Source organism: Serinus canaria, chromosome 2, assembly GCF_022539315.1.
Source record: "Serinus canaria isolate serCan28SL12 chromosome 2, serCan2020, whole genome shotgun sequence".
NCBI classification, from domain to species: domain Eukaryota; kingdom Metazoa; phylum Chordata; class Aves; order Passeriformes; family Fringillidae; genus Serinus; species Serinus canaria.
Window position 1 is genome coordinate 16,303,019 of NC_066315.1, and position 72,089 is coordinate 16,375,107.

The following is a 72,089-nucleotide window of genomic DNA, read 5'->3' on the forward strand; positions in this document are numbered from 1 at the left end:
AGTCGCGGCTGGTGTCCGGACGAGGGATCCGCGCCGCGCACGTCCCGCCGGGCCCGCAGGCGCAGACGGCTGCTCCCGTTCACCCGCGGCGGTCAAATACCGTCTGAATTACATCCTTGTAAATATTGACTGTGGCCATCTTCTTCGTTCCTGAGCACAGAAAACCAAAACGTTAAGCCCGGCGGGGCCGGGCTTCTGCTCCGCAGGGCTGCGGGGGTGCAGGGGGTGTGGAGCTGCGGGGCCGGAGAAACGGGCACACCCGTGGGAGCGGGCCGGGGGCGACCGTAGACATCGCCGGTAGCTGAGCATCGTGTCTCTGCCGCAGCGCGCTGGCCGCGCCGGGGATGCTAAAGGCAACGGGGCTGTCTCCGGCTTGGGCTGCGGGCTAATTTACAGCCCTTGGGCTTGTAGGGAGGACACACGACTCACAAGAGAAGACGGGGAAGCGTGGTGGGAGATGGTTCCTGGCATGGCATCATTAAACACCGGTGTTAATGAGTGGCACGGGGCTGTGGCTACGCCTCGCGCCCCCGACGGGGGTCTCTCCTGCGGTCAGCGTGACACCAGCCGGTGTCCTCAGCCGCCTTCCCCGGGAGGCTCCCCCATACAGACGGTGAACTGCCCAGCCGTGTACTGCCGTACCCTCAGATGGCCCTGGCCGGACTCCTACCGCCCCTCCACGCAGCGCCCCTCGACGTCGCTCTGCCCGGGCGGAGCCCGTGCCCTGGCTGGGACTGCCGGGGTCCCCTGGCCAGCCGTGACTCCCCCCGGCGATGGGGAGCGGCAGTCCCGACAGTGTGAGTGGCTGCGCGGCGGCTGTGCCTCCGGGCTCTGCGCATTTGGTGGTCGTTAAAAACAATTTGTTTCCCTCCCCGTTCGGGGAGGGGGAAGGAGAAAATCATTCCGGGGGAGGGGAAGGGAGGAAAAGGGAAGGGAAAAGGGGGGAAAAAAGGAGTGAGAGAGAGAGAGAGCAAGCGAGACAGAAACACCAAAGCCGACAGAAACCCCGCGCTCCGAACTATTGCGACACAGAGCGAAGAGCGCGGCGAGGGCTGGCGGCGAGGTGCGAGTGGGAGCGGGCCGGGCCGTGGGAGCGGGCCGGGCCGAGGAAGCGGACCGGGGTTGGGTGGGGGGGCCGTGAGAGCGGGCCGGGCCGTGGGAGGGGCGGGCTGCCTCCCCCCCCGTGGGTGGGCAGGCGGCGCCCGGTGCCTCCGCGCTGCCCCCCCGCCGGTCGCGCCGGGCGGGTCTCGGCGGTTCGGCGCGGCTGCCCGGTGACCGCTGCCGCCTCCCCGCAGCGCACAGCGAGCCCCCGCACCTCGGAGCCGGCGGCCAGCACGACGGCGGCCCCCAGCCCCCCACCATGAACACCATCGTCTTCAGCAAGCTCAGCGGCCAGGTGCTTTTCGAGGAGGACGCCAAGGAGCGGGAGCGGAGCGGCCGGTCCTACGTGGGGGTGGTGGAGGGCCCGCACCACGCCGAGGTGCTGCTCCCCGACAGCCCGTCCATCAAAGAGAGCCTCAGCCTGCGCAACCGGCGGACGGGGTATGCCGTGCGCTCGTCTCCGCGCCGCGCACCGGCTTCGGGGGCGGCCCTACGCTCCCGGCCGCCGCGTCGCCGATTTGGGGTTGCGAGATGGGTTTCTAGCTCGGTCTTTGCCCGCGGCCCCGGGTTCGTATTTTCTGGGATTCTCATTCCGCAGCTACGGTGGGAAATTCCGGCAATAGGTGATGCAGGGACGTCCGATTGGGCTGGAATGTACCAGACAGAGCGCTCCTGTCCTGCTGTGCTTGACCTCCCCCTCTGCCTCCGAACAGAAATAAACCGGGAACACCGGTCCTCCACGGGCTTGTTCGGACGCTTCATCTGATTAAAGTCTCCAAAACGGAGGCGCCAGGCGGGACGTGTGAGAGCTGGGGGCCGGGGCGGCGGCGCGGCCGATCCCCGCCGGCAGTGCCGTGGCAGCGGGGCTGGGGCGGGCGGGCACCGCGCGGCCCCGGCACTTGTTCCACCGTCCCCGCGGGTTCGCAGCGCGCCGAGCGAGCGGGCGGGAAGGAGCTGCCTTGTCCGTGCGTTCCCAGGGATGGCATTCAGAATGAACTCGCGCGATGTCAGTCGGGGGCTGGATAACGGGATATTAGGATCGGGTTTGCTAAAACGGCAGCTGAGACTAAGCCGCCCGAAGCCTGTTTTTGGAGGGTGTTTTTTTATTGTTTGTTGGTTTTTTGAGGGTCGGGCTTATTTTTTTTTTTGGTTACTGGAACAGGTGAAATAGAAGGTGATGAGAGGACGTGCGAGCTCTGGCGTGTTGACAGCCGTAGCTCGGAGGGTTGAACTGGCGTGTGCTGACCAGACATTTCGGGTCAGCGTTACAAAGTAAAGATCGAGGAGCACAGTCAGGCGCCTGCGAAACCGCGGAGTCCGGGGGAGTAGCTTGTACTGACCAATTTCCTCCGTAGCGATTGCATCAGCTCGCAGTTTTACCGGCGCTGCTGGCCGAGAGGACGCAGGTGTGTGTCACCGGGATGTTGTTGCAGCCGATCACGGCGGAGCGGGGCTGCCGCGGGATCCGGCGAGGCAGCGGCGCGGCCCGGCCCAGCCCGGCCCCGTGGCGCCCCCTGCCGCCGCCGGCGGCACCCAGCGCTGCCCGGAGCCCCTCCGCCGCGCCGCGCTGCCGCCGGCCCCAGCCCGCCTCCGGGCTTTCCGTAGCACTCCTCCGATCTTGTTCGCTCACTTTTTATTGTAGGTCTTCATCTACAAAGGGACTTTTTTTTTTTTTTTTTTTTTTTTAACGGAATCCGGCAAACGCTGTTACTCGGCAGGCGCGGGGCTTTGCGGGCTGCCTCGCGTCGCTGCCGGCGGCAATGGAAGCGGCATGCCGGCTCCTCCAGGAGCACCGCTCGCCGCCGGCTTCGAGGGGGGAAATGATCCAGGAGCTGCTCGGTGCCGCGGGTAACTCTTGAGTATCAGAGGGAAATAATCCCGGGCAGGGGAATCAGGCTGGGCTGGCCCCGGGTAACGCGCACCACAGCTGCGGGATGCGCGGCCGGTCGTGCGAGGTGCGGCCTGGCCGCGCTGGAAAGACAGAAGGACGCTACTGTGGTGAGGTGCCGAGCACCGAAAACATCGGGACCCTCTCTCCGGCGGAGCCCTGGCCCCGCTGAAATCCCCGCGGGGCCGCCGCCCGGGCCCGCAGCATTACCGCGGCCCCACGGGGAGTTCGGAGAGCTGGAGGCATCACCTCCTCTAGAGCAGTTGTCCGTGCCGAGGGTTGCGGCTGTGGAAATCCCCGAACACCCCGCGAGGACCGGGCTCGGCTTCTCCAGGCCGGGCCCACCCCGAGCTGGTCCCCCATCGGATGGGGCGCACCCACCGCACCCGCGCAGGGGAGCCCGGGTTCAGGAGGGGCAGCGGGCAGGTCCCGGGGCCGGGCACGGGCAGCGGGCAGCGGGCAGGTGTCCCGCTGCTCCGCTCCCCTCCTCAGCGCCCCTTCTCCGCGGCAGGGCGCGGCAGAGCGGCGGGAAGGTGCGGCACAAGCGGCAGGCGCTGCAGGACATGGCGCGGCCGCTCAAGCAGTGGCTCTACAAGCACCGCGACAACCCATACCCCACCAAGACGGAAAAGATTCTGCTGGCCCTCGGCTCCCAGATGACCCTGGTGCAGGTAAGGAAGGGAACCCCTTACCCCCACCTCTAAAAGCCTCTCCGAGGCGTTTCATGGACGGGAGGGATGGAGACAGCATCTGCCAAAGCTCCTCTGAGAGCTGAGCAAAGGACAATGCTGGGTATCGGGGTGCAGCCAGCAAGACCGGGGCTCCTGTGCACATCCTTCTTCCACTCTCCCCTGAGCTCCCCCACGCCAGCAGCACTGTCTCTCTCAAACAAGAATTACCACATCTTAGCTATCATGGCTGGAGAACTGCTAAAGACAGTCAGCAAAAAGTGTGTGCTTGCACTTCTAGGAATAGATGCCCTCATCCTTTCATCTCATTCATAAATACAATGAAAATAATTTTGCTTAGTCTTTAAAAATTCTCAAGTAAAAAATATCGGTCTTAGGAGAATTCATCACAGAATAGAAATTGTTGAGGAAATTTCAGGGAGCTACTCTTCCCTTTTAAAAAGAGGGAAGGATAGAAACTGTTCTATTGTTCTGATAATAATTGTCATCACTTGTTGCACAGACATCAGCGTTACCACACACACTGTGTGCACTGGCTCAGCACACACAGCCTTGCAGGAATTATCATTGGAATATAGTTAGACATGGGGAGGAATTGTTTTGCTCTCAGGTAATTCTCCCCTGAAGTGACTGGCAGTTTTGCTGTAAGAGGCATAAATTGTCCTGAAAATGTTTATAAATCTCACTTCTTTGTTCTCTTTGCCATCTGGTACTCTACTGAAATATGTGGTTAAATGCTCTCAGTTGCCGAGTGATGCTACCTCAGGTCTGGATGCTGCAAAGATTTATGCATTGTGAATAATCTAATTTCCTTACTGCAAGCTACTGCTAGGTGTGTAAAATGAAACCCATGTGTTTGCAGGATTGGGTCCTCATCACTCTGCCTAACACGTTATGTGTCACCTTGCAAAGAGCACAAAGAGATCAAAGTAACCTAAAGTATTAGAAAAAAAACAGGTGGTAATTCAGCTTTATTATTTTGAGTGCCTCTTCAAAAAAAACTGTGCTATGGACTTCAATTCTAGTAATGGCAAAATGGGAAATTTTTACACTTCAGTCCCTCACTATGAAAATATTGCACTAGGAAAAACACTATAGCTTTGACAAAAATAATATTAATGTCTCAGAAAATGCCAGTTATAACTGGAAGATATAGTTAAAACAACTTATCTTGCTTTTAAAAAATATACATGAAAGGTTGAAACTATGATTACATAAACACTATCCCTTCAATGGCACAACTCAATAGGAGTATTTTATTGGACTATGGCTCTTAGAATCCCCCTGTATTTTTACATGAGATTTAAAACATATATCCAGAATATGTGTTGGGATGCTTTCACAGTAGTGACATCTTGAGGTGTTCTGCTGTTCTTTTAAAAATGCCTCAGAATGAAGAGAGAAGGGAGAAGAGCTGGTGGGTTTTTGCAGAATTTCTCTCATGGCAGCTTTGATAGATCCTGATGGGGATAAGAAGTGTTAGCCTTTATAAAAGCTTCAAGTGGGCCATGGCCACTTCTCCACACTTTATGTAGAGTTTTATGATCTACATAAAGTGTAGAATAAAATTAAAAAGATTCAGGGAGGGCTGCTTTTAGCTCTGTTAGACTCTTGTGGATTTATGCTGAAGCTGAATTTGACCACTTTTGTTTCTATGAACTGTAATATTTGAAAGAACTCTGCAAAGAGGCATATCTATCTTCATTTACAGAAGCACAACATCAAAGAGAAATTCCAGGTGTTTTTTTTCATCTTTTTGTGCAATGCTCTTTTAATCCAGGAATTCGATAGCATCTGCATGAGATGAAAATACATATGTCTGGCACCAGCAGTAATTCCTGAGCCACAAAGAGCTGAACAGCACACACCCTACACCCTACACCCTACTTTTTGGATGCTTAAAAAGAACAAGATTGTAATTCAGTTCAAAATTTTTGTTCTCTAAGAGTGAGAGAGGACATGCCAGGGTGTGGTCCCGGTCACACTGGGTACATCTGAAATAGCTTTCCTGAAGGCTGTGCTCTCTCAGACAAGTGGTGTAACCAAGAGCAGGTTTGGGACTGGGCTGTGGGTCTGTTGGAAAGCTTTGCATCTGTCCCAGGAGAGGCACTTTGCAAAAGCATCAACTAGGGTTGCCTATAAATTGTTTTTCTAATCTAGAAAATTGTTGGATATCATTGGAGAACCAGGAATCAGTGTCTGATGTTTCTTCTGGGTTAAATGCCTTCCCATTTGCTGACCTGTCTCATATTTCCTACACTTTCTACATTTCTCAGTGTTGTCCCGTGGTGTTTGCTCCCACAGTTTTCCCCTCCTGTGGAGGCTGTTGTCTGCTGATATCTGCTACCTCTTCCCAGCATCCCTCATGTGCTGACACCTTGTTGTCACAAGCCATTGGGAAGGCAAAAGATACTGTTGAATATCCCTTTGAGTTTCTGACAAAATCTCATTTAGAGAATGAATGGTTGGAGTGGTTTTTTTGTTTTTCACCTGACTGATGACCTTGGAAAAGGTCTTCAGAGGCTGCCTGGGAGATGATGGTGGTCACAGTAATTTTGATCATACAGAAGAAATACTCTCCTCCCTGTGCTTTGATCATACTCTTCTCCCTGTGCTTTTATTTAACCTAATGAACCTTATTCCAGGATGTACCATCTATCCAAAGGAGCATTTTTCAGGACCATGGCATAGATAAAAACAATTCTTCTGTTAGACAGAGAGGTGAACATCCATCCCTGTTTTTTTTTTTTTACTTTTGTTATTAGGACAAAGTAATGACATGCTAATGACTAATAACTTTTGCATCTGCATGTCAAATCTTCCACAATTTTATTTTCATTTGTTTTTCTATCACTCAGTTGGCTGATTTTAAATTATTTTGTTCTACTCATTAATACTTTGGCCTACCCCACTGTTCTTGGGTGCAGTGGGGGACTATTCCAGATGCATGTCCGGCTGAGGTGCTGAAGAAAAGTCAGACTCTTTCAAGGAGGTAGGATTTTGCAGGAATCATAAATCATCTTGTTTCTTAAGTAGTAGCAGCAAAACCTGGGGCAAATTCTGGGCTGACTTACTCCTGTGCAGGCCAACAAGGTCTTTGGGAGTCCTCAAGGCAAATGTTATTGCAGATTTCAGTCCAGCAGTCCAAAGTTTTCTACTTCCACAACTGCCAAAGCAGGAAACCAAAAAAGCAATATAGTTTGAAAAGGCATTTTATATTTTACTCCAATTAGATTCCAATTCAGAATCCAATAACTTGTCCTATTAATATGCTACATTTTCATTTCTATTATTACCATAGTATTTGATTTATTTTATTTTAAATTTTGGTTTAGATGTTCTTGTGAAATAAAAAAGAAAAATGGCAGTATATTTCTTTCAGAAAGAAATATGAATATGTGTATTGTTGGAAAGAAGGTTTTTCAATACAAAGATTTGTATATCAGTCGTGCTGCAATGGATTTAATAATATTCAGATTTATAAAGGCATATCTGGATTACTGGAGGAAGTGAATCACTTGATGTCTGTTCTCTTTCTGAAAGTTTGGCTGCTGTTAAGCACTGAAGCAGAACAAATTACAATAAAATTGAAGATGTGTCTTCAGAAGTAAAGCCAGAGGGTCAATATTTCATGATGCTGATATAAGTACCTGATGCTCTTAGAGAACAACTGAACTGCTGTAAAAAATGAATGCTGGAAAGCACATCTATTATCATTCCCCTTGGGTTTTGTCTTTTTACTTCTCAAAGAACTACAGGATTGATACTTTACAAGAATAGTGAGTTTCATCATGTGTTTTTTCGAGATACTTACTTCTTGGGAGGTTTGTGTGACAAAGACTTTCCCATTGGCTTTTATCTAAATAATTTTTTGGGGGTTTTTTTGGTTGTGGTTTGTTTTTTTTTTTGTTTTGTTTTTTTTTTTGGTTTTTTTTTTTTTTTTGTTATTTTTGGAGATTACAGTAGCACAGTTTGGGACCACGGGAAAGGTTGGATGTTTTTGGCAGCTTTCATTGTTTCTTTTTGTAATGGTTTAGGTAAGTGTGTTGCAAACTGGCACTCTTTGTGAGTGGGACCTACAGCAGTGGACAGACAGGTTTTTAAAGACCACATGGATGGATGATGTAACATTTGGGGCTGGTTGAAATGGGTGGTAAAACTGTTGTTGTCTTTGAAGGAGACAGGTGGTGGCTGGAGGTCAGGGTGGGCGAGCTGACTGGTGCAGCCTGTGGCCACGCAGCCTGCTCCAGTCCACACACCTGCAGGTTGTCCAAGACTGAAGAGTGAGAGAGGTGTTGACTCTCTCGTGTCTTAGAAATCAGGATTTTCCAGCAACATGCCCCAGTGCCCAAAAGCTGGAAAGCAGCTAGAGATTACCCCATCATACATTAAGCTAGAGATTACCCCATCATAGATTAAGCCTTTAATGGATTTGACTAACTTTCCTTTCTTCCAAGGCTTTAATGGGCCTTGTAATTGCATTTGGGATAAGAGTTTCTAGAGTGAGTTTGCTGCTTCTTGCTTTAGTTAAATGTTTCTTTTCTAAAAGCTGACTTGAGGTTCTTTCAGAATGATAGAATCATTTAGTTTGGAAAAGACCTTTATAATCACTGAGTCCAACCATTAACCCAGCACTGACAAGTCCACTGCTAAACCATGTCCCTAAGCACCCTGTGTACTTTTCTTTTAAATACCTCCAGGGACTCAGCCATGGTAACTTTCACTGGCAGCCTCTTCCAATGCCTGGCAATCCTTTCTGTAAAGAATTTTTTCCTGATATCCAATCGAAACCTCCTCTGATTCAATTTGAAGCCATTTCCTCTTGTCCTATCACTTGTCACTTGGGAGAGCAGACTGACCCCCTACCCACAACCTCCTTTCAGGTAGTTGTAGAAAGCAGTAAGATCTTCCCTGAGCTTCCTTTTATCCAGGATAAACCCCCCCTCCAGATCCCTCAGCTGTTCCTCATCAGACTTATGCTCCAGATCTTTCCCCAACTCTATTGTCCTTCCATGGATTTTATCCAGCACCTCAGTGTCCTTCCTGAATTGAGGGGCCCAGAACTAGACCCAGCTGCAGCCTCACCAGTGCTAAGCACAAGGGTACAACCACTGCCCTGGTCCTGCTGGCTCCATGTTATGGTACAGTACTTGAAATTGTTAGAAATGCCTCTGCCTGAATTAGGATGCAAACCAGACCATATGCCAAAGGATTGCAGTCTCTGCAATCACACTATTGCTGATCCAGGCCAGGATGCCATTGGCTTTCTTGGCCAACCGGACACTTGCTGGCTCATGTTCAGCTGATGTCAACCCTTGGATCCTTTTCCAGCAGGCTTCTTTCCATCCAGTTCCCCCAGGCTGTAGTTCTGCAGGGGTGGTTGTGACCTGGGGCAGGCACTTGGCCTTGTAGAACCTCATGCCACTGGCCTTGGCCCATGGATCCAGCCTGTCCAGCTCCCTTGTGGAGCCTTCCTGCCCTCCAGGAGATCCACACTCCCACCCAGTCTACAAACTGACTGAGGGTGCCCTCTGCCCCTTGTCCAGATCATTGATAAAGCTATTAAACACAACTGGCTCCCAGTACCAAGTCCTGGGGAACACCACTGGTGACCAGTGACCAGCTGGATGTAGCTCCATTCACCAGCACTCTCTGGGCCCAGCCATCCAAACTGTTTTTTACCCAGCAAAGAGCACACCCACCCGAGCCATGGACAGCCAGCTTCTCCAGGAGATGCTGTGGGAAATCATGTCAAAAGTTTTACTGATGTATGACACATCCATAGCCTTTCCCCCATTGACTAAGGGGGTCACACAGTCATAGCTGAAGATCAGGTTGGTCAAGCAGAACCTGCCTTTCACAAATCCTTGCTGGCTGGGCCTGATCCCCTGATTGTCTTGTATGTGGTGTGTGATGGCACTCAAAATCACCTGCTCCATAAAGAGCAGGAGGACAAGGTGCAATATATTTATCTCATTATGAAATAATGATCAAATACTACTATTCCCTTCTCTCTTAGCAGAAGACTTAAAACATGACTCATCTTTTCATATTGATATGCAGAAAGCAAAGCAATGGCATGGGAAGAATGAGCCCAAAATAAACCAAGAGTACCATGCAGAAATCACTCCTACTAAATTTAATTGCTTTTATGTATGAATCACACTAATACTACCCTATCTTTTCTGTAAATGGCACTTCAGTGATGAAAAATTTCAATATGTAATAGAATGAAGCATAATGAAATCTTTATTGTGAGAGGTTGGAAAGCGTCAGTTTGGTAAATTGCTACAGTAACAGCAATCCTGTTGATTGGGATGCTGGATTGATCCATCTCTACTGTTAAATATCTAATTTCAGAATTACACTGCCATGCAGCTTCAGCTGAGCAGTCTGGTGTGACTTTGCTAACAGCATTAGAAAGCGCATGGATTCCAGTCCACCCTATCTCATCTGCTGTAAAAATTACTGTGTAAATACAAAGATTACAAGCAAGTAGTATCAGAAGAGAATTCAAATTACTTTGCCAGCTACAGTTGTGGTTTTCTCACCTGTCATAGCAAACTACATGGCTTGTAAAGTTACGTCTTTGCCATCTGAGCACTGATCCAGTGCTCACCATATTTTCATAACCCTGTTTCATGTAAACGTGATTTTAAGTAAAATTGAAGTTACAGGCAGAAGGCACCACTGCTAGGTTCTAGCTGGGATTCTCAACTGAAGCTTTGCTTTTTCTTTAGGCACATAGTGTTTATTTTTTCTCATAATCACTTTAGAAGAAATTATTGATCCAGAATAATTAGACAGATACTTGTGATTTATACAGTAACCTAAGCTACAGCAAACAGATGACAAGACTAGGGCCAAAATCCAACACTAAGGTCTACAGTTTGGCTCTCTGTTAAGTGGGGTAGCATGTATTGATAGAACATGTATGAACTTGCTTTGCAGGTTGGTGTAAATTAAATGGTGTGATCGTTCCCAGGTCAGAATATGCTGACAGTAGTCTGGCTTTTTCTTTGTGCATGTTCACAACACAAAGATGTGAACAGGGCTGTGGGCTGCTAACATTCTTTACATTCTGCTTTGCAAGTGATGTTACACTGCCTCCTTCTTGCAGAGGTCATGGCAAAATGCATTTATTCCTGCCAGGGTTAAATAGTACTTTAAACACCTTATTTATCATTAAGCAAGTATCATTAGAATGTAGGTCACTTGTCTCTGCTCTTGCCCATAGTAAAGATAGAGTTGTCAGTATTTTCTATCTTTTTGAGTTGCAGTAGAGTCAAGGCCAGCATTTTCTCAGGTGTGCTTTCATGCAAAGTCACTGCAAGTACATGCACCCCATTTGGTGGTTTAATTAGCACTGCTGGCACTGAAGAGTAGACTGTGCCTTTCTGCTCATTCGGTGCCTAAAACACTGTGGAATACTTGTGTTTGAGCCTGACTTTGTAATGTACCTGTATGCTAGAGGGATACCAACTTGAATCCATTTTCCTAAGTCAAACTCTGGAAAATGCTTTGAAGTTGGGAAGGAAGACAAAGCAGACTATTGTTTAGTAGTCACCTTGTGAGGAATTGCATCTTTACTGTATTTTAAACTGTTCATGACAAAAAGAGTTTGTAAAATCAGCTTCTCTGTAGAGCAAATGGTGGATTTCTGCAGTGAGTCAAACTACATTGTCCTCTGTGAAAGACTTTCCTGATGCCCACGGCTTGTCAGATTAGGAGTTCTGATAAAGTGCAAGGGAGAATTTGAGCTTTTATATATACAAATTTAGAATGTCTTTTTCTGTTCAATAGCCTTATTGTAGCCTATATAAATATCAAAGGAAATATTATATATTAGTTTAATTTAGGAACTTGGTAATATATTAAAGGTTCATATTAAAAGTTCAGGGTTTTATCTTTAAAAAAAAAAAAAAATATAAAACTGGTATTTGGGACACCTTAATTGAAACCTTGTGATAATGTGTTTTTGCTAACACTTGGGAAGGGTGGGAAGCCTGAAATTGCCTTCCTGTATGAGATTCCTGCTCTGCTCAGTGGTAATTTTGTGGACTTCTGTTCATATTTCACTTGTTTGTGGTCCCCTTGAAGCATACACAAAACTCTTGAGGGCTCTATGGATTGCTTGATTTGCCTAATTTCCAAGGGAAGCTAATACACACGTTTGTATGCAGGTATCAAACTGGTTTGCCAACGCAAGACGTCGCCTGAAGAACACTGTCAGGCAGCCAGACCTGAGCTGGGCTTTACGAATAAAACTGTACAACAAATATGTTCAGGGAAATGCTGAGCGACTCAGCGTGAGCAGCGATGACTCATGCTCTGAAGGTTTGTTGATGCTCTTTCATCAATTTTAAACTGATTAAAATATATTTAGAAAGCATCAGAGACCCTAAGTTAGCTCTAATTTTTAATCACAAATACCCTCAGTGGATCTGCCTTTATAGTTTTTGTGAATTAGGTGCCTCTTTTGGCTCCCGACTGCTGCGCAGCCTTGCAAAGCAGGATTGTGTAAGTTGTTCAAGGTGGCAATCTGGCTGCATGTTATTATATTTCATTGCTGCTAGAAAGATAATTGTTTGTTCATTACATTCTACAAGCCTATTCCTTTAGTCTGCATTAAAGGAAAAAAATTGATTACATTTGTTGGTATAAAGAAATGAGAAATCATTTGACTGTTCCTTTCCTTCGTGGAAGGGCTATAGCAATATACATCATTAAAGGATTGATTCGTGGGGCATCTTAGATGGGAAACTGAATATTACTGGTATTTAAAAATATGTATTCTGCTAGCAGCTGCTTTCCATAAAGGGTGTACTGGAATTCTCTTTCTTGCTCAAATTAACAAAAGCAGGATTTTTTTTTCAATGTACCTTGTATTTTTAATAGAATTCTCGTATTAATTCTGTCTGTGAGTGCTTTTTTTAGACAGTTGTTACATGGAGATACAATGACAGGAACAAATCCTACAGAACATTGTCAGAAATCTGTATGTGAATTTTTAGAAGAGTATGTCTCAGTCTGTACTCAATTTTAAATATCTTTGTTCCAATTTCAGTCTGTACTCACATTTCTTGAAAAATGTGGGAATGTACTCACATTTCTACTCACTTCCCTTGAAAAGATTGCTTGCAGAACAATTAAAAGAGTAAGTTTAAGCAAATGTACCTAAATATTCTGTGGTGTTGAGGCAAACCAAATTTCAAGTTATGATAGTAATAATTCAGCCTATTCGTACAGCTTTTTAAATGCTTATTGAGTTAGGGCACTTTCCATTTTTTTTTCTACCTGTCTTGTGTTACTCATGAACAAATTAGACTCAAAGACTTTTCTATAGCTAATTAATTTCGAATACCTGGAACATCTGAGAATCATGGGAACTACTATGAGCAATGTGTGAATAGAAGAAAATGAAAATCAGTGTCTAATGCTGAAGTTAGTGTCTAGTTTCAGTTATACTTATCACAATTCAAAACATGTAGAGAAAGCCTCATGTTAAATGTTAAGTACTCAAAGTATTACTATATCTTTGATCTTTTGTTTTCAGATGGAGAAAATCCTCCAAGAAACCATATGAATGAAGGGGGATATAACAAACCAGTTCATCACACTGTGATTAAAACTGAAAGTTCAGTAATAAAAACAGGAGTGAGACCAGAAGCAAGTGCCAATGAGGATTACGTGTCACCCCCCAAATACAAAAGCAGCTTATTGAATCGTTACCTAAATGACTCATTGAGACACGTCATGGCTACTAATGCAGCTATGATAGAAAAAACAAGGCAAAGGAATCATTCTGGTTCATTTAGTTCCAATGAATTTGAGGAAGAACTGGTGTCTCCATCATCATCAGAGACAGAAGGCAATTTTGTCTATCGGACAGGTAAGGGATATTTTTCTGCATGATTTCTATTACAGACATCTTCTGTAGACATTGGCTCCTAGAATAAGTGTCACCTGATTGTGCCTTTTATGAGACTTCTGTCCATCCTCTCATATCCCAGTGGATAATTCCTGTCCATCTTCTTGCATGAGAGTGGATTACTCCTGCCCATCCTCTCATACCAGAGTGGATAAATCCTGTCCACCCTTTCATTTTCTGGAGAAGTTCTACCTGCACCATTACAGTTTAGTCCAGTTATTGACTGCTAATGAAGCTGGTTTGCTTTTCAAATGGAGCAATGGGGATAATTTTTGAAATGACTCTTACAGGCCACTTTTTTCAGCACTAAGACAAGCCTAAGGAACGAGAAAACTCTTGCATATTCTGCTACAATAAGGGAGGACTAGAGGAGGACTGAAGTTCTCCAGGGCCACAGCTGGGAGGAGGAAGAGGGCTTTGAAATTTCAAGGCGGCTGTTTGTGACACTTACATGAGTCATATGTCCTTCAGTGGAGTGAACACCTTCTCCTGTTGCACAGCACCTTTCTGTCCTCAGAGTGCCTTGTCCAGTATGTGACCCTTTGGTGCTCATGCTTCTCTTAAGAATACAGGCATTAGTGAAGACTCATTTCTGCATCACTCTCCAGAGCTAAGGGGCCACTGACTGGGCCATTAAATACCTTGCTGTTTTTTGAAGGGTTACACATAGTTTATTATTTTAATTTTATCAATAAAAACATACAAGTGTGATGTAATGTCATCCACTGTATTAACAGTCAGAGCAAGGCACATGGGACTGCCTGGCTTATGCCAATAAATTGCTGTAAATCAGGGCAAGATCAGGACTTGCTTAAATTCCCATGAGTCCGGGGGTGCTGGAAGGCTCCTCTTGTGGAACCTATGTATTTCTTTGGGACATAAGGTAAAAAAAAATTAATTTTGAAAAATATGAAGTTTTGCACCCCAGTCTCTGAAGGTCTCCACCAGTGTCTCAGGATTTTGACTCATTGCAGCAGCCTCTGGTGTTGTCCTGGGCCTTTCTTGGCAGGTTATTCTGCCAGGGACCTCCCTGAGGGCAGCATCACTTTAGGGATGGATATTGCTGAAAAGTACTGGAGGATTTTGCAGTAAAGTTAATACAGATTTAGAGTTTGTACTTGGTTCCCCTTGACTTCCTTGGCAGGCAGGTTCAGGTGCCTTTACAACTTCTCCAGTTTGCAGCCTTTGCCCTCTCTTTTCTGGCACATTTCCTGTGGGGTTTTTTGTCCATGTGGAGGGGCCACAAGGCTGAGTTCTGTTGGTGGGGATTAGGAGGATGTTTGTGTGTGCAGATTTTTGGGAATGACCAGAGAATGAGTGGGGGCCCTGTAGAGAAATGGGGTCTCCTGGAGAGAAAGAATAGTGCATGCTCAATTAATAAGTTTCAAAATAAACTCTCTCTGCTCATGGTTTTTTCTTTTTATTTTGAACATACCAAATGCATTTGGTCTGCATTATAAGTATATTGTCTGCCAAGCTTTATTTTTGAGTGAAAAGTTACTCAAGAGCAGATGCAGAAGCTCAGATATGTAAACTTCTGTTTTTTTGTACTTTATACCATAATCTAAAAATGGATGCAACGACTTTCTAAAATTTATAATAAATTTACTACTGGATTAAGTTCTTCTTGACAAATTTCAAGCTGCACTGAAAAATATGGTCATTAATGTGAAGGCTGAGGGAGGCACACTGTAACTGTGTAAATTCACCAGCTGTGCTGGAATGACTGAAAACTAGTATACTTGTTCTTAAAGTTCCTAAGTGACATTCCTGAAACTCCTTTTGAGAGGGTATTTAATTCAGTTCCTAAATACCTTCCTTAACATTTTCACTTCTTTTGAGAACAGACTAGCAGCTCTTAGGATATAGTTTTATTTGTTTTGCACTTCGAAAGCAGACAAGCAGTATATAGAAAGAAAAAAAGATCATATATACATATACACATGATATACATATGATATATATGTGCATGATGTTTTTACTGTATCGTTGATATATATGTGTGAACATTCAGGACATACAGGTACAAATGGGCTTTTTTCAGTTACAAGATTACAGTCCCATTGATGATTTTCTGATGTTACACATGCAGGAATTAAACTTTTCATGAAGAAAGCATATATTTTCAAGGTATTGTCCATTTATGAAAATTACCTTCAAATAGATGAAATTGTCCACATGCTTGTTAGGTAGGGAGAGATAAATAAGGATGATATACTTTTAAAATGTTTTTTCTTTGTAATTTGAATATCTGGGTTGGCAATTCCCAGTGCAGTACAGTACTAGACATATATCTGTGTTTTCCCTAAAATAGCTGTAATACATTTGGGTTAAGCAAATAACAGGGTATGGCTGACTTTACCACTCTTACCTTCCTGAAAGTGGCAAGTGTATTTTTAAGTGAGATGTCACCACTTACAAGTTCCACACTGCAATTTTTTGTGGTGCAAAACAGCTAATTTTTAACACAAAGGAGCTGTTGCAGGATTGTCAAGTCCCTACTAGACATTTTAATTTATGAAGACATTTTAAGCAGCATTTCAAAAAGCACAGAGTGAAAACTGATTGATGTTTTATTTTTGCGAAATGTTTGGCAAGGTCGTTGTGCCTGTAAAGACGGGAAGCCACCGGAGCTTAAACTCATTCTCTATTGTGCTTTCCTGGAAAGGTAACTTTTTGTAGCAGATCAGGAGTAAGAAAGCTTCCTCGCCCTGTCTGGTTCTGATTAGGGGCTGGACCCTGATTTCGGGAACATCGGTGTGTCTGGAGCTGCTTTGTGTGCCCAGCGCCCGGGGTCAGCGCGCCACGTGTGTCCCAGCAGCCTGCGCCAAATTAGCGGCGTATGCGTGCAGTGTCCAATAACAAAAACAAGAAATTGCAGTTTAAAGTTTATAAGGAAAACGGGTTGTAGAGGCTCCCATTTCAGTCATTAACATGCTTATAAACACGGGACCATATGCTACTCCGGCTTCATGCAACTGGGAAATCCCACATAAAGATCAAGGACCGGCCGTATAACTGACTGTCGGCAGAGCAGCCTCTTTTATACCTCGGCGCAGTTACCGTGAGCTCACGGCAGCAGTTTCGGTGCTGGGGCAGGAGCAGCGAGCCCCGAGCCGGAGCCCTGGCAGGTGCAGTGCCCGCGCTTCCCTACCCCGTGCCCGCGGAGCCGGGAGCTGCCGCGGGCGGACAGCGCCGGCAGCCCGGGAGGAGAGCGGCCGCCGCGGGTATGGCGCAGGCTTCCCTAAGCCTGTCTGTCGTAAGCTGATATTCTTATGTATATAACAGGACAAACACAAGTGTGTTCGCTTAAAGCAGAAAATTTCAGTTCAGATCAATCTAGTGCAGGTATAAGATGTAAGTATAGATAATTGGTCAAATATGCATCTTAAACTGATGAGTGAAAGGCTCGGTTCAGTGTTTTTGTTTAGTGAAAACGCCGTGTTGGAGAACTGGTTTTCACTAACTGCTTGGCATGCAGTCACTCACAGCGGGTTCCCTGTGTGACAGTAATAAGCGAAAGCAGACTTGTCTACCCATATTTGTTGTACAAATGCATGCAGAAAGAACAGTCTTGACTGCAACAAGCGCTCCAGAAATCTACAAGGAAAAGATCTAATGTTTGTAGTGAAACTGAATATTAATCTAAAGAGGCAACGTCAGTCTTTGGTTTACGGATCACTAAAATGCTGAGTTTTCTGTAATCAAGCTGCAGTGCTCCCTGAGTACCCTGTTGTCAGCCATCTGAAGAAACAAAATGTTCTGCATTGTTGTAGCACAAGGAAATGAAAAATTCCCAGCTTTCTGGGATATTGTTGTCTAGTGAAGGAAAGGAAAAATTAAAACAAGAGAAAAAGAGACGAAATGGCAGGACAGGGAGTCCTTTTTCTGTAGGCAGATTTTTCATTGATTTCACTTAATATGTTACTTAGCACAGTAGAAAAGCCAGAACAAATAAAAACAGTGAGGAAACTCAAGACTTGCAGGCCTGGAAAAGAGGGTGGTTTTAAACAAGTGCTTGAATGACTGGCTGATTTTTGAAGATGTTTGATCTCTATTTTTAGACATTTATACTCAGGAGTGCACTCTGTTTCTCATGTTTTCATTACTACTGACTTCTTCTTTCCTCTCACCTTCCTTTCTTTCCTTTGGATCTTGCAAAGTTGGTGATTTATAAAGCACTGTCTTGGGTCATTTATTGCAGCACACTGAGCACCTCCGATGAGACCCTCATCACTCTGCAGGATCAGGGCCACATTCCTACAGAGCACTTGAGTGTAAGGGTGTAGCCATGCACAGAAGCACTGTAGAGTGACACAAACTGCAGAACAGTGCTGTGATTTTGTGTGGTCCTTGCCAACTTCTCCTCGCAATTTAACATTTTTAGAAATTAACATGTAATTTAAAAATAAGCCATAAAATTTGAAAGCATAATTTGAGCACAATGGAACCTGTTTTCAGAAACAACTCAAGGGACCTACAAAAACTGCTCACAGCAGTGACTTTTGCAAGTTGGATCTAAACAGTGCTGGAGACCTTGGGGATACTTTGAAATAAATGGTAACCTGGGAAAGCTGAAGGAGGTCTTTTTTGCAGATCCTAATGTCATCTAGAAGTGAAATGTAAAAGATGAATGTCAAGTACAGTATGAAATGCACACAGCAGCACAACTGCAATTTGAAGGTTACAATTTAAGATCATATTTCTGCAGGAATTTTATTATTATGAGACCTGATTCGTCAACTAAAATAGCATGGAATTGAGAATTGAGGAGAAGATTGTATTTAATTTACTGTTCTGTTGTTTTTTCTAAAGAAAGAATAGAAGGAAATGGCTTTACTGCACGGGAAGCGTCAGGTTCAATATACCAGATGTGCTAAACCCAAGAACTTTAAAGATCCCACCCGTTCCCTGCTAGTTTGGTTCACTGATTGTGTTTCTTTCAGTTCAAACACCAAAAATCAAATAAGCTGTTTTTTTTAGTTCTCTTTAGTTTCTTGATTTCTCAGTACCTGAGCTGCAAGGGGAATGGGTCAGGATTTTCTCCACATGACCCCAAAAAACAGTGTGTCATCAAAATTGAATCTTTTTTGTGGGTTTCAGTTCCAACCTCTCTCAGGTAGGAGAATGGAGGAAGAGAGCACTGGGTGGGCTGGGAACAGCGATAGCTGGGGGCAGAGCACTGTCCCAAAAGCCTGGGCATCCAGGGACTGCCAGCCAGCAAGGAAGAGCTTTGCCTGGAGCCTGCCCTGCTGAGAGGGGAAGCAGCACTCTGGGCAGTGCAGTTTTCCTGTGCCACTTCTCTCCATTCTTTCATTGGAAAAGAGAGCATTTGTTTTCTCACGGGTGTTGGTGCAAAAACTGTGCATTCTTGGTTTATCTGTTTGTTTTCAGATGCAAAGGTTATGAATGTTTAAGGCCTTTTTTTTCCCCATTTAAACCCAAAATATTAAAGATGCCAGAGATCCACCTCTATGCAGATAAGATGTGCTTCAGATAGCAGCATGTTTGTGCCTGTTCTATAATTCAGGTATAATTGCTGAAGAGACCCCACAGAGCAGAGGCAGACTGTGGGCACATCTTCTGGTTTTGCTTCTGCTGATGTCATGGCAAATTTTCCACATGCTTCAGTAAAAACTGTCTTGAGCCACTTATTGGCTGCAGAGAATTTTCTTCAAATCAGCTTGCCTCAGAGCAGCACGTGTCAGGACTCCTGACAGCTTTATCATTGTAGGCAATGGGATGTTCCTGAATGAATGATTTGAAATGGAAAAGATTACAACATTTGACCAAAAAATCAGAGAAGGCACCAAAAAAATCAGGGCACCAGTCATGTTTCCATGGCCACAGGCTGTTGCTGCCTGTGCTGGTGCAGCAAGCCCGCCTTTGTTTCTCCAAGACCATTAAATTTTCCCAATGCAAATATTCACAGCAGTGGCCAAAAAGCATCAGATCCCTGTGCTTGCCCAAGACCTCTCTCAGAAACAGCAGGAAAAATGTGTGGTACTGTCACCAATTTCTAACAACTATATATTTTAATACTCCTCTTTTTTAGAGTTAGTCAGTGCTCCAGGCCTCAGCAAGGGCTGTTCTCTGGCAAGTCTTGGGCTTCACTCATTTAGTGAAGGTGTTTTCAAAGAGAAAAAAGTATTTATTCCCATTTTCCCATTGTTCTGAATGTCTTCAGAATTATGCTTGGTTTTAAAGCCTGGGGCCAGCCAAAATGTGAATGTTTCAGGAAATTATGTGCATGGAAAAGCACATAGTCATAAATCAGACTGTTTTCCAGTTTTAGCTTTAGACTGCATGGTATAATGAATATAATAGGGAAATTAGTTAGAAAATTAGCAGTTAATTTAAGGATATTTAAAGAGTGTGTGAAACTACAGCTTGGGAAAACTCATTTAGTGAAATGGATGTGATTCCTTCTCTCCTTCCGCTGCCTGAGCAGGATTTTCCCCAGTAGCCAAATCTGTGTGCAGATCTCTTGCAGCAGACACGCCAGGCTCGCGTGCTGCCTTGCCGTGGCTTCTGCCCCAGTTCAGGGGTCCCTCAGCCTTGCAGACATCAGCCAGCTGCAGCCATTGCTGCAGAAAGAAACACTGCTCAGAGAGGAGGGCAGGGTGGGGCTCGGGGGAGATAACCAGCCGAGGTAAATGAGCCATGTACCAGCTGAAGCAGGGCAGCAGAAAAGCCTGGGTGCTGCAGCCCTGGTGCAAGGGGCAGGGACAGAGCACCAGGTAGGAGCAGTGGTTTGTATCCCATGGGATGTCTCCACATCCTGCCTCACTCTGCCTTGGTGTGCGTGCAGAGGGGCCCTGGCACTGCTGCTGTCCCCCAGAATGCTTGTGAAGGCACAAAGGAGGCTGTATCTGCTCTGTCCTTTACCCAGGAGACCCAGCAGCAAAATGTATCAGCTGTTTGTGCCAAAGGGGAGATGTACGCCAATGAACTTCAAAAATATGGCATGATTTTATACATGGAATAGTGAAACAGAGGAATAAAAGATGGAGATGTGTGCTGTCACCTCATCAGAAGTGGCTTAGAAATCACACACAACTTTTTATCAGTGATGGGGTAGCACTTCTGAGCAGACAAAGCCATGGCTGGAGGCAGATCACTGGGTTGTGAGCAAGACTTGTGCTGGCTCCAACACTGAAATGTGCCTGTTCTGCTCCTCAGGGCTCTTGTAGCACTGCAGCTGACTCTGCTCCTGCAGCAAGACATCTGCTCATGGCACCTGCATGATGAAAGAGAAATGACAGGGACAAACCTCTTCTTTATCGCCTAGTGGATCACTTTTACATATGAAATCTATAATCTTCATGAGGAATAACCCCTGCCTTACTAACATACTAATCTGTGTGCAGTGCAAGAAAGTGTGACCAGGGGGGACAGGCTGCAGACAAGGCAGGCACAGACCAGACAGGGTAGTAGCAGAAGGGAAAAAAGGGCTGGACTTTTCACTTTCTGGCTGGGGCAGTAAACTTAAAGGAATGGCAAGCCCATAAAAGTTTCACTTCTCTCTGGAAAAACATCTGAATTGAAACTTCACACCTGGCATAAGTTTTCTGCATGTCCCAGCCTCCTTCTGCCACTGCTGGGGAGAAATAATGTGACTTTGGGTAAATCCTGGTAGATTCTGCTTGTAGTGCACTGTCCCTCGTGCAATGTTAGTTGCCTTGCTGCTGTTCATGTTGCTGCAGTTAAGGTTGTACCTGTGTTTCCATTAGAACCCTTTTAATCTGCAAATTTATGACCCAGCTGTAAAAATTCAATCCAGACTGAAACTTGGCATGAGCAGTGTTCGCTCTCCCATCTGTGGAAGGGATTTAAGCAGGTACATCCCAGTAATAACCATCTGAGTTAGGCTTGTAAATTTGGAGCATGATGACTGGTGAAAAAAACTGTGAGCTTCTCAGTAGTCCTGGAGTCTGAAATACTTTATGCTTGTGGTGAAACTAGTGAAAAAAACACCTTGTTTGTATTCAGTCATATAGCTGTAAATCAAGAAAAAGGTTTGGGTCTCTCTGTGTTTGCTTACATGCACAAACACACGCATTTTCCATACCATGGCAAGATTTTGATAGGAGTGGCAAACACTTGAAACTCTCCAGTCTCGTGCACCAAAGCAGTGTTTGATGATTCTCAAGTAGGTTAAGAAATAGTATTTGTGCTGGTGCAAATGGTAGAATTTATCTATTGATTGTAATAGAAAAAAATAGCGAAATAAGAAGACTAGATTGTTTTCTTTTAGGTGAGATTTTTTTATTCTTCTTAAAATACTGTAAAAACAGATACAGCATTGAACTGCAAAAATAGTTTTATTCACCATTGCTTCCTCCCATTTTAATTTTCTTTTCTAACAAGAACATGCCTGACGAGATAAACTGATCCAGCAAATCCTATTTCCCTTTGCAGGTTTGTGGGTTTTAAAAGTAATTCTGTAATTTGAAAAAAAACAACAACCTTCCTATGCATGTTTAACTGAAATTTTTTAGGTCATTTTTCCCTAATGTGAATACCAGAAACATAATGATGAAAGCAGTTTAGTGAGACCAGACTTCTGATATTCCATGTGTACTCACAGAGAAGCTTTTGGGAGGGTTTTGACACAAGTTGAGACTGAAGGGATATCTGCATGGAATAATGCTGGGCTGTGGATGAGTTTGTAGAGAGCAATTCAGAAACTGTCAGGAACCTGTAGGTATTGTTTGCGAATGAGAGTTTTGTCAGCTTGAAGGAGAAAGGGAAATGCATTTAAAAACACCTGTTCTGCAAAACCTTGTCTAGTGTTCATCTCTAGAGTTCAATTTCTAATTATTCAGAAAACCAGAGTTGGATTCAGTGATATTAAATCCGCTTCACTACAGACTTAAAAATTTGGGTATGAGATAAAGAGACAGATGTGGAAATTACCAGTGATTACTAAAGACCTGTTGAGGTCTTTTATGCTTTATGGCATTAAATTGGCATCAAATCCCCACTTTAGATCTGCTAAAGGAGAAATATGTCCTAACAGTAAAAGCATGCAAAAGGCTTAAAGGCTTGAATCAGTGAGTTTTATGTGAGCTAAAAGAAAAAAAAAAAAGGACCAGGAGTTTTTTTAAAGCAGGGAAGACATTTGGAGAGGTAAATTACATTGTAGAAAATCTGGAAAAGTGAAAAATTATTCAAACAGAAAGAGATCAGATAAACATTTGAAGCTGGAATAGCTGTAAAGAAACACAAAAATAGGTAAAGCAAAATTCCAATGAGGCATGAAATCTGTTTTCCTTAATTTTTCACAGTGGCCTTGAAACCCGATGTCAGAGACTCTATCTGTGTTCTTTCACTGATGGCCAGAAATTGAGGTTATGATGACCAGATCGTTTGGTATGGCACTGACATTTCAAGTTAAAAGGGATTGCCAAGACTCTCAGTTATGACACTAAAATATACCACTATTTCTAGAGCCAATTTTCAGTCCCTCCCTCATGCCTCCACATTGATTTAGGCAACAGATGCACGAAAAGCAAAGCAACATTCAAAATAATCCCCTAGCTGAGGCTGGGGGAAGGCTTGCTAGTGGGCTGTAGCCAAAATTCCTTAAATGTTACAATGTTTTACATTTCTAAATGTAAAAACTTTCTTTCCAATGTGAGGTACCAGCCAAACGTCTTAGTTACGGTATCTCGGAGTGAAAACTGGCATGTGGCCTTGTGGTCATTTGTGGGTATTGACAGATTTACACCGGCGGAGATCAAGTTAAACCTTGTCGGTTTCTCCATCTCCCCTTACTTGGTCAGGGTGTTTTTTTCTCTCTGTTACTATTTGTCAACTTAAATCCATTTTTTTTTTTTTTTGCTGGAAAAATGAAGGCTCTTCAGGAGCAAATTGCCTCAAATTCTTTCTGCTAGCCAAGGTATTTTGTAATGCATTGCAAAACAGCGGCAGGGCTCCTTGCACTGGATGTACTTTGTGGGCCAGACACTGCGGGCAGTTTTAATGAGGTCTCGGTGTGCTGGAGAATTCGTCTTGGCCCTTGGCTTCAGGGAGACTTTTATCCCAGCTCCCTGTTTGTCTAATTGCTCTTTCTACCCCAAGGAGCAGGATCTGGCTTTGCCCCATTGTGGGAGGCACCATGAGGAGTCTGGACTGGTGGCTGCTCAGGGAGCAGGTTCTGGATCTGGTGTGCAAACCCAGTGGTCTGCTCCTGACTGTTTATGGCAGCTTTGCACTGTGGTGGTGGATTGTCCTTTACACAGACACACTAAAACCATTGTCCTGCTGTTCTCCCTTTCATGCTTTTTAGCTGGTGTAGCTGTTGATTTTTGCATCAAATAATTTCCCTGGGATCATCTTCAAATAGGAGCTTCCTCCAGAAGACAGCAGCCTTTGTTCCTTTATCAGGGAAAGCTCTGGGTGTCTGCAGCACTGTTTGTGCCAGCAGCGTCAGAGAGAGCCACGTGCAGCCTGTGAAATTTTTGTCAGCTGGGTCAGCAGGTGAAGCCTGGAGCCCCTCTCTGTCTGCAATGCCATAATTACAATAGTTCTGGGCCTCCTACTTGTTGAATTTCAGTAGACCTGGATGTTTAATGCCACTTTCTGAAGTGAAGAAAAACCAAAAAAGCTGTCCTGCTCTGGCCAGCATTTGAGATTGTAGTGGTGTTTGTAAGATATACCGTGTTTCATACATACACATACACACAGATGCCCATATATTTCCTTAGAGCTCTGTTACAATATTCTCTTGCTCTTTTGCTGTGCTTGCACCTTCAGCTCAGAGCTGGGCAGAAGTTTACCATGGCAGTGAATTTTGCAAAGACAGAGGAAAAGAGACTCCCAACTGTGTTGTCTACAAACAATGACATATCCTGCTTTCAAATCCTATACCTTGCTGAGTTGCTTACTCCAGATTGCCCCTGCAAAGCTGAAAAACCTTTTCACAAAAGTCAGCAGAGATGACAAGGTTGACCTACAGGTATTGATCCCAGTAATCCTTTGTTTCATGCCAAGGCTTATTTTTGCTGTCTAAACCGATGTGAAGAAATACTTGTTTAAATATTTACATGAATAAAAATGGCAGGTGTCTTTATAAGCCTGTTTTCCTTTTAGTGTTTTGTCCCAGCCTTTCTGCTGCTGTTTTCACTCCTTGTCTAATGAGACTGTGAGTGATAATTTCTCCTTGCTACATGTGCACATAAGCATTAATTTATGTTATAGCATTTGCTGTGAATCTATATAATGTCCTTTATATTTCTCCTTCTTCTATACCTCATTCAAATCACAGATTGACACACCTGATTCTCTTCCCTCTTATTTCAGATGTGGTTGACAATTATCTCTATACCCAGCTCAAGGGGCCTTTTTCTTCACCTGATAATTGAGAGACAGGCACTCAGATATGTTTTAAAACCAACACTTTGGAAGTGCCTGGAGGTGCAAAAATCCAATTTGCCAAGATCAGGTCTGGGTTTTGAGTGTTTTGGCCCCAAAGCATGCTAAATGATTTGACACAGGGTGTTCATGTGTTCACAGAGCTTTCCAGCCTTCATTTTGTGAACTCCTGCTGCTTTCAGTGGGATCTTTGCTCACAGATCAAAGACTGTGAGCCTCGGAGAATGTACGTGTTCATATTTGGATACTCCTTACCCTTCATTCCTTGCACAAAGTAGAAAAAATAAAGGCTGTATTCAGTGCTGTGGTGCTACTGCATTCCCTGAGGTTTGGGGAGCTCTGATACCTGTCCTTGGGCTTTATGGCTGCTCAGAAACATCCCTTCCCTGTCCAGAGCAGTGGCAGCACTCAGCCTGATGTGAGCCCACCAAACCCTCTCCTGCCTCATGGCTGTGTCATCTTCCCATCGTGTCTTGACAGCTTTCAGACAGCGGCTCCACACTCCCCACAGGACCAAAAATCCTTCTACAGAAGGCACAGCAGACAGGTCTTCTGAGGTAAACTCCCCACAAGCCACTGTTGCCCATGGGGAGCCCATGTCCCACCATGCAGCACCTCCAGCCCAGCTGGGAACAGGAGGTCTTGGAAAAAAGCCAGGTCTGGGTGAGAGGGCCAAAGGGCGAGAGGAGAGTGTTGGAGCAAGGTGTGTGAAGGAGATAGCTGGGAGAGATGGGTTTGTCCTGCCCCTCAGGACAGGGTGAGGGACATGTGTGCAGTGGGGTGTCCCCTAACAGGGCTCACCTTCATCCTTGGTGAGCTCTGCTCCATCCAAGGATACTGTTCCCTTGGCCCCTGCACATCCTACAGCTGGAATATGGGTTTGGATAAATCAGACACCCTGAGTTCACAAATACAGGGTAACTATTTGGAGAGGAGAGGAGGGAGAAAATCAACAAAGGCCTTTGATATATTGTATGTCATTTGTACGTGACACTCCGAGACCTTCAAATGCTTAAACTAAAAACCTAAATATAATTTAGTTAGTAAAAATATACCTTAGTTATAATAAAATGATAATAGTGGAACTTGGCAACAGAGCAGCTAATAAATACTACGCTTTTGAAATGTGCCTGGGATCCAAGTACATACTCTTTTACTGTGTAGTTAAAGCATGTGGCAGGACATGCTAGACCAAGATTTTCTTTTTGTCTTTCCAGTGGAAAACTAAAGTTCTTTGTTTAAGTGAAGCCTGTTGGGAATTTTTCTTAAGTAAAACAAGAAGCTAAAGAATTCCATTCCCTTTTGCCAACTTTTTTTTTCCTCCTTCAAGCCAAATTATCGATTAATGGGGCATTAAATAGCAAATACTGCCTAGTTAGAATCATACACTTTTTTACTTGGGCTCTTTCAATACTTTCTTATTGGTGCTTCAAACACAGCTGAATTAAAAGATGAGATATTTTACTGGAAAATACTACCTTTTCTAAACCTTTTTGACCTTGTAAAAAGGAAGGTCAGTAATTTGAAAGTCATTACATTTGCATACTTAACCTTATTTTTGAATTTTTAAATGAGAAAAAATAAAAATCTGTACTCCTTTAAGAGATTCATTCTTTGCCTTCCTCATTAGCTGTCTCCATTTCGGTACCCTATCGTTTTGCCAGCGGAGCAGCCATGTGAATGCTTGACCATATTTTTGTCTGGCTCTAGTGAAACCGTGATCTGACAATAGAATACTTTTCTCTGGGTTTTCCTTCTTCCCCCAGGGAACCATACTTCAAGGGCAACCTGCTTGTCCAGCATATGAACATGTGGAAAATCCACTGCTATGCACTAATGATTTTCAGATGGGCAATTGTTGCTGAAAATCATCCCAAGAGCAGCAGCTTCTCCATTGTAGCACCTAACCACTGTGGGATCTCATTGCTTGTAGCTGCTCTGGAATAAACCCTTTGCATTTATGTACAGGGTGGTGACATCTGCTGCATCACACATATGTGGTGACAAAATTTAGGGGAGGAAAAGGAGGTACAAGTTACAGTTGTGGTTATTTTTTGGCCATTGTAACATGCATCAAAATCTGACACTTATTTTAGATTGAAAGTATAAATGTAGGAAAAAGTTGAGCTCTGCCAAAGATTCACAAGAGCAAGGCAGAAGCACCCTAAATATTGTCCACAAATTAATAGCTTTGAAACTTGTGTTCTAAATATTTACAAGGAGACTTGTCACACTCTGGGAGAGAGAAAAATGAGTTTTAAATTTTAAATAACTTTTCTTACTGTTTTTAGGATATGCATTCTTTTTAAACAACTTTCACTTTTAATCTGCAATTAAAGCCAAAGTTTTCTTTTAATTTTAAAAGCTTGCCCTTGGACTAAACCAACATGGAACATTTTTAAACATTGATCCAGGCTGCTGTAGATACATTTTATTTAAACCACAGAGCCTGCAGTTGGATTCCTTCCTTTGCCAGATCGGCTATGAACTGTAAGTGTGGCAGTAATGATTGTGGAGTCCTGGATGCTTCACTAACAGTGAGGAGGGTTGTTTTTCTGGAGTTGTTCCTCCCTTTGGGCCCTATTCATGAATGACTTAATCTCTGTCTATGATCAAATGTCATGCAAGTTACTGCGCACAGAAAAATCAAGGAATGCTTCTCTTTCCTGCGTTCCTTACATGGAATTGCTGTGCCTGCCCAGCAAGCAGTTGGAGAGTGGTAAGGGTGGGAAGCAAGCAGCAACAAAAACACACAGAGAAAACCCCCAGAAGCAATATAAAAAGAGTGAGACAAAGAAAAGAGAGAAAATTTTGTGAGATCTAGAGTGCAAGTTTGATTGAGCCATGCACAAGACAGCTCCAGCTTGTCCAGGCAGCACCAGCTGGAGGGGAAACTGGGCTTTCAACTGGGGAGTATTACAGGGGCAATTTATTCACCATGAAAAACAAAAGTGTTCCCCAGTAACTTGTCTGCAGAGTTGGCCATAAAGATGATTTCTACTGCATGTTTCTGTTAGCTTGTTTTGTCTTGAAAAGCAAACATTACTGCTTCGATGGGCAGATCTCAAGAATTTCAGAGAGTGAATGCTTCTTAGTCTTTTTATCCTCTTGATCTAATTGCTTGTGTGGTAATTCTGTCCTTTGACAGGATGTTACACCACTTTTTTTGAAGCCAAGAGTTAGACTTTCCTTACTAGTGATATTGATTACACAAGGCATGCCATGCAAGGAATTTTTCTTGTGATGTTTTGGTATTTTGTTGGAGATCCAGCAGAATACTGGGGTGGAGTGGTACATAGCTGTCTCCATATTTATACAGGTCTCTTCCTTACTTTTTAAATTTCAACAGTTTTCACTTGAGTTAGGTTCTGTTCTCAGTTAAGAGTGAAGAAAGGACTTACATTATCAGAGTTGTTTTTCTCATCACCAACACCCTGCAGCCACTGCATGAAATTCTGTCTGTGTCTCCGTGCCCTAGTGTGAGGACAGATTGCTATAGCAGGACTCCCACGCCAAACAGTCACTGGTGGCAAATGGGAAATAACTTGACTCAGGTGCTGAACTCCTCCAGCTGTTGATGGGAGTTACACTTGTTTGTCCAGGACAGTGACTGGAATAGTCGTTTAGCTCTTTTTGAGATATTTTCCATCCCTTTAGTACTGACAATGGACTTAAAAGATGTAATTCTCTTTTCAGGTAGGTCACGACTGGAGTATCATTTTAGCTCTAGGAGGGAAAAGATAGAAGAAAGGATGGGGATTGAAGGGAAAAAGAAAACTCAGAGCCAGGAAATAAATACAGATAGGAAAATAAAGAGCAGAAAGTTTTGGAAGATTGTAAAGAGAAGATAGTATTGGGAGAGGACTCAGAAAGGGGAATGCAAGATTAAAGACAATAACAAAAAGGAAAAGGAAAGAAAAGGGATCAAAGGGATGAAGGCAAGAAGATAAAATACTGAGGAAGCAGGTACAGAAATAATGGTAGGAGTGTAACAGGAAAGGGTTCTAGAATAAATTAGAGAAGGGTAGGAGATATCTGCATTTTAACAGTCAAACATTAGAAATTTGATATTTTCCTTTTAAACGTGTTTGAGAAATGAGGGTAGATAAGCATTCAAGATACTGCCACTCTTCTTGGAAGGAACCTTTGAGTCCAGTTGTGGTGTCTTGGCATTTCTTTCCATGTTACACAGGCTAAGAGCAAATACACTTCCAGGAAAGGGTATGACCTTGTTTAGGATACAAAGCAAATTTATCCAAACTGTTGTTCCATAACTCAGGGCAAAAACACAGCTCAGTCTGGGACTGGGAAATACTCCAGTGTTAGTGTCAGTGGCAGTAGTGATGGAGGGGTCTGTTTGTGTGAGGTGTGTGGTTATTAATTTCCCAGTCTCTTGGTGCATCTGCAATCCCTGACTAAGCTGGACACAAAAGTATAGAATACTTCTCATACTTTGGCTTAATCATACCCAGTCCAGACTTTGGCGGATTCTACCAAGACCTGTTTTGAAAACTGTAAGTAGTTTTCAGGCTACTGTGAGACAATTTGGCCAAGTGTGGAGGCTTCCTTGGCCCAGTGTTCCTGAAAGTTTTAACTTCTTTTAGGTCTGCTCCTTTCTGTAATTTTTTTCAAATCAGATATCCTCTTTGAAATTTTTTCAAGTCATCATCTGTAAGTTAAAGAGAAAAATCTTTTTAACCTAATGCATGGTTGGCTGGGGGCAGTGTCTTTGTGCTCCTCTGAGACGAGCATCTGTCACTAGAATAGAGAGGACATCACCTGGGATGGACTGGTTGTTTGATCCTGTATGTCAAAGTATGCATTCCTATACAGTTCATGGTATATTTGAACCTAAAATATGTCATGCCAGATCTGATAATTACACATATAATTTTCAAGTTCAACAAAAGGTTTTGTTTCCTTTTCCGCCATCATTTTTTAAAGAAACAGAATGTATCTGAATTAAAAGCATGATTGGTGATGGTGAGTGGGTGGTTCTGTTTACCCTGCCACATTATATAGTACCACTTTTACTCCTTGTTTGGATAGCAGTCACAAGACCCAGATATCAAGCTGTGAAAGTATTTTTCTTGCAGCAGCCTTTCTTTTTTTGGCAGGCAGTGGCTTTGGAGATGCCTCGCATTTTGTCATGTGATTGGACTGCTGATGAGGTTTGTGTGTTGCCTCATTTTCCTGGATTCCATCTGAATTAACTCTTCTTTGGGTCACAGTCATTAGCACAATTCTGAATGAGTGGGGCTTTGCATCACAGTGTAATGAACACTAATACTTAATCTCTGTAAGGAAACACCCTGTAAAGAAGGAATTTGCTGCATTTGTTCCATGTGACAGAAATCTGTTTTCTCTACCACCAGCTGTCCACATTGAAAAAACATTCCTTCTTCACAGTAATATTCCTTCATGAAACAAGGGAAAATGAGGGGAAATTACTTGTATGTAATTGTTCCTTCTAAAAATATTCAGCTTAGTCCTGTAAACACATTAACTAGTTCTTTGTAAACAAGCCTCTTAATTTTCTTTAAACTGAGTATTTAGATGTTATGTTAGAGAAGCTGGGTATATCAAACACATATGGTTCCTATTGCTTCAGGGACTTTCTTAATTTTTGTGTTCTAATTGAAGAGATATTTTTGAAATCATGCTAACTTTACAGAAACTAATCTGACTCTCTTGGGTCTAGGCTTTGTTCTTCCATCTATCAGCACACTCTGGAACCATTTTCCACTTTAAATATGCAGCAGTAACAGTATAGCTCATGGACTTTGAATTGCCCTCAATACTTCTAGTGTGTGATGTGGAAATATGGTTTGGGATAGTTGAGGTTGGGGAACTGACAGGGCATTACTTGAAGGGGAGAGAATTAGGAAGAGGCATCAGTGAAGGAATGAGAGTAGGGACTATAATTTATTCATAAGATTTTTGCCTTATTCATGGATAATTTATAACACAAAATACCCTAGACTGCTTAGTATCTTTAACTAGACAAAATTTCTACCCACATCAGAGAAATACTGCAGGTCTCCTTTAAAAATATAAGATACTCCATAGATGTCACGAAACAACTATTTCCCTCAGATAACACAAAATTTCACTTTGGCATCCAATATGTATTAATTTTTCCCTCCTACAAATAATAGGCAGAGAACTATTAAGTTTACATTTGAGGTGGGAGCACTTGAAATAGAAAACACATTTCTATCTCAGGCAGTGCTGTTTAGTGTGGGCTCCCACTGCAGGTGCTTGCTCTGCAGGGAGCTGAGCAAGGCCCCTGTGCTTGCAGGTGCTGATGGGGTGGGATGTCTTGTAGAGCTGAGTTAGAGCCCCCTCTCCAGCAGCACCCTGAGCCCCTTGCACTGCACCTGCTGGCTCTGAGCTGAGGCAATGAGCATGCCAGGTTTGCCACTGACTTGGGTCTGAATTCTGGCTAAATCCACCTTTCCCAAGAATATAGAATATTTAACAATAAATGGCCTTTTTTTCTTTTTTTTTAAATTTATTTTGTTTTGTTTTGTTTTGTTTTGCTTTTTGTTTTCCAGCAACATGTACAATATAAAGTCCACAAAGGTCATAGAGGTAAATTTATTTATTAAATGGAAATACTTGGGTCCAGAAACCATTATGAATCATTTTGGTGTTTTAAGTTCAGGATGCAGGCTAAATTATTCCAAAAATAATGGTAGCCAAATGTCATTCTCTCCAAGCGTTTGTGTAATATCTATTTATCTGTGGGCAGATGACTGCTATGTATAATCAGAGGCAGACTTTTGTCAAATTGAGACTAAGTAAACACAGCTGAACACAAGCAAGTTGGACTACAATTTTTTGAGTTCTGCCAGCACTGTTATGACCTTGAAAATGAATGTTTTTTCAGAGCAATCTGCTTTCAATATGGGAGAATTTTTAGTGTTTCAAATTAACAAGTGTTGACTGAAAATTTGTTCTGTTTAATTTTAATATTTTTGTCCAAATAAATGAAAAGGATGTAATTGTCCAAAGGAGGGCATCCTTTCTGCTGCTTGGAAAGTAGGGATGTTTTGTACTGAAGTGTTTCTTGCACGTTCCTATGAGAACAGGAACAACAGTTAGAGCTGTAAACTCATCTGAAACATCATCATATAATCAGAGAAAATTTTCTATTGTTTGCTTGAAACATATTTCTTTTTTATGTTCTGTACAAGTAAATGTAGAATTCAGGTGGTAGATTTTATGCCGTTACATATTTAGATACTGTTTTCATCAGCCTTGAAAACATAAGACTCCTATTTATAAATTTTGCCCATTTTTCTAAAGCTTAATATCCTTCTAAATTTTCTGTACAGACCCTGTTTTTCTCTGACACCCCAAAAGAAACAAGTATGATTTTATTGCCAAACAGTACAATTTAAAGCTTTATTTTAACGTGGATTTTCTGCTTTAACAGTACCAGTCATTAAAAGAGAGAACATTTTGCTCCCTTGATTTTAAAGGTCACAGCATTTGGAGCTCAGAGAGGCTTTGGAGAGAATTCAAATAGAAGTCCTGATCAAAAAGTTGTCTTTCAGTAATTACAGCAAGTGAGTGTCATCCATTGCCAATATCTGTGTTTCAAGGCACTTCTTTCAAAGGGATTTTTTTTTCCATTTTAAATGCTGTATAGAAACCAGCTTACATACCAAACTCAGGAGTAGGACATGTGCACAGAGTTGTGGCCAGGGGAAACTTTCACAATGTCTTTGTGCTTCATATTCACAAGTCATTCTTCCCAATCTGCCTCTTTGGCAGGCAGCAATTATCAATTTCTCCCCAGTTCTTGCAGAACAAAGGTTTAATGCCAGCAGCTGAACATGCACTGCACCTCGTATTTGATGGGGTGCTGCAGTGTGACTTTGGCTTTGCAAGCCAAGTGCCATCCCAACAGGTAGTCTTGGATGTTTTCTGAATGAACTCTTCTTGCTTCAGTTTTCTCTTCCCCTATCATAGCAGAGAAAGAAAAATGAGGATCCAGTTGGAAATGGGGAGGAAGTGGAAAAAAACAGATGTGACAGAAAAGATGACAACACAATTGAGAAGCAATTTTGATTGGGAATTGCAATCACTGGGTATGGCCGAACATTCCTGTATTTTGTTCTCTCGACTGAAATGCAGATTTCACAAATAAAGCAGAGGGTGTTGCTCCCAGGTCTATCTGAGCAATGTGGCATCTTAATGTTAACCAAAATAATGTGGAAAAGTCCTTGATGCCAGGTTTTTAGACGCCTGGTTGTTTTTTCTGGGCAGCTCCTCCTTGGGGTCTAAGGGTACAGATATTCACAGTGTCAGTGTCCTAGCTTGTATTCCAGAATCTCTGCTTCTCCACAAAGGCTAATGAGTCTTATAAAAACAAAAATAAAGGAATGGGGCAGGTGTCACCTAAGCCCCCAAAGTGGGCCTCTGGGTGTTTGAAGGGTGCAAGGCAAGGACTAATTGCAAAGCTTAGGACCATTCAGGCAGAACTCACCTTGTGTTATAACAGCTTGAGGCAGCCAGCTGTGTTGGAGGTGTGAGAGGAAGGGTGGGTGTCACTGCAGATGGGGCTGTGGGTGGTCAGCAGCCTTCAGGTTGCTTTGAGCAGCCCTCAGGATGCTCCTGCCTGAGACAGCAGTCACCTAGGATGTGCTATTCAGAGAGAATTTTTAAAAAGATTGCTGAACCTGGAATCACAGCTGGGCTTGATGGTGTTTGCCAGCACTAGCCCAGAGCTGCCTACGAGCTGGGAGAGCCACTGCCAGAGCTGCTGGAGGGGCTGGTTTGGCCAACACCTTTCTAGCTTGTTTGTCTGAAGTAACATGTTGGTGCCACCCAGCTAGGCTGGATTTTGGGCATCCTGATGAATCCATACTATCAAATACTGCATTTGCTGGTGGTGCAAGGTCTGTTTGTCCTTTGTTGGAGAAGGACAGTGGGCAGGAATTCAGGCACTCTCCACCCATGGGATTTGCTCTGTCTGCTTTGCAGGCCCTTTGCAGAGCCCCATAAACTTCACAGACTGTGATGTAAAGGCAATTGTTCTATGGGAAAGCTTTGGCTCACGGGCAAAAATAAAAAGTTCTTGCAAAATTAAAGAAAAAGCCTTTCTTGTTATAAAAGTGGAAACAGAACTACTACTAATAATAGCAGCAAGTTAATTTAAAAACATGAAACAGTTCACAGAGCTTAAAGAGTTTGTGTTGTAGCTGCCTGGCTTGCATGGCTGCTGAGTCCTCCTCTTATCCTCTGTTCAAAAGCTCAAAGCCTAGAGTTGAACTGTGTCGGAAGGATCAAAGGAGCTCACTTTCTTTCACCACAGTTATTTCCTAAAAAATATAAATGTTCTTTTTGTCTGGAGCCATGGCTTTGTGTCTCATTGATTTTCTTTATAGAAGCAGAAATTCAAGATCTTAATTCTTAAAAGGCAGGTGAGAGAATGCAAGGCTATCTGTACAAATAAATGATTGTTGCAGATGTTGCTTAGGAAAACATCTAAACAGATCAGGGAAGACACATAAAAAATTCCATAAGTGTGAATTACTCTGAGGTAAAGTTAATTTAATTGCTTCTTGAACAAAAAGTTCACAGTGATTTCCAACTGCATCTGTGTAAGAAATTGTGATCTGTGAATGCTGGTATTTCCTAAATTTTTATTCACATATCTATAGCTCAGTTTCCCATTGCAAACCTTGCTGGGTGAAGAGTTTTTAGGGTTTTTTGGTGTTTTTGTTTTTATTTATAGTAACATGAAGAAAGACCAATTATTTATAATGCTAATAAAGCTTCTGAGCTGGTTTTGATTTATAGAGCTTCCAAATTAACCAAAATTTATATTTTTGAAGTATGTCAGTTGATTTAACCATAAATACCAAATGGCTTTACCAAAAATATGTATGTGTGTTTTAAGTCTGATATGGCAAACTGCTGCAGGAGAGAATTCCCTGGAAGAAGTCTCCTGGCTTCCAGGAAAACACATATGAGCTAATGTAAAACAAATACATAGGAAATATGACATTATCACCTTCTGCAACTATCTTACATATTTTTAAGCACCTTATGTCTGCTCCAGCCTAATATTTTTAAACAGTATTCACCCAATTTGGAAGAAAAATATTACAAGGGCTACTTTAGATAACATTGTCTTTTATCATGGACGCTGGCAGCCAGCAATTCAGTTAGGTTTTAGAGGAGGCTATTGGCTTTAACTGCTTTTAGATCCCATTCACCTGTCAGTGTGATGGTGCCTTTTTGGAAGAAATATGTTCAATACTTATGGATAGTTTATTTTTCCTGTGGTATTAATACACTGTGCATCAATCACTCATAACTGTATTATGAAATGTTATTAATAATTTTATTACAAAATGATTTTATAGTATGAGAGGAATGGATTACTTTTTATCAGTCATTATTTAAAAGATTTGTATTATTACTGTCACAATTATTAGTAATACTATTTTAGTCCAGTGCCTGTTTAGGTACAGCTTCCAGTGGCTAGTGTAGCTTTCTCAGGTGAGAACTGTTTGCAATGATCTCAGAAAATCGCCTTCTTCACTCAGAGAAACAGCCTGAGCATATTGCCCGTAGTTCAAAAGCTCTGTGTTTGAAAGCAAGTCTGTTTGCCCTGAAATACTGTGGCTTAGGGTCCTCCCCAGCTCAGCAATCGCGTCTTTGCGAGCAGCCCTTCCTGAGATGAATGGCGAGGCTTTGAAAGCGCCTCGTTGTTATGCAGCGTGTCCTGCAGCGAGAGGAGCCGGGCGGAGCAGAGCAGCTCCCTGCAGCACCGCGGAGCGAGCCCTGCAGAGGCTCTGGGAGCCAGGCAGTTTGTGCTGTACCAAGAAGAGCAGGCAGCCTCTCTGGTCGGGATGGGCTGGAAGCGCTGTCTCTGGGCAGTTCTGCTGCCATGCAGGTCCATCACTGCGGGCCGGCGCTGCTGTCACGGCTCGGACGGTGCTCTCTGCCACGTGGATGATGCTCAGTGCCCGCTGCTGCTGCTCACTTACTCAGCCTGCCTCGGCAAACGAGCCCCGAGTGCAGGAAATCTGAACCCAGCCCCTGTCTTGTTATCAGCTGACGACGCTCCCCTGCTGGTTCCTTGAAAATCACTGTCTCCAAAAGCAGTAGTGTGTGTGGAATAACAAACCCCTTCACATTCAGGCTCTTCAGGTTTGGGAACAGAGCCAACATTCTTGAAGAATGATTTAGTGGCCAATAAACATCTGCAAGGTCTGTAAGACTGTCAGAAGCAGTAACATTGAAAGTAAAGATCATATCAGTAGCAATTCCCCTGTCCTGACAAGGCATTCAGTGCAAATATTTGTTCAGTCTTCCTCACTCTCGTTCCTGTTATCACAGACGGTTTCATACATTTTGCCAGAGAAGCAATTTCATCTTCTTCCACAGAGCTGTTCCCATCCAAGGCCTCTGCAATGTTAAGTACCGGCCTACTACTGTCTCAGGACCTCCCACACGTGCTCCTTCGGAGTGCAGGAACCTCATCTGTCTTGGGCAAAGGCTCTGCTGTGAAGGGCGCTTACAATTCCCAATTAGAGAGCATCTGCAGTGTTAAGGTTTAGCTGCTCCTTGAGAATTCAAGCCCAGTGTGGCTGATTTATTCCACTGCACCAATCTCCATGATAGCCCGGAGAGGCTTTGAGCTCTTCTTAGTATGATTCGTCTGCAGGATTACTGAATTGGACTGCAATAGGACTCAAACCATTTTAAACATGAGATGATGTTTAGAGTATAGAAGGAGGTGGTTTTACTTCTTCAAAAGCTCTTGACAAATAGGCACATCCTCCTGGATAACTCTGAGCATGATGTTCTAATCCAAGAGCCTTCTGCCTTTTAGTGCACTGCCTCTCACTCACTCAGTGAATAGGAAAACTGAAAACAGCCATTCTTGACAGGCCTCCCAACTTACTAGAATCTCTGAGGGCCTGCTTAAAAGGTGCCTGGGAATATTTAGGTTTGGGAAGAAATCCTGTAATGGAAATAATAACAGTGCAAGCTGTGGTGAGCAGGAGCATGAAGACTGCAATAGCTTCACAAGGGAAAGCAGAGGAAACAAAACTGAAGAGCTGACTCAAAAATAATGCTGTCAAACACTAAAATCACTTTTGTCCAACTGAAGATGAGAATAATCCACAGCAGCTCCCTCCCCTGCAGTCACTCAGCACTTTCTGCTGATTATTCTGTATATGGTCAGGGAGGTGTGTGCCTTCAGCTTTCTGTGTATGTTGCTGATATTCCTCAGGATGCTGAATAAGAGGGTTCCCGTCACATTTTGAGCTAGATGAGGAAAGAGATACTTTTCTGGCATATATGACCTGGCCTAGTTTAAAAGATGCCTCAAAACCTGTCTTATATCCTCACTGGCTGCTCACTTCTGGTTCTATACCACCAAAGCCATATCATGAATGTAGCTGAGCCCCTCTGATGACAGGATGATTTCATGATGTGCTGTTCAGTGCCACTTGATACATTCTATCTGGCCCTTTTCAAAGTTTAATAAAGGTGTTTTCATAAGACATCTGTTGGATTTCACAAATGGATAAGTAAGGCACCAAATAATTTAATAATTTAAAGTAATTTTAGCTGTGTAAGACCTTGAGGATGCTCATGGTTTCACGGCTTTTTATGCATGCAAAACAACACTCTTGTTAACCTCATTTGCACCTGTGAGTACTCAGCCATGCTGAAATTGAAAGCCCAGGCTCTCAAGTCAGAATCTAGAGACCAGGGAATGTACTGTAGCACCTGTGAAAAGGTCAGTTAGAATGACTTATTGAGCCCCACACAAACCTGTAGCACAAGCAGAGAGACTGTCAGTCCCTAAGATGATGTACTCAATGTGTTAAGTCCCTCTGACTGTCTTCTCTCTTCATGTGTCCTCTTCCTGCAACAGCCTTGGAGCTGCTGGGTCATGGCACCAAGGTTGTGCAGGGAAAGGTGTCACTGACTGCTGCAGGTTCAGCCCTGGCATAACTCTGTCATATGCCTGCAGGAAGTTGTGATCACAGTAAATTCCATGTGTGATTGTACTGCTGTACCTCATAATATACCTAGTGTGAAGGCAGAATGCTAAGCCATTCCCATTTTATGCAAACATAATGTAGAAGCAGATACAGGTAGGTATATATTTGAAAATATCTATATCTCCTTGGAGATATAAACAATCTTAAATTTCACATGTAATCCCTGGATTCGCAGGATCTGTTGTGCAACAGTTGTCTGGGTTACCATGAGGCTCTTTTGCAGCTTACAGTCGTTTTTATAGCTGTTTGATTGCTGGAGCCCTGCTGATGCACTTTTCTTACGAGCTCCTTTAATTTGTAAGCTTATGATCTCACAGCACAGTAGGCTTGGGACACTTCTTAGGTGTCTGGGGTTTAGTATTTGCACACATGTAGTTTATGTGGATATTAGGAAATGGTTCTTCACCCAGATGGTGGCTGGGCACTGGAACAGGCTCTCCAGGGAAGCAGTCACAGCACCGACTTCAGCCTGCTGAAGTTCCAGGAGCATTTGGACAATGCTCTCAGGCTCATGGTGTAATTCTTGGAGCTGTCCTGTGCAGGGCCAGGAGCTGGACTTCAATAATCCTTGTGGGTCCAGCTCAGGATATTCCATGATTCTGTGGTAAGTACTGTGCACATTTCAGTACCCCGTGCAGTGGGTGGAAGAAGCTGTGTTTAAAGAGACCATATTTGTCAGTTCTTTATCTTACAGGCAAGTGAAAGGAAACTGAGTTTTGTCTCTCAGATACTCACCCATTCTTTACTCCATACTGCTGGCTAAACACACCATGGCAATAAGTTCTGACATTCACTGAGAAGTTCCTCCACTTGCCTGGAAATACAGCACCTTGTAATTTAAATTGTCTTTGTACAGCATATGCTTGGCTCCCAGGAGCAGGAGAGGAGCTGGCTCCTGCAAGCAGGGCTGCAGGAAGGGGTGGCACGTTTCTCTAAATTCTGCAAGAAGCTTCTGAAAATATCCTGTGTGCATGCATTGATATCATAACATTACAGTGCATATATAGGGTCTGCTCCCAAACCCACAGCCAACTAGCATAACAAAATCAGATTTTACTGCTGTCGTGTCAGCCTAGAGTTGAAATATGGCTTTGAAACCCTCCCTTTCACCCTGCTTTTTTAATGAAAAACAATCGTGCTGGAGTGTAATAGTGCTTACCCTGGCTGCATTTGACTTTAGCTTTTTATTTTTAAAGCCTTATTTTAGTCTTTAAGAACTCCCAATTAAAATCTTTAGATCCAGAATGAAAGACTGAACGTGCCTGCCTGCACAACTTTCCTGGGTGGGAGAAGGATATTTTTGTATTAAAAATAAAGAAAGTTGATATAGTGGTATGTTTTCTCCCTTTATCTTCCTTACTCCTATTTTTCCTGGTCAATCTTCATTTGCCATTTTGTCATTTTCTTTTTTTGTAACACGTAGTCTTTCCTTTATTTCTTTTTTCTCTTCCTCTTCTCCTTTTCCCTCTTTTCTTTATTTCATCCTCCCCCTTACCTGGTGCCTAATGTGGTTTTCAATGTTAACCCTTAATGGTTTGCAACAGAAGGGCAAACCACTTCACCTGATGAGTCAGCACAGCACGTGTTGTAAATCCCTTCCCAAATAAAACACACACACACACACACACACACAAAAAAAAAAAAAAAAAAAAAAAAGAAGCCTAGGTCAGATGTTCCTTTATGCATTGTGAAATGCATGTGGGAGACTATCACCAGGGAATCTGATAATGCACGACTCAATGAGGGACGTGCCAACTCAATGAGAAAAAAAATTATTTCAGTCAGCTTTGCAGCAAGCTTGTAAAGAAAATAAAACCGTATAACCATCAGTTTGTTAACAGCTCACCTCAACACTCATAGCCCCAGCTCCTATAATAGGCTCTGCTAAGGTCTGACTAAGAAAACAAGACTCCCACAGTGCCCTGAATCTCACCAAGGAGAACATATTGTCACTGGTCAGTGGAAATCTAGAGTCAGCTGTGACAGCCCAAACAATGAAGTGATTTACACCAGTTTTTTATCTATTTTGCTAATTCATAAATTCTTACATTCATGTGCATAATTTAAGACTCTAAGACCATTTGCACCAAGCCTACTATTATGTGGGGATTTTAGTGCACTTATTAATGCAAATATTAATATAGACTTGCAAACTCAGTTTTCTTTTATGATTTATAAAATACACCTATTGCAGTCTCTGTGGGCATGTACACTCATTTTATAAAAAATCACATGTATTAAAATATAATTAGATGCCTACTCCCACTGCAGCAGGCTCCAGGCCGCACAATGTAAAAAAGTCTTTGGATGCTCAGATATTCAACAAAAAACTTGATTGTTAGCAGTCCTTCACAGATAAAGCTTATATGTGAAGTTTGATGCAAGAAACACACTGCAAGAGAATATTTTCACAGAAAAGGTTTGGTCTAGGGCATGATGGAGAAGGGATGTTTCTAACATTGGCAAGACCCACCATATGGATCTTAATAGAAGATGTCAGACCAGGGCTATAGCTGTTCCTGGGAAAAAAACCTACTGGGTGAGCAGGGAAAAATATTCACTCTAGTGGGCACTGTGAACATAAATTATCATTATGCAGTTTGTTCATCTGAAAGGACATAACAGCTGATGACAGGTCAGTTGTTATACTTGGTGTCCCTCTGAAGCCAAAGGAGTGAGGTAACAGGGTTGTGGGGGTGACTTCATTACAAGCTGCTCTGTAACCTTCTCCTGGAAGAAAAAGAGCAGCAGTAAAATAAAGCTTTGCTGAAAAGGAGCTTTCTCTAGAGCCTGGGCCCAGGGCTCATTCCTGCAAGTTTCTGACAGCTTTCCTCCTCCCACCCAACTAAAGGACATGGCAATAAATCTTTGTCAGTAGAAATCCAGTACACCCCTGAGATGGGACCAGCTGTGATTGGTATCCTGCACTCTCCCAGGTCACACTGCCATGCTGTGTCTGCAGCCACAGGTCACCTGAAACTCCAACTGGGACTTTCATTCCTCCACCAAAAGGTTCTGCTGCATGAGCGCTGCCAGCCCCAACCAGATGGTTTCACACAGACCTTCTCAGCCCAGGGCCTGCTTTGGGGCAGGAGGGGACTCACAAGGGACAAGACTGAAGGGATCCCATGCGGAGGTGGCCTGGGGTCTGCAGGAGATCAGCTGCCAGGGTGTGTTTGGGGAATATTTCTGTAGTAGACTCTGCGGTTTGGAGTCTCTTCCAGCTTGAGCTTTCCTGTCTGCACTTCTTCATAATTCATCCTTAATAGGTCTGCTGTCCCTGAGGAAACCGGGAGGATGGTGCAAAAGGAAAAGGGTTTTAGGAGTTTCAGTGCTGGGTGGGATGAGCCCCGTCTGTGTGTGGACAGCCTGTGGTAGTGTGGGACGCTGGCTGAGCAGTTATCCATGTTTACAGGCTCATTTGTCTGTTTACATTAGGCTCAAAATGGGAGGCTGCAAGTGTAAATATGGGATGGCCAGTTCCTTCTTCCTCCAATTCTAGCTAGAGAAGCTGAGGTTTTCTTGTTTTTCAAAACATGCTGTAGTTTTTTTTTTTAAATGACATTTTTTATAAGAGCCCTGGCCTGCTGCTTTGGCTAGTTTCCCCTCCTCTGCATTGCTGAGCAGCCTGGGCTAAGCCACGTTCCCTCCCCAGATGTGGGTGAATATTAGTGGTGTTGTGTGGTTCACAGTTTACTTTGGGATCCTTCAGGGGTAAAGGAGCTGTGTCAATGCAGAAGAGCACAGGAGTATTAACTCAAACTAACCCAACTTTTTTCTTGGGGAAACAGAGACTTGAAAGTCTTATGCACCCTGAAATTGTGGCTTGGAAAATACTGGAGTCAAGGTGTGTGTGAGTATGTGACCTATAGAAATACATCATCTCCCCACTAATTTACTCACACATGTAACATTCATTTTTCTTTCAGCTGCCCCAGTTTATTTCCTGTTTCTCCTTCTTTTTCCTCTACTTGCTTGTTTTGAAAATGCTGGTTAACACATGTTAAGCCAGAGTCTCCAAAACCAACAAAAGAAAGTTCAGGAGAGGCAGTGAGAGAAACAACTGAATAATGTTGCCAATTTTAAAATGAAGATAAGTTATACAAGACCTTTTATTGAACCAACAAATGTTTTATAGTGTTCACCATTTGAGGCCAGCAGTTCTTTTTTTCCCCCCTCTATTTTAAGCTAGAAGATGTGTAATTCACCAGGAATCTGTACATGTTTAAGTAGCTTCAAAAAATACGACGGTCATGCGAGACTGACCTACTGTGCCTTGACTTCTATGTCCATTTTTTCCCCACTACATAATGTTCTGTACCCTTCCATCTCTGTCTCATTCCCTCATTCACACATTCTTTCCCCTGTTGGTTTCAAGCCATCTTTGCTTTGTCAGTGTTACCTGATAACACAAAGCAGGGTTTGAGCCAGTTGTTGTGGCTCAGCTGGAGTCGGATAGCACGGTGAGTGGGGGAGCAATGTGAGGCTGCTGGGTGCTGCCTAAGGGCTCAGCCCTGCCTTCCCTGTTCCCAGCAGGGCCTTAGGGTGGGCTTCATCACTGCACACATGCAGTGCTTAGTTTAAAATTCCCAAATCCAAATGACAAAATCTAACTGTAATTAACATTATTTAGCACACCCCTGAAGTCATCCAAATATACAGAAAAATTATCAGTCTGGATGCAGCGAACAGTAAGGGTCTGAGTTGTTCTGAAATGTTTGAATGTGCTGCAAGCTCCGTGTCACCAGAGAGCCTTTGTGCACAGTAAATTGGAGGTATGTGATGCTATTGTGTGGTTTTAGGTTGGTTTGCCTGCAAGAACCCTGGGCTTCATTTTCTTTGGCTAGTCCTTTCTGATAGCAGCAGAACAAAGGAAAACATTTTAAATAAAAGAGAAATCCTGGAAAATTCTGTTCTTAAATGCTTTTGAAATAGTCAAAATATTGCCTAGGCAGTTTTTTGACTTTGGATTTCTGAGTCTCATTTACATCTCTGCTAAAATGGGACAGCAGGCTACCTTGCAAGAGAGTTGTCAGGGTCAGCGAGTTAATATTTATGAAGAAATTTTATGGTAAAAAAAAAAGATGCCATGTATATTATTAATAATTATGTGAGTCCTGAAAAATACCATGCTGTATCACAAAGCTGGTATTGTCTGGTGTCTACACTCTTGGCACTATGCCCTACAGTAAACTGTATACTGAAAACTCATACTAATGGAAAGGTATACAGAATTCCTTTGGTAGGTGATTTATAGTAACTTCCTATTATAAACAAGAGGGAACAAATATCCTGCCTTGCTGGTTTCTTTGGGTGGATGTTGAGAGCAGAATGAGACATTCTTGGCCAGGCAAAAGCAATTCTCTGGATGCTTACAGAATGAAGCACCAGAAAGTGAGGTATAAATGACAACTAATTTTAAATGATTAAGTTTCTATTTTCACAGTGTTTAAAACTTTCTGGCTACAGAGCAAATGACCACAGTTTTAAGTGATTTCCAAACCTGTAGCAAAAAGGTATTTCTGATGTTTAATATTAAATAGATTTATTATAGAATCTCAATATGTGTTGAAAGCCTACCGCCATCCTTTGACAAGAAGCAAAGGATGCTTTCTGAGATGCTACAAAACACCTTCAGCAGCAGCTTCTTCTGGTTTCAATTACTAAATATGCTATTGAACACTACTGTTGTTTGTTTAGGAAAATTATTTGTGCTGGCCAGTTGTATGCTGTTAAAATGTATTTATGTCTGTGTGTAAACATAATGTCAGGGTAAACATAATTTTTTAACCTATCAAAATGAGTCTTGAGAACGGTGTGGAATACAGTAATTCATCAGCGCTGGCATTCCCAGGAGTCACTTAACACACTGATCTAAGCTTGATCAATCTGTAGGGGTATAAATTTGTGTTTAGAGACAAAACAAGCTGTCTTGTGTTTCAAGACAGCTTGCCTTGATCAGACTGTTGAGAGAGCCACAGCCTTTAGGAGGAGACCAGAGGTTCTGCCACCAAAGGTGTATGAGGTTAAAGGTAAGCACAGCGCTTGGAGAGAACAGCTCTGCTGTTTGGTACCTCAGGGAAACTTTGGTACCTCAGGGCTGGTAAAGTGCTGCTTCTCACACAGTAGAGAGCACTTGCTCTGAGGTGAGTCCTCAGCTGAGGCTGCTTGGTGAGATTCAGGATGCTCTATCATTCCATTCCTTTCATCACCATTTCCAGAGAGGTTACCCAGCCCCAGTGCCATTTCCTTATTGCCTCAGAGAGGAGGCAATAAACTTGGATCCCCTCTAGGGGTGTGGTGTGTGATGGTCAAGCAAAAGAACACTTTCCATTTTGAGAATGCAGTTCTTTGATTATTTTCATGGAGCAGTCTCACCAAAATGTTTCTTTTACAGTTAAAATATACTTTGCAATTCTTATGCAGGTACCTCAAACATTAAAAGCTTCCATTATCAAAATTTTTATTTAGTAGTTGGAGGCAGAGCAGATAGATTACAAATGAAGAAAAAGCAAAATATTGAGTAAGACTCACCACTTTTGCAGGTTTTTTATACGCTTGATAACATTTTGTCATCTATGTTCTTTCTCTGGGGAGTGAAGAGCCAGACATGACCAGCCTGCATTTCTTCCAGGCTGAGCTAAGCCATTAAGGCTGTAGCTATACTAGCAGTGTCTAATGTCTCTATATAAAAATAGATATGAATCATTGATATACTGAATAGCCAAAGGAGAGATATGGTCCTCCCCCCATCCAGCTCTCAGCATATCCACATGGATGATAATGCTGTCCAAAGGACAAAGTGTGAGGAAGGGGCCACAGAACAGCACTCAGGAATTTGGCTTTGCAGCAGCACGCAGGGATATTGGGCTGCAGTGTTGAATAGAATGGCTGAATCCACTTGATGGAGGATTCACTCTGTTCTTTATGAATGGCGTCCAGGCAAATAAAGATAGAAATTTTCGGTGACTTAGATGGCAGTTTCATGGCACGTGAAGTGAACCCCACTTTCGCTTTGAGTCACATCAAGTTGGTTTGACTGGCAAGATGTCAAGGAGAGCATAAGGAAAGGTCTTTGTCTCTCTCACTTTTATTTCCTTTGCTAAAGGCTGTTCAGACACAAGGGAGTTGCTTGGATGCTGTGGTAGTGCAAACTGGTATATGCTGTCAGGGGGTTTGGTATAGCAGAAAAGGATTTTTGGCAAGAAAAAGAGGGCCTGTTCTTTGAAATTATGGATTTTCAGACTTCATTGTACTAACATGCTTTAAGAGCAGTTATTAGCCTGAGCTTTGCAAATTTTTGATGATGATTTTATTTTAACCCAGTTTTGAGTTTCTTTGACTCAAATTATTTGTTAAAAAAAACCATAAAATAAGAACAGAATAAGAAAATATGTGTGATTCAGGAAAATCTTTAACAAAGTTAAAGAATGGGCAGCTCTTCCCTCCTGGATTTTAATTTTTAGTTTTGCTACTGCTTTTACATACCATGGACAAGATGCCTTCTTTGAGAGCTGGCTAAACACCAGTAAAAAATATTTGCAAATACTCCTTCAAATAAACACTGAAATTGGAATGTGTGTCACCATTCACACCTACTTCCCTCAGAAGTTTGTACAAGCAATTTTTTTGTTCATAGGAAATATTTTCCAACAGCAAAAGAAACTGACAGATGCTTGAGAGAGGTGTATTTATATCCAGCTTTGCTCTGGCAATGATGTTCTCTATTACTTACCATTTCCATTTCTATACCTACTGATCTATTCAGTCCTAAACATCATCTTGAAAATTGTCTCTAATTAGAAAAAACAATGAAGCAGGGCTGAAGAATTCTTCATAGCCAAGTACAGCGTGAAGAAAGAGACTTTTTGTGTCATCCAGTATCTCTTTCTGGATCAAATGTTTCTTTCTTCCTTGGTTCCTTGTCCTCTGCATAGGCTGGTCTTCCCCTTCTTGACTCCCATTCAAGCATTGTTCTAGGAAATCTTAACAGATACTGATTTAAGCTCTGCACTTTTGGAGCAAAGCTAAATCTTGGTCACCTGGGAACATTTCTTCATAAAGCTGTTTTTCAAAAGGATGGAGGCCTGCTGGATCAAACAGGCAAACAGCTGACCTCTGAAATTGCAGCTGGTCTCCCTGTGGTTCTTTATTGGAACTGTGGTCTCCAGCAGTCACCTCCAAGTGCTGGGAAGTGCAGCTGAGCTGAATTATTGGCTGTAGGAGACAATGGGCTGCTGGCTCTGGTGGGCAAGGTTGTTCCTAAGGGAAGGGCTACCAAGGGTTATTCCACTGGAAGCTCTGTTTAAAGACAAGATCAACTTTTAATTAATAATCTGATGGAAATCTAGCAGTAAGGTTGACTTTATTTGAGAATCTGGCCTCGCAAAGATGTATATTACTTTTTGAGATTGATGTTGTGTTTAGAGGCTTTTTAGGTCTTGTAACCACTAGTGCTCATGCCATTGCTGTTTCTTTGGTTTGACTTGTTTTCCATAGGAATTGCAGTTGGGCATCGGCTTCTTGCTCCTCTATAATGTATTTCTGTGTCAGGATAGCAAACCCACTGAATAAAGCTTATACATTTTTGCCTGGTAAATATTTCTGGCTTCTCTGGGACGTGAGGACTTCGTGAATGAACAAATATGACTCTTGATGAGGAAGTGTAGTTTATGCCTGTGATGCAATTTCGCCTCTGCGGGCTGTTGACCAGGTGTGCTTGTTACTTGTGTCCCCCTCGGCTGCCTCTGTGACTGAGGCACTGCCTGGCAAGGGGAGCATTGAAACCCACTCACATCATGTGTGCAAGGGTGAGAGCCCTATTTTTAGTGCATACTAGAAGGCATTCACTGAAAGGCAATGAAGCTGATTTTTATTTTTAGGTTTTGCAATTCCTTATGTTCTTGGTATTCAAAACATAAATATGTTTTAAAGAGCTCCTCTATTGCCCTGCAAAATGTGGGTGAACCTTTAGGAACAGCTACACCTTCAGTGTAGCTTTCTCCAGGAAGATGCCTGCATGAAGCTGGTCCTTTGTGTGTGTCAAAGCAAAGACTTTCTTTTAGATTTGGTAGCAAATTTGGAATAAAGCTTGGGTTTTTTTTCAATATGCCTATTCCCTGAACATACTCGTTTTTAAAACTATTAAAATAAAATAGACTTTTCTTTTCCTGTTTTCAGAAAATCTGGAGAACGGACCAAATAAGTGTGAAAGGTGAGTAAGGGACTTCACAGTTTTCCCAAACCATTGTTGCTATTACAGTTTTCCTGATACCGTGCAGCTATGTAAGATGCGTGTGTAAATATTTATTATTGCTTGAATCTAGTGCAGCTAACAGAAGGGGACCCAGCAAAGATGAGACGTACTGGAAGGAGATCAATGCAGCTATGGCCCTAACGAACCTTGCCCAGGGGAAGGACAAACTGCAGGGAACTACCAGCTGCATCATTCAGAAATCATCACATATATCAGAAGTAAAGACTGTTAAAGTGCCATTAGTTCAGCAGTTTTAAGGGACGGGTCTTCTTTCTTTTTCACATCAAACAGACGTTTTCCTCACAGGATTTGTTTTCAGCAAAATCCAATTCACAGACAGGGGGAAAATGTGGAAAATAGGTCCCCTTTTACAGAACGGTCAGTTAAAAAAATTAAGGTCCCTTCTGACTCAGATGTTTTCATTGAATTGAATGAAATGTTCAACTGCTTCTATAAAAGGCATGTAAATTATAAAAACCCTGTTTTTATCAAAACATTAACTTATTTTATGTTAATCGAACTGCGCATAAGATGTTTGCATTGCTATTACAGTAAGTGCCTTGCTTTGAAAAAATAAGCTATAACGTGGGCATAGTACAACAGTGGTATGCCTCAAAATGACAATGCCATAATGCTTAAACTTTGTATATTATTCCAAGTGGGCTTAAGCAGCCGAGGGCTAAACACATTACTGCTGAGGGCCCTGGAGAGTTGTGCTTATTTGACTTGTACAAATTGATGAGTCTTAATGAAATTGTTACATCATTCTCACTCTCTTTTTTTTAATCAACAGTGTTATAAAAATTGTACAGTACGTTTTGTCAATGTGACGATAAGGTTGTTATGCATGTTTCTTACCTGTATATGCAGTATATTAAAATACCAAAACCATTCCTTTGAAAAGTGCAATACTCTAGAACACACAAATTTAGGAAATAAGTTAATTGTTCAGATTATTTTGAACTTAAACATATGCTGTGTTGCTCATTAAAGATTTCTAGTTGAGAAGGTTTTAGTCAGACTAATTGTAAATTCAAGTTGAATTTCTATAATTTTAAAGCTTTACTAGTGACTTACTGAAGTTTTGATAGAAGTAAAATTGGTTTCTTCTTGTACAAAACTAAAACTATAGTGCCATCCAGAAATGTTTCCATGGTGGAACTTATTACTTTAATGTGGTTTAAACATTTTTATTTTGTATGTACTGCATAAATGAGGACAGTTGATTGACATTTCTCATTTCAGTAAGAAAAGCCTATAATATAAACTATCAAAGCCCAAACAAGAATCACAGAAGGAACTGAAACATTGAAAAATCTCAGCATTTAAGGCAGGAGGGTTTTAAGAAGATACTAAACCCTGTATTAAATGTCATGTCTCTAAAATTGACTGCTATAGAGTGTAATAACTGTCATAAAACCAGGTTTATTTTTAAATTTTATGTGGAGGTGTACAAGTTATTCTTAAGTCATATAACAATAGTCTAATGAGGTTTACAGTGCTTGAATAAACAGTGGCAAAGCCAAAACCAATTTATACAGAATCTGTTACAGAAAACTGGAAAAGAGAGGATTGTTTCTAGGATTTGGATTTTTTTCCTGTGGGTATCCTGTTGGGTTTTTTCCTACTTATCCCTTTCCTTGCTTCTCTTTCTGGTGAGCCATCAATGAACAAGACAAGACTTCAGTTCTGCTCCTGCTGAGTTTAATGGCAGAACTCCCACATCAATGGAAGCAGGACTATGCTAATGATGTAACTAACTTGCAAATAGAGGCTGTGTCAGTTGCACTAAAATAGTCAAGACACATTGCAAATATCAGCCTTGGTGTGACTTCTTAGGAAACTTCTTGATGTAACATAACTTTGTTGGTTTTATTTAGTGTACAATGAAAATTATTTGATATGAAAATATTTTGTACATATATATTTTTACTTTGTTTTCTAAATTGCTGATTTGCATTGACTTAAAGTGCCAAGCAAGAAATGTATGTTGTGACTGTATGAACAGTTGAAGTATGTTTTACTGACTTGCATCATTTTATGTCTAAGATTCCATGACATTAATTTTTAATACTTTACTGGATTTTGGCATAATAATGTGAGTTTATAACTAATAGCAGAGAGTTAATACTTCACTTTTGTTCATACTATTATAAGTTATTCTGGTATTAAATATTTTGTGACAATAAATTCATGGTTTTGACAAACTCTTCTGTTAGGAATATTCAGTGTTTTTGTCTGTATGAACAACAAAATTTGTCATGTAGAAAGGGTACTTTTGGGGACTCCTCTGAAGTAAAACTGGAGAAGGCAAGCCATTGTATAAACAACTTGTTAATGGTTCTCTTTTCCAATGATCAAAGCACAAGAATAATCTGTAAAACACATCAAGTGGGTTTTAAATTTAAGAAATACTTGGCCTAATTTCTTGTTACTGTTTCCTTTAATTTATTTTTTTTCTACTGCTGCTTTAGAGTTTTCTGAAAACACAAATTCTGATGGATTATGTGTGTGTCTTTTTTAAATAACGAAAGTCATGATCAGTGCTGAGCCAACAGCTAATGAAAACTCAGTAATTATTTATGATATTGGAAAAACAAACATTATTACTATTGCTCTTCTTTGTTTCAACATATGTAACCATTTTAGTAAAATAAATAACTGCAAACAACATCTTGCTGGTTTGAATTAAATATTCATTTGTCTGTCCTTAGGCATTTGCATTTCTGGTTTCCTGTAATAGTCAGGGTTTCCCTGCACTGGGACACAAGCCTGTGATAGGCAAGGACAAAACAGAAAAGTTATTCTGATCCACACACCTTGTGGTAGTTTAGCTCCTACCCGATGAAAAGGACTGCAGCAAGGTTTGAGTAATGGCTGCTAATGACAACGTGGAATAATGCTGATAAATCCTCCACACTGGAGGAGTGCAGGGGGAGGCCACAGCTGCTCACTGACCTGAGACCCTGGAGAAGGTCCATCAGCTGGGAAAAACCTTGGTCATTTACGTTTTTTTGGAAGCACAGGCTAGATTTGCCTACATTACCCTTGTGGATATTTGGCTGGGGAACCAGGTGGAGCAGGAGAGGAAGTCAGCCCATCCAGAAGCTCAGTGCTCCTAGTAGAGAGCCCAGTGCAAGTGATCTCTTAACTTTTGTGCCTGGGCAAAGCTGCTCCACTTGCATGGGAGGGGTGATAGCTCAGATTTGGTGGGCAATCAGCACTTTCAGGTTTTATGTCCTGCTGATTTGTGATAAAAATGTACTTCTGTAACACTTCTGGCCACCCAACATGTCAGTGGAGATCTGGATATTCAGCTGATACGTGAGTTCCTGAGGGAGTATGTACAGCTTGACTTTTGCTGTTGGGAATGTGTAAAAACACCCACATCTTAATGATGCTGAACCACTTGGCACCTACTTTGTACCTGAATCTGACATGAAGACACCAACTCAATCTGCTTCCACCTACTCTGTCACATCATTTGCCACAGCTGAGCACTCTAAACTGTTATAAACCACTGAGTAAGGGGAGCTCCAATTTTCAATTCAGTAGGTAGAATATTTCTTGGGCTCAGGATTGCAGACTCCTGTCCTAGCACCACACAACTGCTGCAGCCACTGAACTACAGTTCTCACTTTGTAACCTCATATCCTCCACTGGTGACCTAATGCATAAATGCATATGCCAGGTGAAGCATTCCACCAGGGAGACTGAGACCAAGTCCTAGGTTAACACATTTTGAGGACATTTGAGAACTTGGTGCCGTATATTTTAGCTTGGAGTTTGGCAAAGGATGGCAGCTAGACTGGGATCCCCACACACAGGTGTGTGAAGTGGCCACTGTACTATGAGCTAGAAGGAGAAGATGGGGGAGGAGGTTGATAACATGTCTGTTAAAGGAAGAATGGATTTAGCTTTGGCTATGGGAAATGCTATGCAGGCTTAAACCCCTTTCTTCATGATTTCTTTACTCAGAGAGATTTTCATTATATTCCCTGGCTTTGATGAATTATGGTTTTTATCTACCTAAATTATCCATCAGTGGAGATCAACAACACCAAATGTGAGCTGCTATTACAGGAAGCAGATTTGGTTATAAAAATAATCTTGAGCTTCTGGAATTTGCTGTACTTTTAATGCTCAGAAAGTCTTCTTTTTACCCTGTGTGTCATCCCCAGCAATACGAGACAGTTTAGGAATTGTTCTGCATTAGTCAAAAGGGATCCTGCACCAGGAAAAGGCCTTGGTGACTGCCCTGGAGGATGCTCTGAAATGCCAGGGAGCTGCCTTCTCTCCCTAATTCACTACAAAGAGTGGTGAATGAGGAATCACTGGCATGAGGAATCACTCAGGGCCAGTCAGGGAACATGCCAGTGGGGCACAACTCACCCTGCCTACCAAGGCACTGCCAAGTAGTGGGAACGCAGCCACCAAGCTTGGATCCTCCTTCAGGAATCTTTCCAGAGCCTTTCAGGTTCCATCACAACTCTGTATATTTCAGTCTTGTGGAAGTCCTGGGCCATATTCCTCACATGGCTTCTAGGGGCCGGAGGAGATGGCTTTATATGCTGAGTCCTCTGTGTGAGGTTGAAGGTGAGTGTTTGGTCATCCACCTTTCCAAAGCTGCAAAAAATTCTATAAATTGAACTCCACCAGGGCTATACAAGTCTTATACAAAATTTCTGCATTCAGAACAACACTGAGGACCTTGGAGTAGCCCTGGCAGAGCCATGATCCCAGTACTGCCAGGAGACAAAAAACAGAAATCAAACTTGCTCCTGCTCCTGGCATTGCCTCAGATGGCCTCTTGCTGTGTGGCAGAGGGAAGGGTGCAGCTGTTTCTATCATATTTGACTTTCACAGAATCATGGAAGGGACCCACAAGGATCTAGTCCAGATCCCATCCCTGCACAGCAACATTCTCTACAATCACTTCATATGCCCAAAAGCATTGTCCAAAAACTTCTTGACCTCTATCAGACTTCACACTGTGACCACATGACAGCACCACTGTGTTATCTCTCAGGTGTTTTTCAATACCTCCCAGAATCATCTCCATATCTTTATCAGGCACCAAAGTGAGACTGACAGGCCTGTAGTTTCTGGGCTCCTCCTTCTTGCTCTTCTTGAAAATTGAAACATTTGCCAGCTTCCAATCCTCTGGGACCTCTCCAGATTCTCAGGACTGCTCAAAAACCATCAAGAGTGGTTTTGCAATGACACTAGCCAGCTCTTTGAGGATTCTTGGATGATTCCCATCAGTTACCATAGATGTATAGGGATCCAACTGTGGAGGCAAATCCTGCACGGTTTTGGGGTTGAATGGAAACTGATCATTCTCGCAATCAGGGTTCTCCAGCTCAAGGCACTGAGAGAGACCCCCTTGATCCATCATCTGTCTTGAAGATAGAGGCAAAGAATGCATTAAACACCTCTGCTGTGTCCATGTCCCTCCCTTTTTGTGAGGTGAACATCTTCATCCTATAATGGTTCAAAGTTGTTTTTGCACTGCCTATTACCATTAATACATTTGCAAAAAAATCTTCTTAGTGTTCCCCACATTTCTGGCCAAAATCAATGATTTTCTCACACAAACAAATTTTTCTTGCTATGAAACCCCATGTTCTGCTATAGCACCTTCAACACAAATGTGCTTCCATTCAGTCCTTGGTGTGATCACACTTTCTTAAACCTGAGCCTAGTACTTGCAGGAAAATAGAGCCTGGACTTGGCCCAGACTGAGAATACCAGATCCAGTTCCACTACCAGCTCTGAAGTCCAGTTGGCACCGATTCAGTGGTCACAGAGACAGCTTCAAGCATGACAACCCCCTGTTCTTATTCCTGTGCAACTCTGAATGATCTGTGAGACTCTTGGAAAATTAGAAAGAACCTCAAAGGGTTTCAGGCTCCTAACCTAACAAATCGAAACACTTCTGAAGGTCTCAGGGCCAAGCCATGTTTCCATGGCCAAGTGCAGGCTGTTGCATGCCTACTCTGAGCCAGCTGGACAGAAACTTGGGTAACCAAGTTTGGCATCAAGCCTGAGCTGCTCTACCAAGATCCCCCAAAGAGCATGAACTGGACTTAGTATGGTGTGAATATGTCTGTGCAGCTTTGGGGTCATTGATTGTTCTATGTCTTACTCCCATTGTCCACAAATTTCTCTGTGCTTTGGTGCAGTATTTCAAAGAGGACAATAATACAGCTTTGTGTGGCTGAGCTGATGTTTGTAGGAGGACATTGGTGGTTGGAAGCTGCTCTGGTGACATCCCTGCCCAGCCTAGTTAGGTAGGGAAGGAAAGAAAGGTGAAGCATGATGCAAAGGGCTGAATTGCCTGAGAGCCCTGCACTGACACACTGCAAGGGAGGCTACAGGAATCCCTCCTTGATGCCAGCTCATGTTTTACAAGCTAATTTGCAAGTGCCTGGGTGTGCTTGATTCTCATTAGCAGCAGAATTGAGACCCAAACCCACAGCTTTCACAGTGCTGGGCTGCTGAGCCAGTGTTTAAGTTTGAGCCCCATCTTGAAACTCCTCTTGTTTAACAAGAATGGAGGCGGTTGGCTAAAATACAAGTACCTCGAGGGGGGAAAAAAATGAAGAGGAAAAAAAAAGAAGTGGAAAATAGACATGAATGCCTAATGCAACAGAAAAAAAAACCCAAACCTCCTTAATGTTGCTGTTATGTCAGCTTGGGTTATTGGCAGTGGAAGTGGTTATTGGCAGCGGAAGTTAGACCTGGCTCAAGGCTAATATAACTTGTGCACCTGACGTTTTAAAAGGAGCTGAGATCTGGTTTCTTTATGGATGGGCTTTTTTCATTCTTGGTATTGGTCCTTTCTCCAGATTTCCTTAACTTTCCTTTCAGCCTGCTTTGGACTTAATTGTCCTTCTATCTTTCCTCCTGCCTGGAAAGTCTCCTGTTTCAGGCAGACAGCAAGGGGATCCTTCATGCCAAGGCTCGTTCTTCTGGCTTTGCAGTTTCTAGGGCCATATAGAGCAATACATGATACAACAAGCTGGTGCTCAATGACAAAGTTTGGTATCTCCCTTCTCACAGTCCAGGGCCAATGAACATATGAAGCCCCAGGAGTATGCAATAGAGGCTCTTCAACCAACAGGCTCACCATCTATCACTTCACTCCTAGCTACTACTGCTTTTGGCTATCTTAACTCCCAAAAGGACTGTCAATTTAACCATAACTACCTAAGAACTGCCAAGTCTCATTTTATGAGCTGCTTTTGAGAGTTTAGCTATTTAAGGCTGATTTTAAACAATTTTTATTGGTACTTCGTGGCATGTGCCTGATTTACAGTGCTGTAAATAACCACAAATTAGGGACATTTCTTTCTTTACAGTTAAGGCACATTATCTTTAGCATAAGAAAGATAGCTTGTTGGTAAAGAACTGGAGTGCAGGCCCTTTCCTGCCACAGACTCTCTGTGTGAGTCCAGGTAAGCCTTATCCTGAGTTTGGTCCATGCAGACAAGATGACTCTTCCTGGGGATGCTCTAAACACCAGGGAATATCTTGAGATGTCCCTCAGTGCTGTGGTAGGAGACAGCAGTGCTGTTTTGTAAGCGGCACACTCAGTTTGATGCCGAAAAGGAACGATGGCTTTCGGATGTTAAGTGTAATTTAAAATTTCATCTCAGTCACATGTCCCAGTGCAGGCACCACATTCTGCAGCACTTCCATCTCTTCACTGGCTGCAGCAGGAGAATGAGCTACTGAGACCAGATGTCCAAATCTGACACAGCTAAAGTTGGGCAAGACAAACCACATTCTCAAGAAAAGAGACATTGGGACCCACAGCACTGGGACCCACACCCACACCGTAAGATGCTTATTGGGCTCAGGCCACCACTACTGACCTTCCTTAACAATATCAACTGAAGAGCACACTGAAGCACATGGATAACCTTATCCTAGGAAGTCTGAAATGTGTCTTTAAGAAAGAGTTCTTGCTGCCCAGGAATTCATGGATGTACAAGTTCATGTGTAAAATGAGATGTTTCGTTTAGATTGTCCTTGTGACTTGGGAATGCTCAGAAGAGCAGTCTGGTTTTCCTCATATTGCCTGGTGCAGGGAGGAGAATCTTCACTCTCAAGGGTTTAAAGCTCTGGTTTTACACCTTTTAAAGAATTTTCTCCCAGGTCTGAGGCCTGCAGAATGTGCTCATAAGAATCAGAAGAAATAGAGAAGTCAGGCAGCACAAGATAAGCCTGCTGTGATTTTGGGAAAGGACAAAGACACTGCACTGGGGTCTTCAGTGCCATCACTGCACTACACAAATGAGTTCCTTTTCAACAGTAAATTCCCTATTCATGTTTGTTGCCTTCACATACACAGAAAAAAATCTATTCATAGGGAAGAGTGAGAGTGTGTAACTGAAGTACATGGCTAAATGCTTTGGGCAGCACTTAAAATGTTCACCTTAACTTTGGGAATCTTGTGAAATGGCCACAAAATATGTGGCCGGATTTTAAAATGTTCCAAGTACTCAGTGGCAGTCAGTGTAGTCATGAAAAATAGTCAGCAGCATTTCAGCTAAATCTTTGTGAATTAAATGCTAGGTCAGCAAATTGGAAACATTTTGTGGAACAGGACAAGTGTGTTTAATTTCTTTGGATTTCTTTTAAGAAATCTTGGAGATGATCAATCCCAAATTTATAATTTTATAAATATGAGTACGTCTAGTTTTTCATATTTAGTTTTGTTGTCTTGAAATGTAAGATAATTATAGTAAAAAGGATTGTAATCAACACCAAAATAGAAATAATGTAAACTTACAAAAAATATTGAGGTTTCCAAATGATGTTTACTGACTTTTTGAAAATGTCCTTCCGGCTATTTCTCTTCATTTGTTTATGTATTTACACTTTCTAACCCATTTTAAAACAACAAAAAAGTTTTACACTCTCAAAAATATCTGCAGGCAGGGGAAATACATTCTCCATAGTTGCACTGAAGAACTTTTAATGCTCATTGTCTTGAGAAAAAGACCACTTTTGCATGGTGACCTGTGGATATAAAAGTCTGTCTCTGTCACTTTGTTTGAAAGTACTGTTTTTTATGCTGAATCATTTCAGCCAGCACAATGCTGCTTTTGCTGTAGGTCACGTTTGTATCGGTGTCCTGTTGCCTTCAAAAAAAAATAGGGTTTAAGAGAAACTGTGAGGTTTTTTTCTGCTGTCTAGGATATTGAAAGGAATTTGCATTCAGATGGAGAATGAAGATAGTGAGCATAGCATTTGCTAGTACTCCTCAGCCTTGGAGAGCAGACACCCACTACAGTAATGGATGAATCCATGTGGTGTTCATTCATGCATGTTGATTACAAACAACAGAGCAAGCAAGAGTTTGCAAGGGGGGCAGATTGAAGAAGGCATCTCCATCACTTAAAAAGAGACTGCAACAGCAATAATAAATATATTTCTCAGTTAGAAGAGTAATGGCAATCAGAAACCTGAGAGTGCTCCAAGTTTTGCACCAACTTTTTTCTGGCAGTGAAACCACATGCAAAAAAAGAGCAAGGAAAAAGCCCAGCAAACAGCCAAGAGCGTCTCACCATGCTTCAAGATGCAGAACAAAGAAAATATAGTAATTTCCAGTCCTTGAAACCCTTGACTACAGAAGCTGATGTTTGCTAAGCAGGGTGTCTGTAGTTGGGCAACAGAAAGGTCCTCTCAAGAGCAGCCTGCCCAGACTGGTGTAACCCCATCAGGCCCTGCCCAGTGCCAAATTGGAAGAGACTCGGCTGGAAAGTCTGGTGCTTTTGTCACTTTAACGTGTGTGAAGTGTTATACAGTTACAAGTTATATTTATCCCCCCTTTTTCACCTTTTTATTTAAAAGCCTTTCCTTTATGGACTGAGTTCCTGGAAAATCACATCTCCCTTACTGCTATCTCAAACAAGGCTGCTTGCAACAAGTGTTTACTGTGAAAACAACAATATAGGCACTGCTGTATAACCCAGTCAATATCAAACATCTTCTAAGACACATCAATCAGATTCCCCTCCAGGAACGAAAATACAAGAAGGTTGCAATGTTTTGAGATTTCCTCATGGGTAGCTGGGGTGGGAGCTACAGACATTATTTATAAAATGAAATATTCCCCGTGTCGGTTTCATAAGGACCTGTACCAGCATGAGAGGAGGATTTGGTGGTACCTGGATTTACAGCTTGAAATTCAATACAGGCATGTGGAAACATTATTATGTAAACAAATACTGAGCTGCTTCTTGCTGCATTCCCTCAACAGCAACAAAATAGCAGCGTGGAAACCTAAGGCCAAGTGTAATTTTTTAGCTTGTTCTGTGAGAATGAAAAGAAAATCTGTCCCATGTAGAAGGAGGAGTCATTACTTTTTCATCTGTGAACTCTTAAAAGTCACAGACCCTGGGCTGAACTCTGCTTTCATCAAAACCAGTGGAGCTTTGATACTGGTTTCCACTTGAGCATGAAAGATCCCAGAGACTCCATTTTTCACCTTTTACTGAGAATCCTGGTAATGTACTCTGATGTCTTGCTTTCAGCTGTTTGTTCTGATGTCTCCTGTTGCTCAAGAAGGAAGTAAATTTCAGAGAAACTGTAGCTCAGAGACATGACAGCTCTGTGCTGGTAATTCAGCACTGCTCTAGCCTGAGGCACTGCTGCACCAACCCAGACAGAAGGGCAAAGTGTTCCAAGATGCAACCAAGTTACCTTCATGTGTCTTTTACCCACTTCTCCAGGCCCTCTAGATCAACCAGGAAACCACCAAAACAAACACTTGGGGCTTACCTGTGCCCTGATCCTGGCCACACCTTCTTCACAACAGCAGGGCAGTAAGAGGCCCTTGATCCTATAGGACAGGACAGGCAGCCCCAGTTCTGGCCATTTGCACTGTACTGGGGTGTCAAGTGATCACCAGCCACAAAAGGGACAAAGTGTGGAATTCCAGGCAAGTTGGCTGTCATCTCAGGGATCTGCAGGAGTAGCCAGTCAAGCTGTGCACAAGGCAGGAAGGTACCAAAAGTAACAGCCAGCATGAGCTTCTTGGAAACATATCACATAAACCAATTTGATTTCCTGCTGTGACAGTAGGGCAAACTCCATGCATGGAAGATCCACAGTAGATCAGACAGCTACTGGCACTCTAGTTAGACTTCTGGCAATGTCTCATATGACATTCTTATAAATAAGCAGAGGAAATATCATGGAGCTGAAATTACCATTCAGAGTGTATAAAACAAATGGAAAGCTCAGGAAAGTTATTAGGGACTCATTGTCAAAATGAAATATCCATCAAGGACTTCCACTGGGATCTGTCCTTGGCAGTTTGCGTTCAGTATTTTCACCTTGTCTAAAGGAATAAAAGAAAGGTTCCCCAATATACAATATGTGCTATTGGCTTTATACAACCAGCTCCTAGGGGCAGATAGACCAGAAAAGACACCTGGCTGCTGCTCCTGGGGCATGCTCCCCCTGCCTCCGCTGTTCTTCACGGTGGTCTGGAGCAGAAAAAATTGAAACTTTTGCAATGCAGAATCCTGATACTTTTTTTATTGTCAGCTTGGTTTTCCTTGCAAGTCTATACAAGGCCAGGGTAAGAATTCCAAAGAATTCTTGTATCAATTACCTTGATGAAGGCTGATCACAAGGTGAAGGTGATCCAAAACTATTCCGTTATTGTGAAAAAAGAAACGCCACACTGAGTTGTACACATAGGTGTTGGACTATATGAAGTGTAAGTGAATGTCTTCTGCTCTGTTGGGGCTGCACTTCCAAGAGATAAGTACCAACTGGAGGCACCCAGTTACCATACTAGGAGTGAACATGTTCTGAAAGGTAAATCTAATTGATCTGGTGCTATTAATTGTAGAGAAGATTATGAACTTCAGGTATATGTGGTCAGCAGAGACACTAAGAGAATAATCCCTTCTTTATACAGCAGTACTTTTGAGTAATAATAGGTTTTAATTGCAGCAAAGGAGATGGTAGGAGAGTTCCTGGGTAGGTCATGCCAGCTGAAGGGGGATCAGATAGGGAAGCACTGGAATACATATTCTATGTGGGTAGCAAACTTTCAATCAATGAGGCTTTTTAAAATAACAAATTAGAGACATTATAATCAGGAATTTAAGAAGTATCATTGATGGTACTTTGAGACAGAATGCCTTCTTGAGGTCAGCTCACCTGATTTTCCATTTCAGCAGTCTGCCTCACAAGCATAGTCTGTTGCTCAATAGAGGGTTAAAAGACTGAACAGCAGCTGGTTTATTCCTCTGTTTTTGTGAGGTGTGTTTACATTCCAGGCGTAAGAGTGGAGGGGAAGGACAGCAAGTCCTGATTCCACCAGCCAGCCAGCAGAGGAGATTGGGCAGCCATCCACTGGAGGCTGTTTAACTTTCACAGCCTTTCAGAGTCTAACATTAGGGACAAACGTGGCTCTCAGATGGAAGACAGCAGACTTGAAAAACATGCAAGTTGACAGAGAGGGATGTACATTTAACATGTAAGTTCAAATTGCCAGAAGAAAGCAAGGAAATTTCCAACTAGGTGCAATGGAACAGCTCCTGAAGGATTTGTAAGTGCTTTTGGCCTCCACAGAAAATACTTGGGCAGAAACCCTCCAGAAGGTATGTTTGTTTTGAGCAGAACCTGGAGTTCCTGCACAGAACTCTCTGAAGGCTGTGATGCAGGATTAGCCCATATTCTCTCTACTCAATGTCATGGGAGAATGAATGTTTTCACTGTTTTCTGGAGCCTGACACAGGCAGACAGACCACAAAGAAAAACACAGGAACGGATCCTATAATCCACTGCAAATACACTTGCTCCAGAGCATCTGGTGAATGCTGAGAAGTTCTAGTCTCACAAAAGATGCCAACAGGGAAGAAATTATTTCACAGTTTGCCTCAAGCTTCAAAAGGGTTTGCTGAACATGTTAACCGACACACTTTTGGACAGGCTGGTTTGTGGCCACTGCTGCTAACGAAGAGGAAAACAAATGCCTGTAGTGGGAGCAGGGATTCACACTCAGCACCCCAAAGCCAAGGAAACTGCTGCCAGGGAATCCTCAGAGCTGCTCAGCGAGTTCACACAGGCTGGTAAGATGTGTGAAAAAACAGCAGGAATGTTCCTCATGCGACAAGATGGATCATTCAGAAGGAAGACTGCTTGGAATGTAAAGATTTGGTATACTGACTCAAGGAGACACTGAATGTGTTCCTAGGTATGAGCATCTCACTTCAGAAAGAAGCTAGATGACAGAAAAATGGAGGGGGGGGTAGGAGTAGGAGACAAAACACAGTCAAGCTATATGCAAAGATGAAGAATGAGTCAGAAGTAGAAAGGGAAAAAGTAAATCAGAAGTTAAGAGTCTTGCATACATTCATTATGATATGTGGGGGTTTTGGAAGCACCAGCAATTCCATTAGCCAAAGAGATACACAGTCATTTTTGATACAAGAGAGACAAGAATTTTATTACCACTGTATCAAATCCAGTGAATACAGAAAATCCAATCCCCTTTCCCTGCCAGCCACATGATTCACAAGGTGTTCACCAAGAAGACTGACAGTCCTGCTGTTTGTCTGTGCTGAATAAGCTATTCTGGATGCAAAGAACTCACATATATGGACAGAAACATTCAGAAGGATGATGAAACCTGAAACAGATCCAAGTACAGCATAATAGAAACAGGCTTTGGCTCTCAAGGTAGGAAAGAATATCAGAGATACTGCTAATGGGAACTGGTTATTAAACAAAACTACTGATTGCTGGAGGATGGAAACCAGTCAAATGTCCTAAATCTGAAAGACCTGACCAACATAATAAATTACCTGCTAGTGACAGAACATGAATTCCTCCTCACCTTCACCCGGTGCCAGGGATTAAAGAGACCCTGATTGTCACTTGCCAATATTTCAGTAAGACTGAAAGTCTAGTTCTTGTTTTAGAGCAACATCTCTTTTCTTATATTAAGATTCTGCTCCTTTAACAAGAGTTGCAAGATTTGTGAAAACATACTTACTTAAGGAAATGGCAGAAATGTCTCATGAGATCTTTGCAGGGGCAACACATAATACTGATACTGTTGTCTGTCTCTTGACACCAACTTTTTATCAAATGGCTTTTGAGAGGTCTGCCTGGAGAATATAGTATTAACTCCATAGTCTGAATAAAAGAGTGTGAAACATTAAGAATTAGAACATGTCTTTTCAGAAATTACAGTCTGATTGTGTGTAAAGGCAGTATTTTTTCTCTCCTTCTTAAAATTGCCAGACCAGGTATTTTTCAAATTGCCAGCATAAGCAACTCAGCAGTGAATGTTCCAGTTCCAAATTATAATTATTATTTATCATTTAATTATTTTCTTTGAACTGAATTAAAATGCAAACTTCATTCCTCATTCCTTCAGGTTGGAATTAACTCTGCCCTTTAGATTAAGGGAAAACATGAAGTCCTAAGCCACCACCATAGCTTTGTCTGCAACTTTTCTCCCTCCCTCCTTGCATTTCCCAATACATCTTTACCACGTAGGAGATGAAATTTTTCAGGGATGAGTTGACTTTTACAAGACCTGGCTCAATAGGGCACAGAACTAAATTATGGCTTGTTTTTGACTATGTTTACTACTAAAGAAGAAGCAGCTTCTGAATAAAAATAATCTTGAATAAGAAAAAGCTTGTAGGGTTTGATCACATTTTCATCTTGATTTACGAAGGCACTGGCTGTGCCACCTATTTCCATTGAGTGGAATCTGAATTTGGTCATGCTGGGGGGAGCCAACACTTCTAAGGCAAAAAGCTATGAACTAGATACTGTAACTGCTGGTTAAGTCGATTGGCATTTCGAGTGCTGCTATCTGTGAAGACAAAAAGATGGTGCTTTTGAGATAACACTGGAGCTGCAGAGAGGGCCTGGGAACATAAAACCCAGTTGTGAATGGAGCCTTGCAACATGAATCCAAACCTACAGCCAGCATTCACAATCCTGCTGAGAGAGGCTTTTTATTTACTTTTCCATGCCATTGAGAGTAACAATTCATTTACCCCTTATATATAAATACAGACACACACGACACCAGGTAATTTCCTGCTGATGTGAAATGCTCCCCTGGCCTCACACCCTCCCCACTGGCTGCCCCCTCCCAGCCAGTTCTCTTCCTCTCTGCAGCAGCGCAGCCCTGGGGTACGTAACTGAGAAACCTCTGCTTCAGACAAAGGAGAAAACTTCATGAATCACCAAACAACACTTCTCAGGTGGGAAAAACACATTCTTTGTTCCTCTACGTGGAATTAGAAAAATGTGTGTAGAAGTAAAGCCCTGAAAACCCCAAGAGAGTAATTGTGCATTTTCTCTTTCCTTTTTTTTTTTTTTTTTTTTTTTGGTTTGGTTGAACTTGTGAATTTGGGGTGGTTTAATTAAAGTCTTAAAATTCTTTAACACTAACACTCATATTTTTCCCCTGGACTTGCAGAGTTTCTATCCTCCTCTTTTTCTGCAATAAAATGTAATAAAACAATTGAATCACATGCTGGTACATAAATATTGGCAGATTTTTAGGTTTGCTGCTTCTTTCACTCAGCCTATTGGGCAAGCAGCCTAGAAAGGCTAAGTTATTTGCCAGAGTTTGAATTTCTGGCAAACAGCACAGATCCAGTACAAATCTCAAATCATATTTTAGGAATGCCGTGCTTCTACCTCACCTTTCCAACTCTTCTCTCTGTGCTCTAATGACTATTATGGGGAAATGCATTCCAGAAATGTGAAAATCAATGTAGTGGGAAATGTACCAAAACCACCTTTCCACTTATACAATCGCAGTTGTCCAAGAAACACAATTAATTAGTGTTATTGAGCTGTTTAGCTCCCCAATAAAAGCTTTTTGAGTGATTATATGAAGAACCATTGGTACTGGAGACTTCATACTGAAGTAATTAATGGAAGTTGATTATATTCTGACAAGTTAAACACAGGTTTGTTTGATATTACACACACATGGAAAACACATGCTCTATTGAGCTCAGTACCTAGGAGTTTAGATTAATGGTGTTGATGAATTATGTGGAGATTATATACTTTGCAGACACATAATGGACCTGATTTTGAAAAGCAGGCTCTCATTTTGCTCCCGCAATTTTGAGGGTGTGAATAATTGCAGGTGATTTTCTAGCAGCTAGACATCTCGCTGCCTGGTGGAATTCCTTTGGGCAGAGGTCATGCCTGGTTTTGTGCAAGGCCCCAGGAGGCACAAGGACAGCTCCTGTAGACAGTGAGGAACAAACCTGCACTGCTGCTGCACACTGGCATCACAGGAAACAGCAAGGACTGTCCAACTCCTTCATCTACAGCTGTGGCAGCTCAGTTGGAGCTTTCAAGGAATGTGTCCTCTAAGTTCAGGGGCATGTGGTGAACTTGAGGCTCAACCACAAGAAGGAAAGAAGGAAGCTGTCACTGTGCTTTCTCCTGCTGCCAGGCAGATGTTGGACACAGACCTGACACTTAGCCCCAGGACCAGCTGCTGAAGCTGTCTCCATGGGACATTACTTAGGTTCAGCCCAATATCTCAGCCTACTGTGTAGCATCTTTCTCTTGAGACTCTGTCTAAAGGCAATTGAGTGTCATTGGGATGAGGACAGAGGTAGTAAGGAATGCTAATGTTTAAGGCCTGCAGGGGATAGTTGGGGAGTAGAAGGCCAGGTTCAAGTGAATGGCTTGATTCAGGCAGGAAATGAACTCAGGTTTTGTTTGGTTGCACTAGTCTGCCATGTAGAGCAGCCAGCACAGAACACTCAGCCCAGATCTGATGCCTTCCCATGTTGCTTACCCACAGGAACACATCAAACCAGTTTTTACAGGGCATTTACTGAGGGCTTGGATCATCAACCAAGCATGCTCCATCAGGATTTTCCAAAGAACCTGCCCAGAAGAAGCCAGCACTACAAATATCCCAAACCCAAGCTATGAAGGCAGGCTGCAAACTGCAGATAGCAGTCTGGCTTTCACAGCACTCCTGGGAATGGATTCTGGCTTCATGAGGCAGCTCAAAGATGGATGATCTTCTCCTTCTGAGAGCAGATCCTGATGAACCCTGAAGATGTGATTCAGTTTGAGACTTCAAATCTATGAGTCAAGGTGCAGCTTTCCATGTGAATCAGGCAGCTAAACTCCACCAACATAACAGAGATCTCACCTAAACTGACAGGGAAGGATAAAGAGAGATTCTGTCCCTCTAAAGCATAGTTCTCTTGCTAAACTGCCTCCACCTGCCCTGTACCTCAGACTCCTGTGGACACCTACCATCAGAAACCCCCAATTAGGTGTCAGGCACCAGGTGAAACCCTGCCCTTAGAGATGCATAACAGGAAGAGCACAGCAGCAGCAGCCCATTTCCAGCACCTCTGTGATCACAGCTGTAAACTGGCTGCTCTGTCCAGACCTGTGCTGTCCCTTGAATTTGCTGTCCATCCCCCAGTGGCAGCAAATCACCACTAAAACCACCCAGCTCTATCCAACAAAGAAAAGAGCCCTCTGATTGCTTGCTGGCTGCAGAAGCATGGGGTATCAACACCCAGGGCAGGGCAAGAAGGAGCAGACAACCCTCCTCCTGGGACTAGCAAACCTTCCTCAAAATTTTAATGTTCAGAGCTATAAAGTAATTTCATTTCAGGTCAGCCTGGCTGAGAAATGAGTTGGGACACATTCTTCATATTCAGTGGTTGTAGCCAGAGATTTTCTTTAGGTTATAGCTTGAGGTATGTTGCACAGAGGGAGAGGGGGAAAGACATGCAGATCTGCTTCAGCTTTGATCTTAAAGGAACAAATGTGAAGCACCAGCACATGCCTACAGAGGTACAGTGAGTGGGAAGTTAAAGAGAGCAATACAGAAGGGTAAGTTTAGACTACATATTGAGAAGAAATTCTTTACTGTGAGGGTGGTGAGGCACTGAACAGGTTGCTCAGGGAAGATGCGGATGCCCCATCCCTGGAAGTGTTCAAGGTCAGGCTGGATGGAGATCTGAGTAACCTGGTCTATGGCAACAGGGCTGGAGAGAGATGAACTTTAAGGTCCTTTCCAACCCAAACCATTCTATGATTCTGTGATACCCTGGACGGTGCAGCTGGGATGGAAGAACTGAATCACAAAAGAGGCAAGGACAAGCTCCTCTGTCTTGGTCCCACCACACAGAAGACCTAACATAAAAGCACTGGTGTGAATTTTTTATACAGTTTGTTTGACTGTAAAAATACCTAACCCTTTCCTAGTACTCTGCTTTGATCACTCACCTAGTTGACACCCTTTGAGAAAAACAGAATTAGAACCTAATTCTGCAATTATCTGCTGCCTCCAGGAAAGCACAGTCATTGTTGGGAATGGACTTTTAAGTCTCCCCCATGCTGACTGTTTGCTGGAGGCAGTGGGTGATCACAGAAGCAAACCCCAATTCTTGCTGTGCCAGAGGACAGGAAGCAGTCCTTTCTGAGCAAGGGGAAAGACCTGGCTTCAGCCTCTGCTTCCTAATTAGCTGCTGCAGGTGGAGAGCTGTGCAAGTCCCTCACATTGCTTTCGTAAGTATCACATCTTTATGTGCCTGAACTGTTTTTTTCCACTGTAACTTGGACATTTTTGGAAAAGAAATATTTTGGGTCACATTATCAATTTTCCCGCTATGGAAAGCTTATGAAAATTAATCTATAAGCAAATTGATGTGAGGAAAAAAAGTTAGCAGAAATGTTTTAAAATGGACAACTTTCAAAGGACCTGAGCTCATTCCATTTGAATTACAAAGCCAGAGCTTTGGTCCAGCCACTCTTTGGTTCCCTACCTCTCTTTCCCACCCATGCTTCTTTGCATCACACTTGAACAGGTCTCCAGTGAGTGCATTTTACCCAATGATTGAATTTACCATTGATAGATTGTTCTGGAGGCTGAATGCTCCATTTGCTGCCCACAGCAGGCACAAGAAACCTCTGAGCTGCCTTTTGGATGGTGATGTGCTAATCCCTCTCAGACAGGTGGAGGAGGGTACTCCTTCTCCAAGACCTACACATCACTGGGACTTTCTGCTAATGGTCCCAAGACATTTCTCAGCTAGGGCAGCAACTTCTCTGCAGACATCAAACTAACCACCCCAGACTAAGGCCACCATGATGATGACTATGCACTAATCTTGTGCCATTTTAATTAGTGCTAAAGCAAATTAGCAATACTGAACTAAATGGCTGTAACCTTCAAAAACACAGGCACGCCTTTTCTTTAAAATGAGATGTCAGTTGTGCAGGCAGATGAGCACTGAGATTGTCCTCAGAGGAGTCAAGGAGGCCTGTAAGACCCACCATGACTTTGGGATAAATACAAGAGACAAAAGCCTTCAAGATGCTTTGTGTAACCAGAAAAAGTGAAGCACCCTCCATACAGACACGTGCATTCCTGCAAAAATGATATCAAGAAATTACCTCTGCTTACTGATGTCTCATATCTCATAGCTATTGGTTTTGTGTGTTTATGGAAAGAAGGCAGAGCAGATCAGAGAAGCCAAAGACTTGGCCTAAACAAACATCAGGATTGTGGCTCCAAGAACAGAGGCAGGGTTGGGGAGGAGAGAATTTTTGGCTAAGCTGATTAAAAGACAAATGTAACCTGAAAAAAACCAGCTCCTAATTCCCCCTGTATCTGAGGTCACTGCACATTCCTTGTAGACAGAGGACCATAGTAAAAAAAGTCTGAGTCTATCATCACCTCTATCTCTGCTTTCAATGTGTCTGACAATGTTACCTGTATTTCCATTGTGGTGCTGGAAAAGGACTGGGACAAGCCTCAGTACACTTGAACTCATTCACCTCCCCCAGGAAAAAGATCTCCCTAGAGCCAGCAGCATGGTTAAAGCAGAAACCAGCCAATAAAGAAGGAAGAATCATCAAGAAGTCTCTTAGTAGCAATGGAGAGACAACTTTTAGGTGGAGATGGAACTGCTTTTGAGACAACATCTGCACATGCTGCACACAGTGTCTAGCCAGACTGGGAAGCCCCACAGTTGGAAGCAGAGACCTGTCTGCTGTGAACAAGGAGGATTTCCACGGATCCAGAAGACTCAAAGGTGTCCTGACAACCCAAAATCTGCTAACAGACATGAGCAGCAGCAAGGAATGACAGATCTCAAAAAGTGTGTTGAGAAAGCAATGAAAGGGGCAGAGGTCAGAGCAGACCTCACTCAGACACCTGGCTGCACAAGTGGGTTAGCCAAATGGCCTCAGTAAAACTATTTTCTACTTCATTTGTAACCCTCAGAGGCCAATCAGGAAGAGGAGAGATTGTCCAGTTCAAATAATGCAAAACTTGATTTCTTTGAGAGAAAAGTCCTTGACAGGCTTCTTGGCTCTGCTCAGCGTCTCAGCCAAGCGAGTGGCCAGGAGGAGGAACAGGAGAGGTTTCCAGCAGGCAGCCTGTGCACGCCAGCCCTGTCCGTGCTGCAGAGCAGCCCATGACACACAAGAGTGCTCCAAGTTTGCAGGAGCTGTTCAGATGTGGTGCACAGGCAGCCATGAGGCAAAAAGAGCCAGATCAGAAAATTAGCAGCAAGGGGAAAGCTGAATCCTCTGGCCTGGCTGAGGACCAGACAGGACCTGTTCTTGGCATAATCTGGTGCAAACAAGGACTCCCAGGATAAATGGGCAGTGGAACAATTTATACAATTTATATTTAGCTGGACTTCAGCTAATTTATATTTAGCTGGACTTCTGCAGGGCCAGATCAGTGAAAGGAAATCAGACAGCCCAAGGGCTTGGGGAATTTGCCCCATCATTTGAGTTTTTCTCTGCAGCAGCCAATCAGGAAAGGAAGCAGCTGCTAGCAAGATAGACATTAATTGTCATGAACCCTATGAGCACAGATATGTCAGATGGAAAAGGTGACGCTAGTCTGGTCTGTGGCATTTTGGAACAATTAAAAATAGTGATAGATTTGGTTTGTAAAACAAGAGAAGTTGGCAATAATGCAAAAACTAAAGAAAGCAGTTAAGCGCTGGTACAGTGAAAAAGTTTGCTATAAAATGTCAGCTTGTTAGAACAGGAGTCTGGGCCAGAACAAAACATCATAAGAGCCTAGTAAAAATCCTCTTTCCCAGTCTGAGGATTGCAAGGACACCACGTTATGTTGTTGAATCCCAGAGGGTTTTGTTTAGATCCTCACAGTTGATCAACAGAAGAGGAGGCTGGTTACAAATCATCTGCTGGTATCTGTGAAACACATGGAAAAAGTGGACATTGCCTCAAGGAGAACCATTAATAGAGCAGACATGCTAAAAACAGCAAGGGGTAGACTGTCCAAAAGTGAGCCAACTAATTGGTCTCAAATGGAGACAGTGACAGAGAAATGTGCATTTGTCCAACAGTTGGGAAAATTGGGGTTGAAAATTGGGCATCTGGAATTTCAGCTTTATTTCTGGATAATCAAGATAGTAGATGAGCTAATAAACAGTTTGGATTTCATTAAGCCTAATAGCTGTGTAAGTGCCAGGAAACGTCTTACAAAGCCTGCCTGTGAAAATTCTTTTAAAATATGGATCACAGGTAAGTAAAATGACATGTAGACAACTGTTTCTCACAGTGTTTCCTACACAGGGAATGGCACTTTTATAAGTCACATGCCATGGGGCTTTTCAGACAAAGAAATCACTTCCCAGAGGCTGAAACTGGTTTTGAGACTAAGATTTCAAAGGGATTTTAGCTGCTCAAGTGCTGGTCTATGGGAAGCAGGAATCTGTTCCCCCTTGTGTGCTAGATATTTCTGACTATGAGCAAATAAAAGATGTTAAGAGACACTGAACTTCTCGTTTAGAGACAGTATTGCCACAGCAACATAAAGGATTTGAAAGTGTCCTGATTGCAGCAAAAGTTTCAGGCCTCTGAGTCAATTTACTGAAGAGCACCTTGGCTTACAAGAGTTATTTGTATATTTTCAAGACTGATTAGATGGGAATAAAATAGCTTTTGAATAACAAAATACTCTGACAAGAAGGCATTGCACAGTTATGTAATAATTAGTTATTTAACTATAACTCCATCAAACATGATTGTGATAGATGCCATATTTCTGTTTGTCTAGAACATACTCTTTAGACTAACAGCATTATAGACTCATGACACTGGTGAGAATGATTCAAAGGTGCTTTTCATGGATTAAATGTAGCTACTCTCTTTCAACAGGATTTTGTTTAATTCAAACTCAACAGCCCCTACATGGACCACAGAAAATGCTACACAGGCAGCTATGGAAAGATAAATCTCTCTTGGTCTTATTTTGTGAAACTTGGGTGTAAGTTGGGACAACAAATAGCAGAAGAACAAGAAAAGAAATATCTTGACCCAAGAAACTGGATGAAAAGTTCAAAAAAAGAAATTCTTCGGCCAAGTATCCTGCAAAAGGGGAAAGGAACCATGAGCAGAATGCTGACCACTTGCTGGTTAATTCCTCCTCTGTTGAGAAGAAAAAACTTTGAGTGATTGCTATGAATAAAGAGGCTAGCATAAAACCCTGTATTATTTAGTGAGCAATTTCTCTTCCTAACAGATCCCACCTGCAGGGCTGTAAGTTGCAACCATTCAGGTTAAAAGGGAATAGTCCTTTTTCTTTCTTAAACATTTGTAGTGTGATTCAAGTTAGTATATGAAGTTTGCATTCAGCAGACTTTTGATAACATTGTCTTTAAAAAGCTTCTTCAGCTACATAACTCCAACTCCCTCAAGCCAGTGAATCCCTGTTATAAAATTAACTGGTTGTTGATAGAACTACCACTCACTTTTTTTCCCCATCAAAAAGAACAGTCAAGCCCTGTTTTCTGTAGCACTAACTGAGACAAGGCAGAAACCTGTCCTTTTCCAAATTGAGGTGATGTGCATCTGTGAGCTAACAGTAACTGTGTTGTCTAGAAACTCTTTCAAGCCACTGATATTCTTTCAATAAGCTCCTTATTTCCAGCTTCACCACCCTTCCTTCCCCTGTAACAAAACACCAAGGGGCAGAGTTGCTTTAAGAAAATCAAACTTACATATTGCCTTTGTGCCTCTGAGGAGGATGGTTGTGTGCTATAAGGTGTGGCAAGCTCATTCTAAAACAAAAGGACACTCTCTCCGTGGAATATCTGATATTCTCCCCCACTGAGTAAGTGTATCATCTGCCCCCTGCAGATTCTCTATGGTTATCAGAGATGCTACTTCTGCCCAGAGTGGCTTCAGTACAGAGCCACAGCTTCCAGGGATGTGTCATCATTTACAACTGTGCAAAGTAGATGTCAGCTCACTTTGCACTCACTTTGCACCGGTGAAAATGACTACACAGTGTGAGAGGCAGTGGAGAATCAAGCTCGTGATGACTGCAAAGTGCTTAAGCAGGATATGATGGAGACCAACAGAGGCACATGGGATACAGTGATCAGCAGGCAAGCAAATGTCAGTAGTGGTTTTGGGAGTCTATTTTCCCTCATTGTGCCAGCAGTGTCTATTATTTGCAGTGGAATTCATCCGTGTGTGCCCAGCAGACAATAAATCAGCTGCTGTGTGAATGCCACAGGCCTGCCTGCTCCAGCTCCCCTGGCACTGCTGCTGGGCTGCAGCTGCAGCAGGAAACCTGCACTGCCATCCGGGCTGGAAGATGTGTGGTGGTGAGATCAGTTTATGGGGAGAATCAAGCTAAGCCTAGGGGCTTTGGCTCGGTTTAGGGCATGTTTCTTGTTGTGAGTTGAACAGCTTATCCAAAAACCTAGCTCGAGCACTGCTGAAATAGTACAGGTGCTCCTAGCCCTTTTTGTTATATTGCCTCCTAAAGCTGCCCAAGAGCTAAGGAGTGCAAGAGCTTTCAAAGGGAACTTTTCTTTTTATGAGCTGTTGGATAGGATAGAGTAGACAGATCTAAAATTAATCTGCTGCCCTTTGTCAGAGCTTTCTGACCATAAGGATAAAGGGAGTAATTACCACAATGGGCTATTTGGGGGATGTTGGAGAGAAATTTTTTCATGCTGGCTTTTTTAGCTTGAAGATTAGGATTTATATAACAGCTTTGCCTGGTAGTCTGAAAAAGACCTTCTGAAATGTGTTCCTCTTAGCCTTACACCTGCCAGCTTTCTTCACTCTTCTTTCCCTAGCCTACTAATAGTGATGGTAAATGCATCCAGAGAAATACAGTTGCTATAAAGTACTGAAGTTTCTGTGTAGCGTGACATAAAATTACTGAATGTGAAATAAAGTATGTGTGTCATTTTTCCAAGGGACTTTTAAAATGTGCCTCTGGATATATGTGAAAATATAAAATACTGCTCACAAAAAATTAAAGCAGAAAGCATACACATGTGAAAGAAAACTAATTCATTTGTTGCAGCTATCTTTTCAAGGCAAAGGAGTCACACCCTGCATGTGACAGGCTGGAAATCTACGTGTCCCCACTGATTTTGCTGTGTTTGCAGTACCTGGTGTGAGAGAGGGCTGGCCATCAGTGCAGGAGTGTTTCCTCATGTCTACAAAGCCCTGCAGAGCCTGCACTGAAGTCAAGCCCAACATTCATTCACATCCCATGACAATCAGCCTAAATGATTCACAAGCAAGATGATGACAGCTAGGACAAGGGAGCATTTTTAGTTTTAAAACAAGCAATTTTGAGCACGTGATTGTGGCATATAATCCAAACAGTCTCTTATTTACTGAACGCACTTCCCAAAGACAGCATCAAAGCTGTGGTGGCAAGGGAGGGTGGGTGGAAGGAGGGTACTGACCCATTGCGAGTCCCTGTGGGCTGGGAGAACCAGACTCC

General features: G+C 42.7%; 1 protein-coding gene across 1 annotated transcript; it reads left to right on the forward strand.

The window, feature by feature from the left end:
* Positions 1–457: 457 nt before the first annotated feature.
* Positions 458–49,948, forward strand: MKX (mohawk homeobox). The gene is made up of 7 exons (XM_050970522.1): positions 458–797; positions 1,296–1,542; positions 3,501–3,660; positions 11,862–12,015; positions 13,235–13,570; positions 47,212–47,245; positions 47,358–49,948. Exons 1-7 carry the CDS (start codon positions 458–460, stop codon positions 47,542–47,544), a joined length of 1,458 nt encoding a protein of 485 aa, XP_050826479.1. The 3' UTR covers positions 47,545–49,948.
* The last annotated feature ends 22,141 nt before the right edge of the window (positions 49,949–72,089 follow it).

What these genes read in the sequence shown, in the direction of transcription:
- MKX (XM_050970522.1), top strand. Translation starts at nt 458, where the DNA reads ATGGTTCCTGGCATGGCATCATTAAACACCGGTGTTAATGAGTGGCAC. An exon ending in CGATGACTCATGCTCTGAAG is followed by an intron (nt 12,016 to 13,234) that starts GTTTGTTGATGC and finishes TTTTGTTTTCAG; the next exon opens with ATGGAGAAAATCCTCCAAGA. An exon ending in GGACCAAATAAGTGTGAAAG is followed by an intron (nt 47,246 to 47,357) that starts GTGAGTAAGGGA and finishes GCTTGAATCTAG; the next exon opens with TGCAGCTAACAGAAGGGGAC.